Source organism: Lactuca saligna, chromosome 5 (genome assembly GCF_052625555.1).
Source record: "Lactuca saligna cultivar CGN05327 chromosome 5, ASM5262555v1, whole genome shotgun sequence".
NCBI lineage: Eukaryota > Viridiplantae > Streptophyta > Magnoliopsida > Asterales > Asteraceae > Lactuca > Lactuca saligna.
The window spans coordinates 284,744,817-284,816,905 of NC_136421.1; the positions used below are offsets into that span (position 1 = coordinate 284,744,817).

General features: G+C 36.5%; 3 protein-coding genes across 3 annotated transcripts; 1 reads left to right on the forward strand and 2 right to left on the reverse strand.

Moving 5' to 3' along the window:
* Positions 1 to 19,156: 19,156 nt before the first annotated feature.
* LOC145046811 (uncharacterized) lies at positions 19,157 to 19,818 on the forward strand. The gene is made up of 2 exons (XM_078995070.1): positions 19,157 to 19,294; positions 19,471 to 19,818. Exons 1-2 carry the CDS (start codon positions 19,157 to 19,159, stop codon positions 19,816 to 19,818), a joined length of 486 nt encoding a protein of 161 aa, XP_078851196.1.
* Positions 19,819 to 30,752: 10,934 nt separating this feature from the next.
* LOC145048079 (uncharacterized) lies at positions 30,753 to 31,465 on the reverse strand. The gene has a single exon (XM_078996490.1). The coding sequence runs from the start codon at positions 31,380 to 31,382 to the stop codon at positions 31,026 to 31,028; it is 357 nt and encodes a 118-aa protein (XP_078852616.1). The 5' UTR covers positions 31,383 to 31,465; the 3' UTR covers positions 30,753 to 31,025.
* A 211-nt stretch (positions 31,466 to 31,676) lies between these two features.
* LOC145048078 (Pectin lyase-like superfamily protein) lies at positions 31,677 to 33,474 on the reverse strand. The gene is made up of 3 exons (XM_078996489.1): positions 32,736 to 33,474; positions 32,281 to 32,612; positions 31,677 to 32,208 (listed from the first exon to the last, which is right to left on the reverse strand). The coding sequence occupies exons 1-3, from the start codon at positions 33,359 to 33,361 to the stop codon at positions 31,721 to 31,723; spliced, it is 1,446 nt and encodes a 481-aa protein (XP_078852615.1). The 5' UTR covers positions 33,362 to 33,474; the 3' UTR covers positions 31,677 to 31,720.
* Between the last annotated feature and the right edge of the window lie 38,615 nt (positions 33,475 to 72,089).

Genomic DNA, 72,089 nt, shown 5'->3' on the forward strand with positions numbered 1-72,089 from the left:
CCGTAAACGTACATAAAAAGAACATCCAAATCTGACTTCGTATGAGGAAGTTGTGATTTTTCTATGTTACAGATATAGTAGTAGACAGCTAAAAACTCGAAATAGAGATCGAGAGACTTTTGGCCAACACAATCTAAATGAGAATCGAAGGGCTCAACCATACTAGCGACGGTAAAAAGTTTGACGAAAACGGACGTCGGATGAAGAAGTTATGGAACTTTAACGGACTTTTCCTGTCCCGACCTATTAAAAATATAATATTAAAAATAAATCAAAACTAGCCGACGGAGTCTAAACGAAAGTTGTAGATCGTAGTCTCACCTTCGCGTGGATATAAAGAACGTCGAAAACGAAGTTCGTATGAGAAAGATATGAATTTTTGAAGTTTGTTAATTAATTTAAATATAAATTAAATTGAAGCTCGGTATTATCCGAAGAAGGAGTCACCGGTCCGATCCCTCGTACGCCCAGCGTACTCGGATGCTAGGCTCCGGTTCATCCACGTCGCTCCAATGTTTCGACTGAGGATGCGCTCATACATGACGCATGAGTACGCAGCGCGTACTCTAGTACGCCCCGCGTAACGCAACCTCTCAGACCCCTATAAAAAGGATGCGAGGGTGCCGACCAAAATTGCTAATTTCCTTCCTTTCTCGTGCCGAAGCTCTGCATTTCAATCCTCGGAGTCATCCCAAAGGCCCGGTTTTCATATCCAAGGTGGGAAGAAAGTTTTACAGTCCCGAGACTCCCGAGATTTCCCGAGAATCTCGAGAGATCCGCTTTCTCGAGCAGAAGTTTTGCTCGGTTTTCATCACGCTTTCTTCAATCAAAGCATGTTTAATTAGAAAGCCTAGATCCAAGCATTAGGGTTTTGCATGCGCACATAGGAAAGTTCTTATGGCTAAAATCCATCAGTGGTATCAGAGCCTAGCTTGGTTTTCTTTAAATTGTTGCTTGATTAACTGAAACAAACCTGCAAAATTCGATTTTGGGTTTATTAGTCATGGACTCGGCGAGTTCCAAAGTGGACTCGGCGAGTCCCTTTGTGTACTCGGCGAGTCCGGGCGTCTGGATTAGGCAAAACCGGGATTTTTTCATGTTTATCTTATGGAAACTTACCTTAATCATATTAGATCAACCCTAATCCGTTTTTTTGATATATATGACTATAATCTTGATCTAATTAAAGATATTTATCATCTAATAAAATATATAATTTCCTTATGTGATAAATGATTAATTATTTTGATAATTATCTTAAAAGAAATCTTGGATAAATCAAATAAAGATAATTAGGATATTAATTGTTAATTGGAATTATTTGTTATTTGATCCTTCATGTTTTAAATGTTTAAAACCTACCCTAAAGTTTTGAAATTTATATTTGTGATTAAAAGTTTTTAATTTAGACAACTTAAATTTCAAACCCTAGATTTTGAAAAGTTTTAAAATACAACCCTATACTAATATGATATTACTAGAATAATATATATATGTATAACTAAATGCTAGTCTTACCGTTAGTAGGCCTCATTCACGAAGCCGATCTATAAGGTGGGTATAAGGTTGCGGCCTATAAAATGACGCTTAATGGGTGTACACTCACACCCACCGCTTGCTTGATTGGTGGAGGGTCGTTAGCCGAACGGGTAGGATAGGGCAACCTCATCTTCTCATTAAAAGTATAATAAGAAATACAAAGTAACTACACGTTTAATTTTTTTTCCCAATCTTAGTTACTTTAGGAAAAGTGAATTGATGCAATCCCATGAAATTACACTTTGCACCTTGGTAAGAAGTTAGTGGAGCGTGTGTGGTTTACCGGCACACTAATTGGTTCTAAGCGAAGGTGGCAAAGGGTGATTCATTGTTTATCATAGTTCGATGGAGCGTGTGTGGTTTACCGGCACATCGAATAGGTGATCGTTACAATGAAGGCACCATGTGAATTTGCATGGTAATTCACACCCGCTTTGTGATCCTCGGCATCCCAGTCACAAACAAGAGGGGCATATCGAGATTTAAACATGCCATTGAATAGTTTCAATGAATCTCATCCGAACCTAGGAATTCTCAAAAACACTTAGGACTAATAGTTTAAGTTTTGTAATGGAGAATTAGTGAATCGTCATTCACTTACCTTCAATTTATTTGCATGTTAGATTATGGCATCCCTTTTATAGTATGTAAATGTTATTGTTGGATCCTAGCCCTAATTTTCTTATTGGGTGATAATTAGGGATTATTATTCTAATCTATCTTTGTCCTTTTTCTAATTGAAGATGTCGAACGCAAACAACGCTGCTGCTAGTTCTTTCACATTGATGAGCCTTTGCCAAAAGGTCACCTTCGATGGAACGAACTTTAGCGAATGGATAAGATACATTCGCACCATTGCTCTCTATGAGGATAAAGAGTATGTCCTCGATGAGAAGCTCGAGAAAATCAACCCCGAAGTTGCTACTCCCGAAGAAATCACCGCCTTTGAAACTCATGAGCGAGATGCAACGAAGGTACATTGCATCATGATCGCCACCATGAACTCCGAATTCCAAAAGTCCTACGAGGACATGTATCCATACGAGATGCATCAAGACTTGTTGGAGAGATACCACCAAAATGCGAGACAAGAGCGTTATGAGATTTTCACTAACATGATCTCCGGTAAGATGGGTCATGGAGAATCTCTTACCGTGCACCTGCAAAAGATGCAAAGGTATGTCGACCGCCTTCGCAAGTTAAATGTTGACTTCGGTGAAGACTTGGCGATCGATATGGTGCTTCACTCTTTGCCTCCGATGTACAACCAATTTAGGATGACCTACCACATGAACAAAGAAGAGGTCACCCTAAGCAAACTCCAAGGTCTCTTGAGGGTCACTGAGAGCAACTTCAAGGACAAGTCTGTTGCACCTACTCCCAATCCGTCCGCTGCTCCTGTCTTGGCTATTGGTCAAGGGAAGGGAAATAAGAGGAAAGCTTCATCGAATAACTATCGCAAGGTGAAAGCCCGAGATGGTGCCTCTTCTAGTGGGACCAAAGTTGATCCCGCTAAGCCCTGCTCTAACCCAAAGGAGGCAGAGTGCCACCACTGCCACAAGATAGGACATTGGAAGAGAAGCTGCCCGGATTACCTGCAAGCGATCAAAGAAGGAAAGATCAAGCCATCTTTCGCAGATATATACATAATCAAATCTAACGATTCTAATCATGCTATTTCTTGGGTTCTTGATACCGGTTGTGGTTATCACATTTGTTCTAATGTGCAGGGACTAAGAAGAAGTAGGGATGTAGAGCAAGGAAGGATCAATCTAATCATGGGGAACAAAAGATCGTCGCCTGTGACCAAGATTGGAGTGTATTCTTTAGTGCTTAGGAATAGTTTGGTTTTAGATTTGAACAATTGTTGCTATTCGCCAGAATGGCTAGAAACATCATTTCATTTCATGGTTTATATAGACAAGGATTTAGATTTTCTTTTAATAATGAGAATGGTTCTATTTTGGCTTATCTAAATGGTGTCTTTTACTTTGAAGCTATACCATGTAATGGAATATATGAAACTATTATGATTGTTGATAACTTAGGAAATGATGTTTTGAATATTGATTCTTCCACTAGTATGGATAAAGCATCCTTGTGGCATTGTCGTCTTGGATATGTCAACAAGAAACGCATAGCACAACTCCAAAAGGATGGAGTGTTGGAGTCATTCGACCTTAGGGAAGATGACACATGCGAGTCTTGTTTACTTGGAAAGATGACTAAGTCACCCTTCACGAGTACTTGTGAAAGGGGTGAGGGGCTATTGGACCTAATACATACCGATGTATGTGGACCCTTCAGATCAACCACGAAGGATGGGAACCGCTTCTATGTGACTTTTACCGATGATTATAGTAGATATGGGTATATCTACTTAATCAAGCAAAAGTCAGACACCATTGAAAAGTTCAAAGAGTTCAAGAATGAAGTGGAGAATCAATTGGGCAGGAAAATCAAGATGCTTCGATCCGATCGAGGAGGAGAGTACCTAAGTCTTGAGTTTCACGATTATCTCAAGAAGTGTGGAATTGTTTCGCAATTGACGCCTCCTAGGACACTGCAGTTGAATGGTGTGGCAGAAAGGCGTAATCGAACCTTATTGGATATGGTTCGCTCTATGATGAGTCGTGCTTCACTACCTATCTTCTTTTGGGGGTATGCCTTAGAGACTGCCGCCCATATCCTTAACCGAGTCCCTACTAAGAAGGTTGCCAAAACACCTCACGAGATGTGGACAGGGAAAGCTCCCTCGTTGGCACATATCAAGGTTTGGGGTTGCGAGGATTTCGTAAGACGAGATACTCACGACAAGCTTGAACCTCGAAGTGAGCGATGTATTTTCATCGGCTACCCGCAAACATCCTTTGGATATCTCTTCTATAGACCGAAAGACAATGTTGTCTTTGTTGCGAGGAGAGGAGTTTTCCGAGAGCGAGAACTCATAAGCCAAGGAGACAGTGGGAGGCAAATCGAACTTGAAGAGATTCAAGAGTCGATAGATGAAGGAACCTCTACCGCTGGCATTCAACCTGAGGAGGAAACTCCGGTTGAACCGATTGACGAATCCTTACCTCTGAGACGTTCCGATAGAGTTAGAGTTCATCCCCAGTTTTATGGTTTTCATATTACTACCGAAGGGGACACGTATATTAGTGATGGTACACTAGTAAATCTTGATGAACCTAATAGCTATAAGGAAGCCATGGCAGGCCCGGAGTCTGCGAAATGGAAAGAGGCAATGGATAGCGAGATCCAATCCATGTACGATAACCAAGTTTGGAATTTGGTTGATTATGTGCCCGAACGTAAGACCGTTGGGTGAAAATGGATCTTCAAAAAGAAGACCGACGTGGATGGGAACGTACACACATATAAGGCGCGATTGGTCGCGAAGGGCTTTACTCAAACTCCCGGAGTTGACTATGATGAGACCTTCTCACCAGTTGTGAAGATTAAATCTATTAGAGTGATGCTAGCAATTGCCGTATTTCATGATTATGAGATTTGGCAAATGGATGTCAAGACCGCTTTCCTTAACGGAAAGTTGGCTGAGGATGTTTACATGGCTCAGCCAGAGGGGTTTGTGGATCCGAAGCATCCGAATAGAGTGTGTAAGCTTGAGAAGTCCATTTATGGACTTAAGCAAGCGTCTCGCAGATGGAATCTTTGCTTCGATGAGAAAGTCAAAGAGTTTGGATTTGTACGAAGCGAAGACGAATCTTGTGTATATGTCAAAGCCAGTGGGAGTATAGTAAGCTTTCTCGTTCTATATGTCGATGACATATTACTCATAGGAAACAACATCCCGACTTTGCAGGAAGTCAAGTCCTGGCTCGGGAAGTGTTTCGCTATTAAGGACCTCGGAGAGGCTTCTTACATTTTGGGAATAAGGATAGTAAGAGAAAGAAGTAAGAGACTAATTGGACTTAGTCAGAATACTTACTTAGAGAAGGTACTAAAACGTTTTAGTATGGAAAACTCAAAGAAGGGAGAATTACCGATACAAGGAAATGCCAAGTTGAGTAAGACTCAAAGTCCGAGTACCGAAGCTGAGATAGCAGAAATGAGCCGAGTACCATACGCTTCCGCAGTTGGCTCAATCATGTACGCTATGACTTGTACTCGCCCTGATGTAGCCTTCGCTTTGAGCATGGTTAGCAGATATCAAGGGAACCCTGGCAAAGCACATTAGATTGCGGTGAAAAACATCCTTAAGTACCTTCGGAGGATGAAGGAATGGTTCTTAGTCCTCGGAGGGAGTGATGACTTGAAGGTGCAAGGGTATAGTGACGCCAGCTTTCAGACCGACAGGGACAACTATCGTTCGCAGTCGGGCTGGGTCTTTACCCTAAATGGAGGAGCAGTGACATGGAAAAGTTCCAAGCAGGAAACCGTAGCTGATTCAACGTGCGAATCAGAGTACATCGCAGCGAGCGAAGCGTCGAAGGAGGCAATATGGCTAAAGAACTTCATTGGTGATCTTGGAGTTGTGCCGGCCATAAAGGAGCCCATGGAGATTTTCTGTGATAACGAAGGTGCGGTTGCCTTGACCAAGGAACCAAGGGATCATGGTAGATCTCGACATATCGACAGAAAATATCACTTTATTAGACATCGTGTAGAAGAAGGACAACTCATAGTTAAGAGGATATCATCAGAAGATAACCCAGCAGATCCGCTTACGAAGGGACTGAGTAGGGTTAAGCACTTGCAACATGCTAGGAGTATTGGGCTAAAGGATGATATTAGTATAGATTAGATAGTATTTAGAAACATATAATAGATAAATGTAATTAACATTTGATGATTAAATAAAGGAGTTTTATTTATGAGTAAAGTTACTGTCACATGTTAATTGTTTAACTATTGTTTCACTTTGCATGTTTTGACTTCCAGAATAATTGAGTTTATTAGGAATAATCGAATTATTCAAATGGTCCACAATCGTTCATATGTTGGGAGTAGATATGAATGAAGATTGTCATGAATTGGTGTGTAGAATGTCTAAATGGTGTTAGACATAGCAAGGGTTGCTGCAACGTTCATGAGTGCTTATGAACTGATTTTGAGCATTGGAATAAACCCACGCTTGCTGGAATCACTTTATGGAATACGATATAAAAGGTGATCACAAGACGATAATATCATATAGTCTTAAAACCTAGATATATGATTTATTATTTGTTAATTGATTGTGCATTGATAATGCGAAAACGTATCAGTAACTTGGTGTTATAAAACGCATTGTTGTGTATAGTTGGTTAATGAATAAGTAAATGCATATAAGTTGAAGTTTATCTGTAAATTTTATCCTAAGAGGGTAGAAGAGATATCTTGGCCACTCGATGATTTGATTTGACTTATGTGCCGGGCCGGGTCAGAACTGAATTGATGTGTTTGATTAAGTTCTATGTTGAATAAATCAGAGATCGAGAAATCTAAATGCTTGACTAACCATTCCATAGGATTGTCAGCATGATATCTAACAGAGGACTGTACGATCCCTTATCTAAAGGACAAGATTGATTAGATCAGAGTTTGATAGCGTCTTTGAGAGCTACGATTGCAAACCGAATTGTACTTGTATAGTTACTAGACTTATCCAAGTGGGAGACTGTTGGAATAGTGTCTAAGGCTGCAACTATATTAGGCAAGTATTTGATCCAGTTGTGCATGGTACTTTTGGGTTGCCTTCACCATAGCAACTTGATGGATGATTTGTTAAAAGAGAGTAAATATTATAAGGAATAATATATGGCTATTTGATTAATATAGGTCATAGATTAATTGGAATTAATTTGGTGACTTAAAGAGATTAATTAAATAAGAGGGTATAAACTGTCAATTGTTTGATAGTTAAACTTTAGACTATAAATCCTTATCCTAGATAGGATGGACGATTTCTAGGGCTTGGATAAGCCAAAATCGTCCATAGGGTTATCAAGGAAAGGATATGGATCAACTTAAAGTCTAAGTTATCCAATTAGGGTTAAAGCTGTAATCCTTAAGGAGTCTACAAGTATAAATAGGCCCTAGGGGTGAGGGAATTCGAGTAATCACAACACACCATCTAAAGTAGAGATACTCTGGCCGAATTCCTCCCCTCTCCTCTCTCCTAAATCATCTTGCTTGCTATTGGTGTTTGTAAGCCATTAGAGGAGTGACATTTGTGACTCTAGAAGCTCCAAGACAACAAGATCAACAAGGAATCCAAAGGTATGATTCTAGATCTATTTCAATGTTGTTATTTAACCTAATTAGTCATTTGAAGTCTTGGATTCAAAGCATGTTTAATTAGAAAGCCTAGATCCAAGCATTAGGGTTTTACATGCGCACATAGGAAAGTTCTTATGGCTAAAACCCATCAATTATGTTATAGTTTACAGTTTTCATTTAGTTTCTCACACCCTTGAGTAGTAAGAGTGTATAAACCTACTTGAACAACCAATTACCTTCCAGTAAATTATCATAGGGATAATTTGGAGATATCAAACATAATTCCTATTACAAGGAATCACACAAGAGTCAGTTCATTCATGAGTCTATACCAGTACATTACCTGATACATGAGTACCTTTACATTTGATTACATGATACATGAGTACATTTACATATACTTACATGATACATGAACACGCTTACATGAACGTATTACATGAGTACCTTTACGTAGATACACTTAATTGTGTACATTAACCTGAATACTTGTATCTCGAATTGCGAGGATGATTTATTAGTACCTTCTGTGTAAATCTTCCTGCATATCCCTAGTACCTCGGGATATCTAGACAGGACCCTATCCCTAGTACCTCGGGATACCTAGATGGGCCTCTATCCCCAGTACCTCGGGATATACGTACGGGACTAACCATTCCATAACCCATCTGTTAGCAACAGTGGGTGATGAACATCTACGGATGCCTACGGTTATTACTTATACTAGGAGTACCTTTACAGGGACTAACCCTTCCTCCCCCTGCTGCTGCTACAGAGGACAATTGGACAATCTTCGGATGTTCATTAGGTTATATAGGTCGTGTTAACCCTAGTACCTCGGGATAACAGTTACATATGTTGTGTTAGTCCTAGTACCCAGTGACAACACTTACAGTAGTACATTTTCCTGTTTACTTTATTTTGTGATACTTTCACATAAACGATGAGTTAGACTAAGTACTTTAGTACTAAACAATTAAAGGAAAACTATCATTTACAAACAAAACATTCGGGTCTTGGTAGAAGACTACATCTCAAACTGATAGGAAATAAGGGATTTTCTAGGGTTTTTCATACTTACATCAACATTTTCAATTAGCGATCCACAAGGCCTTCATAACAGCTTTTCACAAACAGGGCAATGACACTTATATACTTATGAATTCACCAGCTTTAAAGTTGATACTCGCTTTCAAAATAACTTGTATTCTCAGGTCATCAGTAGAGAGGTACGGAGGCCAGGTTTTGAGAAGACGGAGCAGATAAATCTCATCTTTTATTTTGATTGTATATTTTTGGTGTCTTACTACAATGAAAGAACACACATGTATTAAAACTTTACTTATAATGTAATGGATGATGTTGTTGCTTGTTTATTATATTACACTGTTGAGATACTGTACATGACGTCCTCCACCCCTGAACGTTTCCGCCGTTCTCGGTTTTGGGGTGTGACACTGATGTCGGGACAATCCCGATGTATGCTTGTTTGTATGTTATATGTTATATGTTCCGGGCTTCGGTCTGACGCTGGGGCAAGTCCGATGCACATTATGTGATTATGTTATGTGTTTATGATGTGTGTCATATTGTGTATGTGTCGGGGTAAGCCCAATGTCGGGGCAAGCCCAATGCCCGATGCGGCCGGATGCCGGGGATCCCGGACAGGAGTCCGATGCCGGGTAAGTCGTTGCCCGGTTCATCCCGATACAGCTGGGTGGTGTCCCATAGTTATGTTATGTTTGATATGTTATATGTATGATATGTGGTCATTTTGGGGAGCTCACTAAGCTTCGTGCTTGCAGCTTCAGTTTTGGTTTCAGGTACTTCAGATTGCAAAGAGAAGGGCTCGGGATGATCGTATGGCACACACCATAATTTTCTTAGCCTGGGAGTTTACTCTGATAATTCATATGAGCTTGTGATATGATGAAAAATATTACTTTATTTTAAGATACATGGTTTACGATTTTATATGATGATGATATTTATGGTTTTATTAATGATTTAAAAACAAAATTTTTGTACCGTGTTTTTGGGATGTTTCAGGACTTAGCTGAAGCAGAGTCAAACTTTTTGATTTTACATTTTCTTAGATCTTTCAAGTAGTATGGGCAGCTTCGCAACCAATGTCCTTCTCTTGGCAACGAAAGCAAACAAATTCTTTTGGACTGGTACACTGAACAATCTCAGACTTAGCCTTTCTCTTTACCATTTGGTCAACCGGGTTGACAATGGCCGATCCCTTTCCATTGGGAAGAGAAGAATTTTCTAGACTTTCAATGTTTCCATTTTTATTATCTATGAAAGTATGGGGCATCGATCTTCCAATCAAGTTTTCTTTACCATTACACTAAATCATTGTTGATTCAGCCACAATTAGCAAATATGTAAGATCGATAAGGGTCATGTCGCGATCTGTCATATAGTAATCTTTAATGAACCCACTATATGACTCAGCAAGTGATTGAAGAACCAACTCAACAACCAACTTCCTCAAGACAACGACACCCAATAGTCTTAGCCTGTCAATATGTGACTTCATCTCCTAGACCCGAGTACACACATACCTTCCATCTTGATGTTTCATTGCAAGTAGGGCTTGAGTGACCATGAACTTTTCAAGTCTTTGAACTTATGGGTTAGGGAGAATGATTGGATGAGGCGGAGGAAGTGAAGCATGATATTGTGGAATATCATCTTCACGTGGAAAGCTTTTTCCAACGGAGTCAGGAAGACCCTAGTTGTCTGAACTAGACATCTACAAGGGAGAAATTCAAGTTAGTTGATTTAAGTCCTTAATATAACACCCAATACGAAATATTAAGGCTAGGACCCAACACAATATTCTACAAGTGTGAAGAGGGATGTCGTAATCCAATTGTAAAATATTTAAAGGTAGGTAAATGACGATATACCAATTTCCACAATGAAAAACGAAATAGTTTAGTAAGTTTTAATTTGTATTAAACTCCTAGATCTTTGAGATTCATTGAACTTTTCAATGGCATGTTTAAATATCGTGTGTGCCCTTCAAGTTTGTGACTGGGATGCCGAGGATCACAAACAAGGTGTGGATAACCATGCGAATTAGCTTGGTACACCTAATGTTACAGATCACATAATTAATGTTTCGGTTAACCACACACGCTCCATATAATCAAACCATAGTTAGGATGCTTACCTCTTGAGTAGGGTAGAGTTCTTGACCTTTGGAAACATGAGCACCTCAAGTCTGATGCCTCTAATGGTTCACAAACACCGATATGCAAGAGGAGGTTCTAAGAGAATAAGCTACTTGACTCTATGTTTGGTGCAACCAATTTTGGTACATGTAGGGGGCTATTTATAGTTGTGGCAAGTGCTAGGGTTACACTTTGCAAACCCTAATGATCCATGACTTTCCACATTCATATGATCCATGGGTTTAACCTCCACGGACTATCCATGAGTTATATTATTGGTTTAGCCCACTTACATAATCATGGATCTCTTAGCCCATACTATAAATATCATTGATTTACATAATCAATCCATCCATATTTAATTAGTCTCTTTTGACCACAAAATTAATTCCAAATTAATTATTGGACAATACTAATTAACTAACCATATTAATATATTATACTTATAATATATTAATAAACCGTAAATAACCTTATTCTCATAAAACCATCCTATCAAATTGCACTTCTGAATGCAACCCAAAAGGACCATGCTATTATCGGGTCAAGTACATACCAATTATAGTAATGGGCTTAGACACCAAATCCAACACTTTATACCTCAAGCGAGTCAGAAGTTCAACTAAACTTTCAAATCGACTTGCCCCCTCTTGAATCCTCAAGCTTCTCCTTCCTTCTTGATCTTTAAAATCACCAAGAACACACAACAATGGCTCAAAAACACTCGAAGATAGATTATGGTTTCATAGCTAGGGTTTGGGGTGATGGAGGATGCAAATGAGGCCACCCTTTGGAGGTTAAGGTCCTTAAATAGGGTGCAAACCCTGAAAATTAGGGTTTCACTCTAGTAACTCTACTCGTCAATTTAAGGCTCTAAACTCATCAAGTAGACTTTGAGTCCCGCATCCGAAAATCCAATTCCTACTCGACGAGTTTGGGGCCTCCAGGATCCAACTCGTCGAGTCCCTTTGCAAAAATGAATATTTCTTATTTAAAATACGTACCAGGAACTGGGCGTTACAGAACATTTGGATTGGGCCGATTTAAGAGCATTATGTTGATAGCGGACCGTTGACCGGACTTATTGAGACATATCGGTGTCGCCATAGGTTCCGGTTCTGATTGTGGTTCCGGCAACACCATTATGGCCCCAAGACCTTTCCTTTTATCAGACTTCATCCCAATATCGACCCTCCTTGCAAACCCTAGTTCATTTTGAGCTTTTTGAGCTTTTTAGAATGATTGTGTGCTTCCTTGGTTGTGAACAAGGGACCTTCAAGGGGTAATCTTTGCTCTCAAGAATTCGGATCCAACATCTCCTATTTATTGTGCACCATTTGGAGGTATAAAGCTCCAAACCTTGCTTGTGTTTCTCTAGATCTTATTTAAGCCTTGATTTGTGTCTTTATGGCTTGATTGTGTTTCCCATGTACTTCATTTTGGTGGAATGGACAAGTGAGTTATAGGATACTTTTGTGCCCCTTTATATGTTGGATTTGACACTCTAACAAGGATACATATAGTAACATCTAATCATATACTTTATACTTTATCTGTAGAAACCTTCTAAACAAAATGAAAAATATATGATGTTGATATACATACATACCATTACTAATTGAACTCCCAAACTCCTAATTAACCATTAATTACTCCATGATATCAATCACATTTTTTGTTTGTTTTTTTTTCTTTAAAATTTATTATTATTATTATTATTATTATTATTATTATTATTAATATTTTTTTCCTATAATATTTTTTTGTTGTATAAAGAGTTGTTCAGACTTATATAGTCGTTTGAAAAATTGATAGACCTTCGAATATCTGACAGACGACCAAATTATTATTAATGTTAATTCTTATTTTCCATAATGATGAAAATTAGTTAATAATTAACATGCATTCTAAACTTTAGGGACCATTTATGTAAAATTAGTTAATAAGTAAGAATAATATTTTCTTAATAAATGAAAGAAAACTATAGACAAAATTGTAGAGCACACGTATCTATAACAAAATGAAAGAAAATCATTTTAATTTTGTGAGATCGTAAGATCAAATCTAAAAATAATTTTAAAATGCAAAATAAATGGAAAAATCTAAAAAAACAATTTAAACATTATTTTCGGAACTTGAATTAACTAAATAATAATAATAATAATAATAATAATAATAAATCTCATTTTTTTTTTTGAAAAATACGTGAAATATTCTAATAGAATAATACACTAACATATTCTAAAAAATAATTTTAAAATGCAAAACAAATGGAAAAATCAAACAAAATCTTTTTTTAAATATTATTTTCGGAACTTGAATTAACTAAAAAAAATATAAAAAATTCTATTTTTTTTAAATATACATGAAATATTCTAATAGAAAATAACATTGTACATATTCTAAAAACTAATTTTAAAATGAAAAATAAATGGAAAAATCCAAAAATTATTTTTTAAATATTATTTTCGGAACTTGAATTAACTATAAAAAATAAAAAATAAATAAAAAAATAATAAAAAATAAAAAAAATACATCTCACGGTCTTACATGAATCTATATATATATATATATATATATATATATATATATATATATATATATATATATATATATATATATATATATATATATATATATATATATATATATAGGGTTAGGTTCATGTGAGACGGCCTAATTATGTGAAACCGTGAGACACATTTTTTTTTAGTTAATTCAAGTTTCGAAAACAATATTTAAAAAAAAAAGAATTTTTTTATTTTTCCATTTATTTTGCATTTTAAAAATATTTTTAGAATATGTACAGTGTAATATTCTATTTAGAATATTTCACGTATTTTTCAAAAAAAAAAAAAAGATTTTTTTTTAATTTTTTTTAGTTAATTCAAGTTCCGAAAATAATATTTAAAAAAAGAATTTTTAGATTTTTCTATTTATTTTGCATTTTAAAATTATTTTTTAGAATATATCAATGTAATATTCTATTTAGAATATTTCACGTATTTTAAAAAAAAAAGGGATTTTTTTTAATTTATTTTAATTTTTTTTAATTAATTCAAGTTTCGAAAATAATATTTAAAAAAAGAATTTTTGGTTTTTTCCATTTATTTTGTATTTTAAAATTATTTTTAGACTTGGTCTCACGGTCTCACAAAATTAGAATGATCTCAAATGAACATGAACATATATATATATATATATATATATATATATATATATATATATATATATATAACGTATGTGTAAATCAGAACGGTTTACTGGATGAGAAAGTGTTATTATATAATGTTCGATTAGATGCTTATGTTCCTAATAATACCTATAATACCCCATGCAATTTTAATATTTAAATTATTAGTATATCCGAATGGTTAATAAAAATATATATTGCTTTATTATTATTATTATTATTATTATTATTATTTTAATAATAATAAATCAAATAAATAAATAATATTAATAAAACAAAAAAGATATCTAATCATAAAATAGACTAAAGATATAAAAAAAAATAAGACAATTAACAACAAGTAGAACATATAAATTTACCCAAATTATATTTTAAAGCAAAATATCAAAGGAAATAATTAATAAATATACAACTCACAAAAATAAATCGTTTTGTGTAGCTTTGCTCCGCCATTGGGAACCTCCCACCGACGATGACTTCTCTTCCTCTTTTGATTGCGACACGCCGACACCATTGCCCTACTCTTCAACACTTCCATTAAATTCTATTAAAAATATCCTAAACTTTTACATAAAAAATAAAATAAAATAAATTCAATTGCTTCGTTTATACTGATTATTACGATATATATATACACCAATGACCAAACATAGTATTGACTAATCGGGTTTTTAAATCGAACCATGACCAAATGCCAGTTGTCCATGATGGAGGTTGCCAATCATTAGCAAACTAATTTAAGTAAGGATTACTAAAAATTAAATCAAATAAATCAGATATATATTATTGTCATAAATATCCCACCTAAAACTTGTATATTCTTGTATATTCTTGTTCTGTAAAAATTACTAGAAACTTTTAAAACATAAAAACTATATAAAGAGGGTTTCTCTAAAAGAGACATTGATTTTTTAAAAATGTAATTATTTATTTTGCAAAACTATAGATTTTTTTTTGTTAAAAACTCTTATTACCGAACAAAACTTTTCATTCTGTTTTAACTTTTTTCTTAAAACCAAAAGCTAAGAGATTCAAAAAGTTGCATGTCGTACTAACGATGTAAAGATGGAGGGTGTGATGCTATCAGCACCAAACTTTCAACTCATTGATGTTGATACTTTTTGCATTTTTTAAAACATTTTTACAAGAGGTTAGAGCATGATGTTCTTGGCAAAAATATGATAGAGAGAGAGGTCCAAATTTTGCTCTCCCACTTTACCATCTCTGAAGCTTCACCGACAAAAAAAAATGGTTGAGGGGTGGTTTCCACCGTCGATAATATACGCCACATAAGCATACAGACGGTAAACGCGTTGCATGGTAACAAAATCTTTCATGTTGTGGTGTTAACTATACTCATTTTTTGGTGTGTTTAAAATTTTTTCGTCGAAAACTCCAGCTTCCAGGTGTTCATCTCGTGGGTGAAAACAACATTTAACTCTTTCACTTTTTGTTGCATATACTTCTATTTGGAAGCAATTTGATGTGTTGAACAATCCGAACCCCCAAGTTGTTGCTTAAAATTATCTATAACTAACCGTAAAAAATGTAACGATTTATGAGTAACCTTTCTATTTTTTAAAGTGTGAATGTATGCTCTAACCAACGTCACTTATTTGACTTCAGACTATTATGTGAATACAATTGGCTTAGGAATGATATCGATTTTCAAAATTTGAATTAAAAATGTAGAGAGAGTAAGTAAAACGGAAAGAAAGAATTGTCTAGTTTTGAAATGGTAGAAGAAGATATTTATAATACAAAATTTAATTAAAAAATGATTCAAAATTGTTGTCGTTGGAAGATTCTTGGGTTCATCAACGCGCATACGGTTAGGGTGGAACCATTTTTGTTTCGAAGTAGTGAGCTCGATGATACCGCCAACCCAAAAACAAAAACACCCACCACTTTTGCACGCTAATCAAATTATCTAGATTCTAGAGAATGTCCTAGAGGATATACACGTTCTCTAAACCTAAGGGTGGAAGAAGTGATTCTATCTCAACCCACTGTCATGTCAGTTCTATATTAGTTTTCTCTCTGTTTTCTCTTCTATATTTTCCAACCCACAACACATGTAAATGATATATTCTCAAGCCACTCAATTAAAAACATAAAAATAACATATGGTACAAGTTTTTTTTTTTTGAACAACAGCAAAACAAAATTATTAAAACAAAACTAGCAAGATGCTAGAAATACAAACCATTAAGGCTTAGTAGGATTTTGAAGCCACAAAACTCCAATCAATCCTATCCTTAGAGTTACGAGACGAGAACCAACGAAACGAAAAAGTTGGAAAAATCAAGTTTGGAATTTGAGTCAGAGAGGTACACGGGCCGTGTTGGATTTACACTGCAGAATCAACACGGGTCGTGTTGACCAAATAAGGAGCTGATTGACTATGCTGAACACGGGCCGTGTTCGACCTAGAAACCAACTTTTGGTAGTTTTTCCTATCTTTCATATTACGGGTTAAGGACCATTTTTACAAAAAAGGAGAACATAGAAGAGCACTTTTGGAGAGGAGAATTTGAAGGTTTTAGCAAGGGTTTGTCCGTTAATCATTTGGAAACATTTTAAATTCTTCTTTGTAAGCACTTTAGCACTTAATTTCATCTTTTAAACTTGTTAATCTTGTTCTAGCCATGTGTGGCTAGAACCTTAACTTCTCCAATTTCATGTTTTGACTTTTTGGTTGTGAATCAAATCATATGACATGATGTTTGTGTTTAATTTCTATCTAGTGAAACTGATTTTACTTCAATCGAATGTTTGATTCTAATAATGATTCTTATTGGCCATTTGAATGAGGGTTAGGTCATTCAAGTTATTCATTTTGCAAAATCCGTAATTGTTTTGTGAATTGAACTAAGTAACAAGCATTAAATTGATTTCTTATGAATGAATTCAGTGTAAATCTTTTCACACATTCTTACGCCCCCGAGCTTGTGAGGAGTATTGGGTGTTGTTGGGAACATTCACAATAAGCTTAATGCAATCTTTTAATCCAATTCTAAGAGCTTGTTTAGATTAGGTTAGTAAGGTTAGGATTAATCAAATAGCTTGTTTTGATTAATTAATGTGGTGAATGGAAAATGTTAGAGCTTGTTGACACTTTCAAGTACCAACTTAGATAGAATGAAACAAATGTATTGTCATCTTTGATTCACATTGTTGGATTGTCATACATGAAGTTGGAGTCCTTAAAAATCTGAACTTAATTAACTCATTTTAGCCGATTACGTGTGTTTTTAGTTTGTTTGTTTAGTCATTGCATTCTAAACCCCCCTCTTTACTGTTGGTGACCATAGTACCTTGTGCAAAGAGGTATATACTAATTATCCTTTGTCTCTGTGGATCGACCTAACTTGCCTTGTACTACCTTTTAGTGCAATATAGTGGGACTCTTTTGGAGTATATTGTACCCCTTTATTTGTTAGGTTTGACACGCCTAACAAATTGGCGCCGTTGTCGGGGACACGGTGTTACCAATTGTTTATGCCTAGATCTTTTCGTACAGGTACACCATTGCCAATTGATTCGGAGATAGAAAGGACTGCAAAGAAGTTAAGGAAGCAAGCCAAGCTTCGTAAGAGGCAACCGGTTTCCGGTACTTCTTCATCATCTACTCCCCCAGTCATCAACATTTGGGAGGACATACCCCTTTCAAGTATATCAGCCTCAGAAACAGAAAGCCCATCACCCTTACCATAACCATCCTCACCCATAAATACCACTCCACCCTCTTCACCTACAGAACATCACTCACTTCTCAAGCCATGGCAAACAACCCTGGAGGGAATCAAGGTCCTCCAAACCCACCACCCGAACAAACTCTCCGTCAATGGTCAAGACAAGAGGTTACTCAACAACCTCTTTGCATCACATACCCAGTCGCCACTAACTTGGAACTAAAATCCGGGCTCATTCACTTACTCCCAACATTTAGGGGCCTGGAAAATGAAGATCCTCACAAGTTTCTCACCGAGTTCCATGTAGTATGTGTGGGTATGAAACCACACAATGTCACAGAGGACCAGATCAAGCTTAGGGCATTCCCCTTCGCAGTGTAAGACACAACCAAAGTCTGGCTCTATGACCGGTGACTACTTGGGTAGACCTTGCAAGGTTGTTCTTGGATAAGTACTTTCCCGAAATGAAAGCTTCATCCCTACGGAGGGAAATTATCGGAATCAAGCAACACAAAAGAGAAGCTTTCCACATATATTGGGAAAGATTTAAGTAACTTTGTGCCTGTTGTCCAAAGCACGGGATTACCGAGTATCAGCTCCTACAGTACTTCATTGAAGGCATGACCCCAATGGAAAGAAGACTTCTCAATGCTTCTAGTGGCGGATCTTTACCCGATAAGGCTCAAATCGAAATCTGCAATCTAATCAAGAACATGGATGAAGATTCCAAACATTCAAGCCATGATGAAGAATGGTACACAGATTCACCCCGAGGTGTAAAGGAAGTTCAAACTCCTCAGATTGAAGCTCAATTGTTCGAGCTCACAAAAGTAGTAATGATGTTGTCCACAGACAAAGGTGTGTAGCCCACACCCCGCCCATGTAGTATTTGCACTTAAGTGGGGCATCCAACCGATATGTACCCACAACTTCAAGAGGAAGATAATGAAGAAGCAAAAGTCATGGGAGGTTATTCCGGGTCAAATTAGAGAGGTTATGAGCAACCACGAGGTGATCAGAGATGGAACAATAATCAGGGTTGGGGAGGAAATTAACAAGGAAATTATCAGTCAAATCAATCACATCAATACCAGCTAAGAACACCATTTCCTCAAAATCAACAAAGACCACCCTTCCAACCTCAAAACTACTAGCTAAGGCATCCACAACAACCACCTCCACAAGCAGGTTCTTCAAGCATGTCATTAGAAGATATTGTCAAAATCCTTGCCACAAGCACTCAAAGCTTCCAAAAAGAAACCAAGGCAAACATAAAAAGCTTGGAGCAACAAGTGTCACAACTTGCTCAATCCATAAGTAAGATGGAATCACAAGGCAAGCTACCATCTCAAACGGAGAAGAACCTGAAACACAATGCTTGTGCCATTACTTTAAGATGTGGGAAAAGCTATGAAGGTCCAAGGATGTCAGATGAAGAAGAGGAAGAGAAAGAGATAGAGGTGGAAGAAGCTATCAAATAAGAGAGGGAGGAGCCCATAGAGACCGAAGTGAAAGTCACACCGACTCCATTTCCTTCAAGGTTGGCAAGCACCAAAAGAGACTGGAATATGATGAAATCATGGCCATGTTTCGAAAGGTTGAAATCAATATCCCTGTTTTAGATGTTATTACACAGATTCCTAGATATGCTAAGTTCCTCAAGGAACTTTTCACATCTAAGAGAAAGCTTAAAGGAAATCAAACTGTGAAAGTTGGTGAAAATGTTTCAGCCGTGTTACAAAACCGGATACCAAAAAAATGCAAGGACCTGGGTGTTTTCACGGTTCCTTGTAAAATAGGTAACCTTTTTGTACCGCTTGCCATGCTTGATCTTGGAGCATCAATTAATGTATTACCCTATTCAAGTTTTAAGACAATGGGAATTGGACCTTTATCAAAAACTGGAGTTATCACTCAACTTGCCGACCGATCTTTGGTACACCCGAAAGGTGTATTGGAGGACGTGTTAGTGCAAGTTAATTAACTTGTATTTCCCGCTGAATTTTATATTTTGGATATGGGTGATGAAAACACCCCACAATCGAACTCCATCCTTTTGGGGAGACCTTTTATGAGTACCGCAAAAACAAAAATAGATGTAGCCAATGGTACTTTGTCAATGGAGTTCGATGGTGAGGTGATTAACTTTAATATCTTTGAAGCCATGCGTTATCCTAGTGATATTCATTCTTTAAAATTCATAGATGTTATTGATACATGTACTAATGATTTCTTTGAGATGTCAAGCCAAGATGTGCTAACCACCATCTTGAGCCAACACTTTGATGAGACATGGATCAAGAATTTAGCTAACAAGTACACATTGGAGGACGAATTGATTGAAGTAATCAATTCCTTGGAAAAAGCACAGCCCATGAGAGTTGAACCACCCCACATGATGCTAAAAAGTTCCAATTCGAAACGTCTCCCATCCATAGTACAACCACCGACTCTTGAGTTGAAGGCTCTTCTAGACCATCTTAAGTATGCCTATCTTGGAAAGGAAGAGACATTACCGGTGATAATTTCAACCGAGCTAGCACGAGAAAAAGAAAAAGAGTTGGTTGGAATTTTGAAGAAGTACACGGAGGCTATTGGTTGGACCATTGCGGACATAAAAGGGTTGAGTCCATCATTATGCATGCACAAAATACTGATGGAAAAGGACTTCAAGCGAACCCGTAACGCCCAAAGGAGATTGAATCCACCTACGATGGAGGTAGTGAAAAAAGAGATCATGAAGCTCTTGAATGCAGGTGTAATCTATCCCATTTCTAATAGTAAGTAGGTAAGTCCCGTGCAAGTTTAACTGGAAAAGGCTGGAGTCACTGTTGTTAAAAACTCCGAATGGGAATTGGTACCCACCCGTGTGCAAAACGGGTGGAGGGTTTGTATCGATTATAGGAAGTTGAATGCTTCCACACGCAAAGACCACTTCCCTTTGCCATTTATTGATCAAATGCTCGAAAGATTAGCTGGGAAATCTCATTATTGTTGCCTTGATGGTTTTTCTGGTTTTCACCAAATTACGGTTGCCCCGGAAGACCAAGAGAAAACCACATTTACATGTCCCTTTGGCACCTTTGCATATAGACGCATGCATTTCGGCTTGTGCAATGCACCCGCGACTTTCCAAAGATGTATGGTGAGCATATTTTTTGAATATGTCGAAAATATCATAGAGGTTTTCATGGATGATTTTACTGTTTATGGAAATTCTTTTAAGGAATGTTTGCAAAATCTCACCAAAATCTTACAAAGGTGCATTGACACAAGTTTAGTCCTCAATTATGAAAAATTTTATTTTATGGTTGACAAGGGCTTGATACTTGGACATGTGTTGTCACAAAAAGGTTCAATCAAATCAAAAGCCAATTCAAAGTCAAATCAGGCGAATGAAGAACTATGTGATATGATACTTGTGGCTCTCGAAAAAGTGAAAGCATAGGAGCTGGGCCCCTTCGGGTGGGCTCACTGTTTGTGACGGTTTCTTAAGGATACGTCGATTCTGATTCTTGACCATCTAGTCTTAAGGACATGAGATCCGGACTATGTTTTTTCGCCCATAAAGCTTAGTAAGGTATAAAGTTTTAATAAAACTAGGGTTGGATTATTATGTTACATCGTTTAGGGTCTTCCTCACTTTGGAAATCTGTGATATATGGAAGGAAGCAGGATGGTTGCCTAGGTATTAATGATTGGATCCATATTGATGTAAGTCTGATCGTATTTATATAGATTATTTACTTGTGCCTTAAATTTATTTTTGATACATTTTGTTTCTTTAGTGCTTCTGTGCATATTTTTCTTTTCCTTTTTCATGGTTTTCCTTGCATGCATTCATTCCTAGACTTTAGGATCCTTCTGTCCCTTTTTGCTCTATGTTTCGTTTTGCCATTTGGAAATCGTCATGTTTTGTCTGATTCTTGTTCTTTCTTAGGGACAAGAAAGGTCTATGCTCGGGGAGATTTGTTGGGTGCAAGTTGTGCACATTTTTACACACCTTTTAGTCTCATTTCATGCATCTATTTAGCATAATTATCCTTCATTTGTCTTGCATTTCATCATATCTCATGTTAGTCTCTTGAACAAACTTATTTGCACATTTTCATGTCTTTTTCAGGTAAACTGGAGGTTGGAACGCGCTTTGGGAGGTGCCGGGAAGCATTGGTGAGGATTTCGGGATGATCGGGCGAAGAACGAAAAAGTTGGAAAAATCAAGTTTAGAATTAGGAGTCAGAGAGGTACACGGGCCATGTTGGATTTACACTGCAGAATCAACATGGGCCGTGTTGACAAATAAGGAGCTGATTAACCATGCTGAACACGAGCCGTGTCAGTTTTACTCAATGTCCAACATGGGCCGTGTTCGACCCAGAAACCAACTTTTTGCAGTTTTTCCTATCTTTCATATTACGGGTTAAGGGCCATTTTTACAAAAAGGAGAACATAGAAGAGCACTTTTGTAGAGGAGAATTCGAAGGTTTTAGCAAGGGTTTGTCCGTTAATCATTTGGAAACATTTTAAATTCTTCTTCGTAAGCACTTTAGCACTTAATTTCATCTTTTAAACTTGTTAATCTTGTCCTAGCCATGTGTGGCTAGAACCCTAACTTCTCCAATTTCATGTTTTGACTTTTTGGTTGTGAATCAAATCATATGTCCTGATGTTTGTGTTTAATTTCTATCTAGTGAAACTGATTTTACTTCAATCGAATGTTCGATTCTAATATTGATTCTTATTGGCCATTTGAATTAGGGTTAGGTCATTCAAGTTATTCATTTTGCAAAATCCGTAATTGTTTTGTGAATTGAACTAAGTAACAAGCATTAAATTGATTTCTTATGAATGAATTTAGTGTAAATCTTTTCACACATTCTTACGCTCCCGAGCTTGTGAGGAGTATTGGGTGTTGGGAACATTCACAATAAGCTTAATGCAATCTTTTAATCTAATTCTAAGATCTTGTTTAGATTAGGTTAGTAAGGTTATGATTAATCAAAGAGCTTGTTTTGATTGATTAATGTGGTGAATGGAAAGTGTTAGAGCTTGTTAACACTTTCAAGTACCAACTTAGATAAAATGAAACAAATGTCTTGTCATCTTTGATTCACATTGTTGGATAGTCATGCATGAAGTTGGAGTCCTTACAAAATCTGAACTTAATTAACTCATTTAGCCGATTACGTGTGTTTTTAATTTGTTTGTTTAGTCATTGCATTCTAAACCCCCTTCTTTACTGTTGGTGACCATAGTGCCTTGCGTAAAGAGGTATATACTAATTATTCCGTGTCTCTGTGGATCAACCTTATTTGTCTTGTACTACCTTTTAGTGCAATATAGTGAGATTCTTTTGGAGTATATCGTACCCATGTATTTGTTGGGTTTGACATGCCTAACAATCAACAAACGCCAAATAAATACATTTATTTTAATTGGAACAGAATGATTCCATCAAGTGGGCAAGGGACCCGACGGAAGTCTCGAATCATCAATCCAATTCCTAATCGATTTAACTGAAAAACACCCCGAATTATCAAGATTTCACTCCCATTTGTCTAAATCCGTGCCAAGACGAAAGCCATCCAACAAAGACATCAAACTCGCAAGCTGCTCTTGCTCAACCCATCCTTTAATATCATGATGCCAAGCAAAAACCCAACCCATCGAAGACCAATAGTCCCTAACCAAAAAATTTTGATTAGAAGCTAGAGCAAACAAATATTTATGTATGAAGAACAAATACTTAAGTTTGAGAGAGTTGAGAGAGAATCTAGAGAGAGGGATACATTGAACGGATTGTATAAACCGCCAAACAACATGCCATTAGTCATCTGAGATGCTCGGAATTGTGCCCTAGGCGGTACTATCGATACCGCCAACCCAAGCTCTTAACCCGCGAGCTACGATGTTCACCCTAAAGCATATTCAATTATAAACATCCAAAGCAAGGAAATTAAAATAAATAAAAATATTTTTTAAAGATACACAAAAAAGAAATATAAAAAAGTTAGAATATTTAACGACTACTAGTCTACTATGTTTCAACTTATATAGATCCATCTAAACTTTACAAACTTTTATGAAATAAATTATGTGATAAAAACAAAAACAGAATAGAATAGAATAAGAGAAATGAAATAGTGGAAATATAATACATGCACATCAAGGATAATATACAAATAATAATATAAAGACAAGATGTGATTTTGTATCGTTTTGCGCCGCGGTAGGGACCTCTCAACAACGGTGATTTCTTCATCGGAACCAAGAAATCTCCTATAATAAATGAAGATTTTTTTGCCACATGTCCTCTTCTCCTTCATTTGGACACTTGGTATTTTTAAAATTTTTAAATTTTCTATTTTCCACTTGTTATTTTATTGTATTTTTCATTTTATTAAATTAAAATTCCACATATAATGTTTAATGTAATATATATGTAAAGTATTTATTAAAAAGGGTTTATATATGTAATGTATTCAATACATTAAAATCTCAATAATTTTAATAATTAAATTTTTTTTTTCATTTTTCTTATAAATTCAAACTTTTCAAATTGTTAAAATTTCATATTTTTTTTTAATTAAACCCATGTAATACATGGGTCTCACACCTAGTAATCAAACTAAAATAAAATGATGAAAAAAAAACATGATAAATAGGATTGATTAATAGATCATATAATAAGAAAAGTTGTAATAAACGGGTTTTCATATTAAAATTGGTACATATGTGTAGGTGACGGAAAGTATTAATATTTAATCAAACTTTTTGTAGTATTTAATACACATAATATGCAAATTAAATTTAACAAATGAATAAAGCCTTAGAAAAAACTACTATAATTTTTAGTGTGCATGGAGTTGGTAGAAGTATAGGTGTTTTAGAATACTGAAATGGAAAGAAGGAAGAATCATAGCAATTTCAAATTAACAAGTTAGCCAAATTCTTTTTTTATTATTTGTTTTTTTGCTATAGTCATGGTCTATAATAATAGGATTTTTAACTTAAAAGTAAATTAATCTAGAATATTATTCATTTTTATTAGATCTACGATCAAAAACTATTATATTATGACTAACAATTGTTTAAAGGCATATTTGATATATTTTTTACTAGAGGTTGAGTCTAATTTGGTAAGATTCTTATTCTTGATATCATACTTAAAGGACTCTAATTCGGTCAATGACTCATTTGATATATATTTTATTTGGTTGGATTTACTTTTGACTTAGCTAGATATTGACTCAATCAACAACTATTAATCATCAAACATTTATGATATTAAGCCATTAAAAATCTAAATAACTCATAATGAAGTACAAAGTGTATAAATGATTTATTAAAGTTGTAAAGAACTATTAACGATCAAGTTTTTCAAATTTAGTAGAACTTAGTCCATTCTCTTATAGTTTACATGATTATTAATTCATTTATCAATTCTAGGATTCCTTATGGATAAAGTTGATGTCATAGGATTCAAGGGCATTTTGTATTCTCCATTTTGTCTATTTTACCAACTTTTTAAATATAATTTGCAAATTGGTCCAAAAGGTTTCACATGAAATGACAAGGGTTGGGGACATAAATCTCAATTTGATGATACGGTTGCAAAGTAGGGTCACGATCATTGAATATTTGGTTAATTTATATTATTTTTATTTCAAAATTCATGAAACAATCTTTGGCAAGATCAAGATCCATAATTCGAAAATTAGCAGTTATGTCTAATCGGGCCTCTGTTCTGAAGAGAGCTCAATCATATTTTTAAACTTTTATTGTTTCAATTTTCGAACTAATTATGTATTACCAACAAATTCATATAATAATTTAGGGCAAATTCTTAAAATCATTATATGTTAATTTATTTATTTTTTAGTCTAATCAGTATGACTAATTTTTCATAATGAATTGCAAAAAAAAAAAAAAAGGTTAAATTGGTTTCTACAAAATAAATTCTTTAATCATTTTTTTTTCCCGTAGAGCAAATTTTAAACTATAACAGTTTTTATAGACTTCAAATTTTATAGTGATTTTTTTTTTTGAAAAACAAAATGAACTAAAAACAAGTGATTAATAATTAACTATAACACCATTACTATTTTTTTCATAAAAAACATACATGATTTTGGAAATCACATATGTTTGTTTTTTTAACTGAAAATCAAGCTTATACACATGATTTTTTAACTGAAATCAAACACCACTTATGCTAATCCACATATGTTGATTCAATATCGTATCTTATTAGCATATATATTCTACATAGTTCACATTTGTACCCTGCATTAGCTGGGCTGATCCAAATTTATTTAATAATTGTATCAAGATATCCCTATCTATATATCCAAAAAAAATGTTAAAACCTACATAATTACATGCTAAAAGCAAGTGTTCAACGAAAACAAGAATTGCAGAAGAAACCAACTACTATTGATGTACTCGATTTTTTAATGTCCGTAAATATAATAAAAGCTGGTTAGATTTATAAAAATGAAGGATAACCCTAATTTGAGAGTATATTAAAAATAAGGAAATTGCTAAAGCCACCACATGAGTGGATAAAATCTGTTGGTGATGTTGTAATGATATATGGTTCTGGATTTGTCGGTGGTGGTGGCATGTTTAGATGCCTATAATTATTTTGTTAAAAGAATAGTTTGTATGGGTAGATTCAGTGTAAGGAATAATCGATGAAAAGAGCTATTTCAAAGTTATATGCATGCTATGGAATTTCATAAACTCGTTTGGGTCTTTAAAGCTGCTAAAGGATACTTTGTTTGATAAAGGGAGAATGACTAAAAAGACCATTGAAGTTTCAAATTCATTCCAAAAAAATCATTCAAGTATTACATGTTCAAAAAACACCATCAAATTAGCACATATGTTCAAAAAAAACCAACGAAATACATGTTCTTTTCGAAAAACATCATCTCTATGGTTTGGGGTAACTTACATATTTAGTCCCTAACTTTTTTTCTTAACTCGAACGGTTCCTTTAGTTTAAATTTGCTTCGACTTCGGACCCTAATCGAGTTAAAAGATTAATATACCCTTATTACTTTTATTTAATATTATTTTATTTATTTATTAATTAACAAGTAATAAAAATAAATGTTAAATGAAACTAATAAGGGTATATTAGTCTTTTAACTCGATCATGGTTTGAAGGAATAGTAAATACAAACGTTAGGAACTGTCTGAGTTAAGAAAAAAAGTTAAGGGCTAAACATATAAGATTATAAGTTACCCCAAACCATAAAGATGGTGTTTTTTAACATAATATTTATTTCGTTGGTGTTTTTTTAAACATATGTTTTAGTTTAATGGTGTTTTTTAAACATGTAATACTTGAATGATGTTTTCTGAACAAATTGAAACTTCATGGTCATCTAAATCATTATCCCTTTGATAAACATAAAATGTTCAGACTCCTTTTAATGAGTTAAAGTGATTATAATTTAGGGTAAATTACACCAATCGTCCCTAGTGCATATGCCGAAAAGCACGTTCAATCCCTATTTTTAAAAATTAACTCGGACCGTCCCTCGTTTGGTTTAAACTTGCATGATTGATCCCTCGTTAGTTTAAATCTGCACAACTCATCCTTATCCTCACATAAAATGACTACATTGCCCTTGTTGTTTTATTTTGTATTAATAAGAAAAACAAAAAATAAATTTCAATCCTGTATTTTTACATTTATTAATTATTTTTAAACACTTAATCCTATCACTCCCACCCCATTTACCAACAAATACCCTAACTCTTCAATCCCTCTCTTCATCGTCCCTCACCTCCTTTTGAAATTAGAATCCGGCCACCGGAGATACAAGGACCATCGGAAACCCACTTGATCGCCGCCACGGACCACCACCTCACTTTCCTTGCTCTATTCATGTCGGAAATAACATCATCACCTGCGACTGTTGATTTAACACATCCACCATCGACCTTCTTCCCCTTCCCTCTTTTGATTTTTCTTGTACCAAAATCTCTGGAACATTTCGCCAATCTTCTCATCTCCAGATACTCAGATTTCTGTTGTTCCGTATACCCAATTCCACTGCTAACAATCACCCCTTTCTCCACCATCTTCTCCACCATCCAGTACACCACAAACCTCTGTAACTAATTATATACACCAAAAATCTATTAACCCCTAATTTCTTCATTCCATCACACACACACTTCACTTGAAACACCTCACCTCTGTAAGCTCCATCCTTATCGAGTAAGATTTGGTGAAAAACAGTAGATCTGGTATGGTGAAATTGTATGTTAGTAGATACCCGCAATATGAATTGCCAATTGAGTTACCTCTGTAGCCATGGATGAGAACGAGGTTTGGTTTGTTCCAGTGGAGGTGGTTTTCCACTCATAGATGGTTGTCCTCCCCTTTTTCTTCTTCTCTGATAAGTTTTCTATTTCCCCACTTTAGATCATCTCGCCTTTCTTCTCCGGTGATATGGGTCCCTCTGTGACCCTTGTGACTTAAACAGGTAAAACCTAGTAGCAAGTTGCAGATTTGTTAAGTTGCAGGATTTTAGGTTTCAAACAATTGAATTTCTATTTTTTAAGGTTTATTCGTCTTCAAGGGATGACGATCGGTGTGGATGCTGATGACGGTGATTGGTGTCGGTGGTGATGGTGAGATGAGACGGAATGAAGAAGAATAAGGGAATAGACGAGTTATGAAGGTGCTTAGGTTTAGGGTCCATTTCTTTTTTTAAAGGAAATAAATAATTATTTTTTATAATAAAAAATCAATAAATAAATAATAAATAACAAATAAATAGAAAATAAATCAACAAAATAAATAAATAAGGGTAAAATGGTCTTTTTATATGAGGAGGGACTAAGCGTGCAAGAAAAAACACACTGAGAGACGATCCAAGTTAATTTTTGAAAATAGAGACTAAACGTTCTTTTTGACATATACACAAGGAGACGATTGGTGTAATTTACCCTATAATTTATCCAAAACTTCATTCAAACATAAAATAACATTCTAATAAACATTAGTAACTCAATTCAGTCATTAGTCAAAGAGATCATCAATCAGTTCTCAAATTAATGCTTCAACACTTAATTTAAAACTTCGAAAGTCAACTGATAAACAAAATTAATGCTTCAACACTTAATTTAAAACTTCGAAAGTCAACTGATAAACACTGGACTTGGTTCTCATCCATCATTTCAACTTAAAATGATACAATCTAATTATTATGATACATAACAAAACACTAATGACACGATCAATTATGAATTTATTTAGATCAATGGGTGATTTAACAAAATTATGGCTCAAAACTTTATTAAAGCACCATACACTCACATTTGACCCAAATGATAGATTCAACTCTATAATTGGAATATGAAAGTCTATATCCAATTAAAATCATCATAATACTTAATACATGATGAAAATCAGATTTCAATGAATCATTAGGTCAAGCAAGGGTTCCAAGATCCAAATTTATATATCAAAGCTTTATAATCACAAATTTGGCCATGAAAAATGGATTAACATGACAATTGAATCTAAGCCTGAAGGCATAAAATCATAGTTCATCATCAAGTTGAGGTTGGTTAATCTAGATGAAATCATACAAATGATTGTGGGAAAAGGGTTTAATACATCTCATCTTTCTGTTATTGGCAAAACAATCCTTTAATTCTTATTTTTGCAAAAATACCCAAGTTGAGATTTTTCTAACATTTCAAGTCCTTAACTTCACAGTTTGAACTAAACTCAATTTACATTCTTACAAATAAGGTTGAAAACTAGTAATACATGTTAACAGCAAGTCTCCTATTTCAGCTTGATTCATGAAAAGTCAATTCTCATATTCAAAACACTCAACTTTAATTCTAACCTTCTAGATTAACATTTTAACTAATCACAATAGTTTAAACTTAAAAATTAATTTATTTGATGAAATTTACAATTAGAAGCGGGCATTCATGACCATTTAGGGGTTCAAAACGATGCTTTTCAAATTTTAATTTTAAAAAAAGTATTTTTCTAGGCCATCTGAGATGGTAGAAAGGGTGAAAATGGATCTTGGAAAACTCTAAAATATTATATAAACAGCAATTTGAAGAATCAATGAAACAAAACAATTTTTTTTTTTTACAATTTACATTGCTATAATTGGGTAAATAAACAAACTATAAAGTCTTTATAAGAAAAAAAAAATGAAAGTACAATGCTATAATTGGGAAAAAAACTCAAAATTGAATGTTGTAATATGAAAAAATGAAAGTGCAATGTTATAATTGAAAAAAACTGAAACTGAAAGTTGGATGCTATAATACGTGATAAAGAAAAGTAGAATACTAAACAAGAAACCCCTAGGGCTACTCAGCTACTCCACAATCCCAACTTTATGTATTCCCTCTATCCTGTTTAACAAAAAGCTACTCCACTATCTTCCCCCCTTCCTCCTTTTTTTAAAGTCCTTATGTTGCTACCTCTGGCATTTATTTCTCCCCAATTAATGGACATGTTATGTCTTAAGTTGCATTTGATCTTTTGAATAATTTCCCTAAAGAATGTATTTACAATCTTTCAAGATTGTATGGAAAAGTCTTTTCTTTGAGAGAACTAGATTGACAGTGTCTTTTGATGACTTGTAAGAGTTTAATACATTCCTAGTATCTCAAACTTTCAACATCACAAGAATACAAATTCGCTCATGGCTTCCTAAAATATTATGGAAAAGAGCTTCCATTAATCTTAATGCTAGGAATTAGGAAACCGTTTGAAAACAAAAGCGTGTATTTCTCACTGAAACAAATCCAATGTCCAAACAATAGCGCTTACACACAATAACCAGAAGAAATTCAAAAAAATGCAGGTCTAGATAATTTCACTACAGCAACACATGAACCAAAATCAATTCATGAAAATGAAAAAAAATCACCGTTCTTACGGGTTAATTTAACTTGCAGGAAATTTGAAGAAACATTATCGTATCAAAGGTAAATCAAGACGTAAATCTCGAAGATCATATCAGGAACTTTAAACATTATTATTGGAACATTAGGGCATCGAACAAAAGCATATATAATCACATCACAACTTGAGATTTTTCACATTTAGTCAGCAGAACTGGACTCAATCCCCAACATCGGAACAAACAAAATTATAGAAATATTACCAGACGACTGAGGATTGAACAATCAATCGGATTCGTCAGATGTGGACACCGCAACTATCTGTTTCTGAGATGCAAGCCGTTCTATAGCTTTCTGGCGAGCCCAGGTCTCTAGGGTTAAATCGGGCTTGGCGTTGAGTCCGACTCCGAGGATGACGATTGTTAGGAAGCTGGTGACGTAACAAGGTAGCTCCCAATCTTCCCATTTCCTCGACTGGCCGGGTGGAAGAGGGGTTCGGTTTAGAAAGTAGCCATTAGGTCGCTCCTGGTGGCCAGGAGTAGTCCATCGGCTAGTCGTATCACCGCCTCGTTGGCGGAGGGCGGAGGTCAACCGTGATCGTAGCATGCCTGCGGCGGCGGAGAAGGGTTTCGCAGATGGCATCTCGATGATGATCTTACTGAAAAGACCGACTGTTGAGAACTCCGAATCTGTTTTATTGATTGGATCCCATTTTCCACGCCCTATACGACGTCGCTTCAATCTTGGTTTATCTCCCTTTCGAATTCTTTCCTAGAATATCATTTACACCCCCTCAAAAATTTGTTTTCTGACAATAACATAAGAAAATGAAATTTCTTTAATTTAGATCGGTCTAAAGATACTTTTTTGAGTCTAAATGACATGCCAAAACCAATATATTAAATTTTATATGAAACTATTACATTGTTCATCACAAAAAAAAAACATATTTTTATTAAATAGAACAATTTTATAACATTTTACTGTTTAAATGAACTCGAATGAAAATTCATAAGAGAAATATTATCTACACTCGAAGGCCTGAAATCCAAAGGGTTATTCCATTTCCTCACACGATCCCCTAACCATCTCATATTTACATTTTCTACCTCCAAACCATCAATGTGTTCCATTATGATCCCAGCTGAGCTATGATTCACCAACCCTTGACATCCAGGTCTGTAATCAACCAATCCATCTTCATAACTAGTCCATCTTTTATAATTAAGGTTCACATTCAAGAACTTCAAGTTGCTAAGAACACCATTTTCAGACCCTGATAAAAAAATCCCGTTTTCTGAATTAGCTGTTATATTAACAAAAAGCAGATTCGAGATTGAACTCGTCTTTGAAGTGTTATCTCTTGGGCATGTTGTCACGTATATCGGCTCTGCTCGACCCCACCATGATGGATCATAATATCTTGTACTTATATTTATGTTCGAAAAAACTATGTCACTCACATTTCCTGCCAAATAACACAAAATTGGTTAATTGGTTGAATCTTTTGATCGAGTTATGAGTTCTGATATTTGTGTACCTCCATCGCGTATCTGTAATCCAAGACCTCTATGAGATTCGACTATGGTGATGTTGTTGAAGAGAAGGCCTTTGAATGGGAACCAACTAGCGCTACCAAGTTTGATTGCAGAGGATTTGGTTCGAATCCAGGAATCTGTGGCTGTGAGATTGTAGAGAGGTCCATCGTATGTTTTTGGGCAGATGGCATCATCTCCGGTGTTGATGTTGCACCTTGTGATCACAGTGTTGTTTGAATCGTCTATGTCGATTCCATCGTTGTTTGGAGTATTGAAATCTCCGTAGATTGAAACATCATGAATGTATGTGTTATCACATTGCACCAAATGCAAACTGCAATCAAAATTCAAATCCATACCAATTGTACAAGTTAATTTCACAATTTTGACTACTCGAATCTACTATGTGTTTGTGTGTTAATGGAGGTCGAGAGAGAGAAAGAGAAAGGGGACGAACCACCAATAAGCAGGCTCGGACAAATGAATATCCCAAACCCTAACATTTTTGGATCTGATGAAGCCAACCAATCTCGGCCTACATTCATCACCGGAACATGCTCCGGTTTGATTCCAGCTCACCATCACATTCTTCCTCTCATCAAACCTCACAACGAACTCCAACCCTTGGCCATTGATCTCGCCGCCGCCGGTGATTCCGACATCCTCCGCATCCTCCGCCATTACCACATACCATCTGTTTTGCTCGACCGGATAATCCTCCAACCTAGTCCCTCCCAACACCGTCGCGTTTTTCTGTACCTCCAACACCACTCCGGACTTCAGGAACACAGTCGCCGTCAAGTAATTCCCCGGCGGGAAGACAACTCGACCACCTCCAGCAGACCAACAGGCGTCGATTGCGGACTGAATAGGTTCGGTGTCGTAGTGGACCCCATCGCCGGTGGCGCCATATTCGGTGACGGAGACAGTAACAGGCGGAGATCTAGATTGAGAGTGAGGAAGACGGATTGATGATGAAGTGTACGATTCCGATTGGATGATTGCACTACAGAGAATTAAGATTAAAGTTGCTGATTGAATAGAGAAAGAATTCAGAGAAATTGTCATTGTTCTGTTTTGCATTCCGGCGACGGCCGGCGGTTGGGATAGGTGAAAGGTATACTAGTCTCATCCAATCAACATCGTAGTATTTTAAACTAGTTTCGTATCCCGCATTGACTGGGTTTGAAGTTTATCATGTTGAATTTTAAAAACATAGAACATACGGATAAGGGTGTGTTTAGAAAAAAATGTTAATGACTTGTACTTGTCCTTAGTAATATATATTTTGTTTAGGTTATGTTTGTCATACCAACTAAAAACTAACTGTTAGTTGAAAAATTAATTGTTTTTAATGTTAAATAAAAAGTTAGTTAATAGCTGAAAAACTAATCGATAAAAATGATGTTTGGTAAAACTAATTGAAAAGTTTGCTGAAAAATATGAAATTACATAAAAATATATTTAAAATAATTTGATTTTATAATTAACTAGATTATTACACGCGTTAAACACGGGAAACATAAATTAAATACATATTACATTAATAGGTTGTATTGTCTTAGTTGAAATTTTAATTAAAAATGTTAGTTAGATTCATTTTTAGACTTTTTGAACAAAACTTATTAAATAAAAATATTTAATATGTATTTAGAGCAATTTGGTTTTTTAATACAGTAATTTTAACATAAATGATCTACGTGATCTTTGTTTTATCACAACATGATGCGACTTCCTGATTAAAACATGTTGTGTAGTAGCTTTATGAATTGAGTTTGTCTGGTGTACCAACCTCCATGGAGGCTCACATGACTCTTTTCATATTGGTCATGTAAAACCAAAAGCAACAATAATTTGTTATATGTACCCGCAACATTAAATTCTGTAAAGAAATTCGATAAACATTACAGTTTAAGTGCATTGTCATAACCATAAACATCAAATTCTGATATTTTAATTTGGTAAATTTATAAAGTATTTTTTCCTTATAATAATTAAAATATGATTTTTCAGGCTACACCCAGTCATATATATATATATATATATATATATATATATATATATATATATATATATATATATATATCTTCTAATTAAAGAAAGTATTATAAGAAAAGAAAACATGTTATGAACAAAAATATAATATTAGTTTCATAATTTGCCAAAGGTTAACACTAATAAATAATAATAAATTTTCACAAATCTTGCATTTTGGTCACTGCATCCAACTAACAAATGAAATTCAATTTAGAGGATTGATTCAAGAAGTGCATCCATGACTTCTTGTAGCAAACTTTGGGGAAATGCTAAGACCTACCAAGATATGAAGGATCGGTCTATGAGGCTACAGCTAGTTTCTGGAAGGTAATACAAATTCAAAATCATTAGCACATATCTTTCCTACCTGCTTCAATTATTAAATTTAGATAAAACTTGTCAAAATCAAATTACAAAAAAAAAAAAAAAAAAAAAAATCCAGATATATAACCTAGCAATCAAACAACAAAGAACTTTAGATAACGAATGTTGATAGAGTGATCCTTCATTGAAAACACAGCAAAATTATTTATAGAGCCGTTAGGATTCTTCTATAGACCGCTAGAAGATCTGTATAGTGACAACCAGTGTGACTTCTATGAGAACGCACCATTTAAAGTAACAGTTTTGATTAATGTAAGTGAAAAATCATTTGGAATACTTACCAATTGTGATTGTTTCTACTTGAATGTAAACATCAACATTCTTGTAGAGAAATAGAACTTCAAATGAATCCTACATAGCCAAATTAATAAACATGACAACACAAAAAGAAACCTAATTTGATATATAACTAATTAGGTTTTGCTGAACAATTTTTTCAATTTCTCAAAATTTTATTTTATTACAAACCTATATGAGTAATCAATAATCTTAAGCAATTGAAAGAAATAATTGTTAATTTAAAGCTAGTAAAAAAATACAATATTGTGAAATTGCTTATAATTTGCATGTTTACTTATTGTCCTGGAGGTACCCAATTGTGACATTCCCATTTTCATGGCAAGAAAAGACCGATTTTGTTTATGCTTTATGAAAATCAGAGTACCTCTTTTAATAAAAATGTTGCGGAATTTGTTCCCAGTAAAACATGATAAATACGTTATCAAAGCATTTCTGAAGAAAAAATATTTTTATTCGTTTAAAAACATTTAGGATGTCATTGTCAATACAGAAACATAAGCATAAACGAACTTACATTCATTATCACTAGTGATTTATATCTCCTTCATCTCTCAATGTAATGTGACTTCATAACAACACCTGTGATATAAATAAACTGAGTGGGCCAGGTTTGGAAACCTGGTAAGTACATAGGGTTTTAACCCACAATAATATAATTATTATGTTTAAACAATTAAGCAATAAGCCCAATTACGCATCCCTATTATCTTCTTTATTCTTAAGGATCTACCCTAAGAATCAGCTATTCCTCGTTCATTTATTCCTAAGGATCATCCTAAAGAATTGGCACGAAGTCCATTGTTGCCATGGTTTAAACAACAGGCACTAAGTCTGCATAGTCGCCAGGGGTTAGGCATCAAGTCTGCATGATCGCCAAGGTTTACACAACGGGCACTAAGTCTACATAGTCGCCAGGGTTTAGGCATCAAGTCTGCATGATTGCCAAGGTTTAGGCACCAAGTTTGCATGGTCGCCAAGGTTTAGAGTACACCGGGTGAACACATCATTCACAACACCTACAGGTTGCGAGCCTGCTAGTGTTCAACTGTAAGCCCGAAGCTTAGTGAGTTCCCCCAAAATACCAACGCCATACAAATATAACCATAACATATAACAAATACAGAACAACATGCATAATGAGCCGTCAGCCTGACTTGTCACACCCCAAAAGTTGCATCAGTACCTGTTTATTCTTGACCTGAGAATACAAATTATTTTGAAAACGAGTATCAGCATAAAGTTGGTGAGTTCATAAGTATTTAGTGTCATTGCTTGTATAAAGGTGTTTACAAATTTCATAGTATAATGGTTGTTAACAAAGTTTGAAGATAGTTTGATCCCTAGAAAATCTCATATTTTCCAGCAAAAGTGGTCTTCTACCAAGACTAGGTTATTTGTAAGTTTGATTCTTTGAAAATGTAATAGTTTTTCTCATGAAAACATCGGTAATGAAAATATAGTGTTAAGCTCGTTCATATAAAGAAAGGATAGAGTTTTACCCAAGCAACGTCACTGCCGGTGGAATGTAGTAGTGAATGTAAACTCCGGATAGTATTAAATGTGTATATGTAACGCCCGCATTTCCAGGCTAGGCATTATCGTTAATGTAATATTCTAGGTTAACCCTTATAACTCTTTTTGAAGTATTAATGATAAAATATTTGAGTATTATGTGAATTATATGAATTATGTGTTTATTTTCTTAATCATTACAATTTAATGAATTAAGAATAAAATAAGCATCAAAATTAAAGTATGAGATAAGCCCGATATCTTTGCATAAAGATGTAGTGGTCGAAACAAGGATTCCGAAGATATAAAGAATGCCGAAATCCGAGTTATAACGAAGAAGTTATGACCTGTCGAAGTTTCGTGATAGAATTGGCAACGCTGAATGACGTAAAAAGTGAAATTTACGCTAGAGCGATATTTAGCCTTAGTGATCTAAACGAAAGTTGTAGAGTTCATTAAACCGAGAGTATGCATAAAAAGAACGCCCAAATCTGACTTCGTATGAGGAAGTTATGATTTTTCGAAGTTTCGACTTAGCACTATGCAGCCCGAATACTCAATTTGAGATCGAGCGGTTTTTAGCCGAAACAATCTAAATGAGAATCGAAGGTCTCGTTAATAGTAGTAAAATGATAAAAAAAATATAGGCGAAAACGGAAGTCGGATGAAGAAGTTATGAATTTATAACGGAGTTTTCCTGTCCCGGTCTACTAAAAATAAATAATAAAAATAAATTCAAAATTAGCCGAAGGAGTCTAAACTAAAGTTGTAGATTGTAGTCTCACCTATGCGTGGCTATAAAGAACATCGAAAACGGAGTTCGTATGAGGAAGATATGAGTTTTTGAAGTTTATTAAATATTTTCGATATTTAATTTGAATATATATTATCCGATATTATCCAGGGGGAGTTAGCGACCCTATCGTCATTATGCCCAGCGTAATCTCAAGTTACGTCCAGCTTAATTTGACCTTCCAGCCCCTATAAAAGGGTGTCGAGGGCAACCGACTTCTTTGCTCATTTCTTCCCTTTTTCTCGTGTTTTTGCATCGTTTTTCGTGCAAGAATTATCCTGAAGCCCCGGTATCATTCCCGAGCCCTGAAGCAAGTCCCGAAGCCCCGAAGATCCTGAGAAGTGCGATTCCCGAGCCGAAGCTCTACTCGCGAGGAGTCCAGTTTTTGTGAAGATCTTCCAGATCTGCCGAAGAATACTACTTCTACAAGTCGTAGTGCTGTCCGATCATCTTCTGATCAAGTGAGTGTGTGGTTACTTTATTCTAATGCATAATTATTAAGTATTTAATATAAAATACGTGTTATGTGTATATTTTGTTGTTATATGTGTGAATGTATATTCACTTTCTTCTATCTCATAGATACGATTTATTCTATATGAAATACGTGTTATGTGTATGTGTCTCATCTGTTGTTTTAGAATATGTATTGAATGAGAATGCTATACAGGTTTTAAACTATGTATAAAAATATATATTTTTATCTACTAATATGTCGGGTAGAACATGGGTAGATAGTTGACATGTGATAAACAGATGAGAGGCCTCGATGTTGTTTTTGATTCAGTCATCTAGTGGAGTTTAGATGACAACCACAGACTTTTCTAGACAGTCCTGTGGAACGCTAGCAGGTTCGCCACATATAGGTGTTAATGAACTTGGGTGTTCATTTGCTGTACTCCATCCCCCTCATGGTTGCCTTATTTGACATATATTGTCGGGAAACCCCCGAATGCATGTGTTGTCGCCCCGATGAAATATTATAAGACTAGGTCCCTTGTGTTAGTTGTTTTAGGGACGTAAAGTGAGAATAACGGGAATGGGTAATTGGGTTATTGTTGGTTGGTGGAATTATATATAATTATTTATTGTGGGTTGAAAACCCTATATGCTCACCAGGCTCCCAAGCCTAACCCACTAAGTTTTAATTGTATTACAGGAAGTGGCGCAATGGCATAAGATGGATGAATCATCAAGTTGTTTTGTTTACAAGTCTGTATATGTATATATTTGTTGAATGACTTGTAATGTTATCGTTTATGCTTTATGGTCTGTATCGGAACATGACATCCCGAGTTTTGATTATATAATGAAAATACATTTCTTTTATGAAATGCTTTGGTAAATATTATTTTATCACGTTTTGTTTTTGGGAACAAATTCCGCAACTCTTTCAAATCAAAAGGATTTACTATGAAATTATTTTAAAAGCATAAATGAAAATCGGTCTTTTCTGGCCGAGATTTTGGGGATGTCACAGTATACACCTCGGGAAGTCTGTTTTACCCTTAATTATTAGTGTGTTTAATTAAGATTTGAATGTGAGCTCGTATGTAACCACACTGAGTGATAGTGGTATAGCGGTTGACCCTCCAGGTCACAAATAGTGTAGTAGTGTTTTGTCATCCCTGGGCCTAGTAGGCTCGTACTGTAGCTAGCAGTCGGGATGGGGGGGGGGAATCTGTCCCGTATAAATCTATCTCCCTCCAGGAGGCGCTGGTTACCCGACGATCGCATAGCGATGGGTCGTATAGAGAAATAGTGCATCACATTCTATTATAGTATTTCCTCTCATATAGTATAGAGTATTCTTTTAGTGTACTATGTAGTGTTCTCTTGATGTAGTTTATAGTGTCTCTTCTTATAGTGTATAGTGTTTCCTTAGTATGTGAAAGCCCCCAACTTTCATATTTTTGAAAGACCAAAACTTTCATATTTCACATTATCATTACTCCAAAACATGCTATTTGCATATTCATAAAAGCAATATTTCACATTGATATAAAGGATTTACAAACTATTGGATACAAACCTTCTATTACAAAGTGTTATATATATATATATATATATATATATATATATATATATATATATATATATATATATATATATATATATATATATTACATAACTACCCAGGATATTGTAATTTATATAAACATAAAAAGTAGTACAAAAGTACTATTACAAACTATTCTACATCTTTCAATAGTATGTAAACATACTAGTTATTTATCAGCTGCAATTGTTAAACATTGATAGGGTAAGCGGTGACGCTTAGTGAGTTCAAAAATAGATACAATATAATGTTATGCCATATATATACTTCAATGTGGCAAAGCAAAGAGGAACAACAAGATGTATGTGAGATCATGTGACAAGCGTTCATATCAATCAAACACATTATTCAAAGATATTCTTTTCAATTCTTGATATACATCAATAAAGCTTTGGCCCAAATGGCATAGAAGACATGCGATTTCTGATTAACATCTTGTTAGATTTCAGACTTATAGTCCTGTCTAACCATTTGCCAATGCCATAGAATAGAAGTCATTCTCTTACGGAGACATGCTCTACATGGCCAGAGGCTACATACCAGTACCAATGTGAATCTAAGTCCTTTCACTGATCACATGGTCAAATGTATTACAATTGCTATAAACATAGCGAATAACACGAGAAAATAACTCAGAATGATAATACTGAAAAGCACATAGCACATATAACACATAACATACAATTGTTCCTATATATTGAACTCACCTTACGTTAACCGGGGGTTAAAATAGTAATTTGAACAACACTTCGGCTTTAAATATGCCTTTTTATGTTGAAAATCGGGAGCTTAATTGAAAACCGGGCTCTGCGAAGGTAGGGCTTCAAAACCGAAAAGATAAAATTTTCGGGCTTCTCGGGGGTCTCGGGACGTGTTTCGAGTGCTAAAATTGATTTCGGGGATTCGGGGAAAGTCAAAATGAAGAAAATATGGAAAGAGGGGATAAAAGTGGCAAATTTTCAAAGTTAGTCGGAAGATCTCGCAGCCCCCTTTATATAGGGCCGAGGTTCGGAGTCGGCTAAGTAGCGAAGCAAGCAGCGAAGGGGAGGTAGCGAGAAAAGGAGGCTCGGATGCGAGGTTCGGTGGCCAGATGTCACACCCACAAGGCGGCCATGTGCGAGGTTCGGAGGCGTGACAAGGAGCGAAGCATCAGCAGCTCGTAGGCGAGACATGGCTCACCTCGTACACGCCACGTATGCGACACTCAGAAGGCTCCGGTTAGACCTCTCTTCGGTCCTATCATAGTCCGAAACGTGTTGCTTCTCTAATTGGGCCACGACCTCGGTGACGCAGCAACTTCGTGCGAAGTGACGTGGCAACGACGAGGTCTCCGGTGGCTGGTACTGTTCATGCGAAAATCTTGGAAATTGAGCTCCGAACTTCTAAAATCCATAACTTTAGCATACAAGCTCCGTTTTTTACGTTATTTATATGCACGCGTAGCTATAATTACGCTCTACAACTTTCGTTTAGACTTCGTCAACTAGTTTTGACTTTATTTTTAATATTATTATTTTTAACAGACCGGGACTGGAAAATCCGTTAAAAATTCATAACTTCTTCATCCGGCATCCGTGTTCGTCAAACTTTTTACCGTTGTACTACATATGATGAGAGCTTCGATTTTCGTTTAGGATGTATCGGTAAAATATCGCTCGATCTAAAATTCGAGTTTTTAGCTATCTACTAGCTAAGTTGAAACTTCGAAAAATCATAACTTCCTCATACGAAGTTAGGTTTTTGCGTTCTTTTTATCGAATTTATCAGTTTAACGAATACTACGACTTTCATTTAGATTACTAAGGCTAAAAAGTAGTTTATCAAAAACTCACTTTTTACGTCATTCGACGCCGTGCTGGTTTTGTCGCAGATCTTCGATTGGTCATAACTTCTTCGTTATAACTCGGATTTTGACGAGGTTTTTGCCTACAAGTTTCTACCGAGATTTTCTACAACATCAAATAATAAAATTTTACTTATTTAAAATTTCATATTTTCGCTAAATTTCACTATTTGGTTTTTAATTGGAATCTCATAAGACTTCCAATATTTTCTAAGTGATTCTAAACATAGTTTTACTTCAATTTTAGTAAAAACCATCTGTTAGAACTCAACACTCAATTTTACATAATATTTCACAATTTTATTCATTACAAAACACGATTTTAAAACGTGTATGTTATAGTATGGCGTAGTGTTCTCTTCGCATAGTGTATAGCACGTATTGCCTTGTAATTATACTAACCATAGTGCGCATCATAGTAACAATAGTAATGAGTGGTAATCCTTAACTATACCTATTATAGTTAAATAGAGTTGTTTAGTTGAATGCCTTTGATACGTAAAGATATTGCACTGTAGTGAAGGGTTTTATATCCAACACAAAAAAATATGTGATATATAACTAAGAATTCAACGACAGTCGGACAGATAACCTAATACCCTAAGTCCACAATCAAACAAGAACAGGAAATAAGGTTAGTTATCAGTTCTAAGTCCTTCAATCCTTACTTATATAAATATATTGGTGTAGATATGATTTGGAAAATAAAATAAGTTTTGAAAATTTCGAAAAGTAGTTTTTAGAAAAATCGAACATGAAAATGAGTTTGATAAATATTTGAAACAACCTTACTGGCAAGGTAAATTGAAAAAGGTAGAAAATTCTTTTGATAACAAGTTATAAATCACATATGATTAGTACTATAACTTGCTTGTTTCAACTTGTATCCCCCCCCCCCCATAAAAACATTTAAAAGCGTTTGAAAGGTTAATTTAGGGGTATGAACTCACTATTTAACGTAGGTTCCGAGTGTGCGATTGATATGAGTGCTGAGTGTTAACGGATGTTCTGAACGCAAGTGGTCCCTATTAATCATATGGTGACACAAATATGAGTTATAACTAGGGTGTTTCATGACTAAACATGATGGGGAATCACCCTAAGGGCTTGAAATCACCAAGACTAAGTGTCCCGTGTCCCATACTTAATGATCTATGCAAGTTTAAGGCTAAATATGAGTATTAGAGTGGGTGTATGGCCATAAAAGTGAGTGTGCGGCTATGGAATGCGGCTAGACTTATGTGTGAGGCTGCACACTGGAGTGTGCGGCCGTATAGGGGGTGTGTGCGACCGTACACAGGGGTGTGCGGTCTTACACTTCTTGTTTGAGTCCTATGTGTCGATTTTGAGGGGTTTCAAGAGTCAAACTAAGTCTTAGATCGATTATAGAGGCCATACCCTCACTTTGGAGGATGTTTTGAGTGTGTGCGGCCACCTGATGAAGGTGTGCGGTCGCACTCCTTCAAGGGGTGAAGAATATGAAGAACACTATGAGTTTTAGGCTTGGATTCAAGTGTTTTACCTCTATAACAAGCTGAGAGATGAAGTTCTTCACGCTTTGGAGGCCTTCTAAGTGTTCTTGGATGATGTTTCTAGAGAGAGAAAGTAGAGAGAGAGAAGGTGCAGCGAAAAGTGAATGAAAGAGGGTCCTCTACTATATATAGGGTCGGGTGTGAGGTTGGAGGGGGTGTGCGGTTGAGTGTGCGGCTGGCTGGCCGCACACACCTCTCTTGGTTTAATTGGATGAATTTTGTGATGCAATACCCTTCCTAACCCTTCCTAAGGCCCGTATCTATGATAGACTAAGCCTAAAGCACTCGTGCGGACCCAACATTCTGCTAAAAGATGCTAAATTCAAGTGAATGATAGATATATGGATCGATTGCACAGTGTAAAAGTGTCGGGTTGTCACATGACTGGACCGCCTCACAGGCCTTCAGTCTATCTGGACTGCTCTCCGGGCCTTCGGCACATCTGGACCGCCTCGCAGGGCCTACAGCATATCCAAACCGCTCGGCGGGCCTTCAGACTGACTGAATCCCTTTGCAGGGCCTTCAGTTTATCCAGACCACCCTGGGTATGTTGGCTTACAACACCAAGCAGGACCGCCTTAACCTAACCCCCAACCAAACAAACATATACACATAAATATGATATGCTAGCTAATTTCATATAACAGTCAAACCGATCTAACAGATCACCAATCAAAGCAACATCCCAATAACCGGGATACAGATCTAACCGGTCAATAACATAACATCATCTTATAACTAGGATAATCATGTGCACATAGATATCATATAACACTAGCATGTATATATATATATATATATATATATATATAACAGTCAAACCGATCTAACATATCACAAAGCATAACAACAATCCTATAACCAGGATGTCGACCTAACATGTCGCTAACATAGCATCATCCTATATACCAGGATAGCGACCCAACCGGGTCACCACCATGCTAAATACCATGATGCAAATCAGTAAGCATAACATGCAATAATCCGAATACAATCCATAAAAGGCTGACCTTGGTGCATTAGACCCTGTTGATATAGTGAGGATAACTCACATGGAACTGCTGAAGTCCCGCTGATGAAACTCCAGCGGCTGGTTGACAGATTCCGAAATTGCCAACATCAAACAATATTCAAATTAATAATTGGATTACAAGCCCAAGGTCCAACTCACACTCCAAGGACCCAAAAGTCAGATAATGGGCCAAAGCCCAACATATGGCCCAATTTTCCAGATTGGGCGCATACCTCTACATGGTCTTTCTTTAAGGCCCGTTCAGTTATTCTAGTCCAAACTCTTGGTGTTCCCATGGCCTAAATTCACATAATCATAAAGGTCCGTATATGGCCCATCTGTGGCCTAATTTTCCAAATTGGGCCCAAGTATCTCACATGGGCCTTACCTTAAAGTCTATCCACTTATTTAGGTCCATTTACTTGTTCTTGGATATCCCTTCAATAGTCCAATCACCAAAGTCCAATAGTAAGGCCCAACTCGAGGCCCAAGTGAAATTAGGGTTTCACATAAAATGATGATTAGGGTTAAGTGTCCTTACTTAACCCATTAAGGACTTAATCCATTAAGGACTTAATTCATTAAGTCCATTATTACCTCAATTTAATTTGCCAATGATTATAATTTAATATTTTAAGCTCATCAAATAATTCTAATGGGGTCCCGATAAGTCCCAAATTAGGGTTCCATGGCATTAGGGTTTTCCAAACCCTAATTAGGGTTTCCAACCTATCTTAGCCCAATAGGCCTAAAACCAAGTTCTTAAGCCTATTAAGGTTTCCTAGGCCCATTAGGGCTTCAAGCATCCCAACCGAATCAAACATGACAAGGCAAACCACACCGCCACCCGACACGGCGACCAGTGGCAGTAGCCATCACCTCACGGTGGTGGTTATGGATTTTCTATTATTATTCCGGGCACCATTTACAAGTTAAAAATTAATTCAAATAAAACATACACACACAGCTGCACTGTGGCGATAGGTGGTGGTTGGAGGTGACAGCCTCCACCTCACGGTGGTGGTGGTGGCCCACTTTTGATTTCAACTACAAAACCCACCCACTTAACGCAAGACAACAACAATACAAACACCCCTAAAATACATACCAACACAGTCGCACACATACACCCACCTTCCACGATGACTGTGGCGATGGGACAATGGTAGCAGGTCGTAACTTGGTCTATAACGGAAACGGCAGTGGTGACTTGGAGTGGCGGCAGCGGCAGTAATCGGTGGTATCACTCGACATCGGTAGCAACAACTACTAGACTGGAAGGAAACGAGGCAGTCGGGGAAGGGCGTTAGCCATAACAGTTGCCTGAAATGACGACGTCGGCGACAAAAATGGCAGAAGAAGACGGAGAATAACGCTTCAGCAGCACTGGTTAATGGAGCAACAGTGTTCGCCGGCCCCCGGTGGTTCACAACTTTGATGTATCGGACAACGGTGGCAATGCACGACTCCACTAAAGGCCCACAACGTTGATTATGGGGTGGCTATGGCGACTATCCATTGGATAGGTGACAATGCTGCAGAATGGAGGAGAAGGAGAGGGTGGCGGCTAGAGGGTGAAGAGGAAGTGGGAAATGACGGCTGCACATATCGTTCCTAGGGTTAGGGTTACGGGAACCTTAAATACCCACTTCATTTAAAAGTTTGCCATAATGGCAGCTATAATCCCTCCCCATAATATTTCTTTCAATCATAGCCCTTAATTTACCTTTTCAACCCTGACCTCTGAAATTCTTTTCATATCAAACCCGAAACTTACACTTTATCCTCTGATCCCATATAATATTATCACTTTAATCCAATATTTACCCAATAATCCCCGTCTTTGAAAATTCCTTCATAATATGCCCCTAATTTACTAAACATCCTTCAACCTTCAAAATACTTTACAAACCAACGCAAAAATTACATTTTTAATCCCCAAAACTCTCAATTACAACTTTTAACCCATGGAGATTCAAAGCTTGCCATTTGGCTTCCCGAAACCAACTCCCAGCTAATTGTTATTCGGCTATAATATCATATAATAATAATAGTACAAATTGCTTCTCGGGGTTCCGGGTTTATTATTTATTTATTATATTTTAAATGGGATGTTACATATGAACTCACCAACATTATATATGTTGACGTTTTTAAAATAACTTGTGTTCTCAGGGAATCGTTAAGCGGAATTTTAACATTCCATTTTTTTAATAATTAAAATAATAAACCCGGAACCCCGAGAAGTAATTTCATTATTATTTTAAATTATTATGAGCCCAAGATCGAATAATAACTAGTGGGTGTTGGTTTTAGGAAGTCAAATTGCAAGAATTGAACCTGCAGGGGTTAAAGTATAATTTTGGGACTTAATTTGTAAAGATTCTCATAAGTCAAGGGGTGTTTGGTATTATTTGGACTATATTTGAGAATAATTTGTAAATGAGGGGTTAAATGGTAATTATGGGACTAAATATGAAAGGAATTATATGAGCAAGGGTAGGAAGTGTAAATTCTGGACTTTCGTGAAAAGAATCATATGGGGAGGGACCATTTATGATTTTATGGGAACTAGTTTAAGGGTTCGGGTATTTAACCCTTCATTTCCGTCACCCTCAAAACCCCTAAACCTAAATGATGCAGCTGCCACTCCTCCTTATACCTCCCTTAATCTCCAGTCGCCACTTTCATTGCTGCCATGTCCGGTAACCTCCTTGCCAACCGATGGAGCCGATCGAAGCCAATATTCGGGGCAGCCATGACAGCGACGAGGAATTTTGGTGATGTCGGTAGAGGGTCGCCGAACCACTTAGCGCCGCTGCCGGTCGAGTTCAAGCACTTCGTTGCACGCCGCCGCGTTGGAGAGCGTTGTCCCTGCATTTCACGGTTGCTGCTGCTGCCTGGTCCCGTCGAAGAAAAGATGTCACCGTTCCCGTAGTTGTTGTTCCAGGTGGAGAATAACCACCACCATTTCCATGTCGTGTTCTTCTTCTCTCTCCCTTCTCTGTTCCTTTACCGTTGTTGCTGTTGATTCGAGGCAACCATCGACGTAGGGGAAATTCTGCCACCAAGGGTCGCCACTGTTGCGATTTTCTTGTGCTACTGCCGCCTTCGCCACCCACCTCAGTGGGTATTGGATTTATTTTTCGGGCATGAGATGTGTGTCCGTGTACTGTGATGGAATGAGGTCGGTGGAGATCTAAAGAAAACACTACAGCCACCACTTTAGGATGGTGGCTGCCACCATCTGCCGTCGCCGACCACCTTAAGGTGGTTACATGTGTTTTTGTGTATTTTAGGTGTGTGTGTGTGTTATTTGGATCGTATTGTAAATTGTAACAAATAAAGATAGTGAAGAAAATTTGTCACCACCACTGTGAGGTGGTGGTTGCCGCCTCCTGCCGCTACCAACCGCCGTGTTGGGTGGCGGTGTGCTTTGATTGTGTATGGACCTCATTTGGGGAATGTTTGGACAATGTGGAATCAAGGAAACCCTAATGGGCCCAAAGAAGCCCTAGTGGGCCCAATGGAACCCTAATGGGCCAATAAGGCCCAATGTGACCTAAAAGCGCAACCAATGGACTAATGGGCTAGTATTGCATTGGAAAACCCTAATTATGGTTGGGAAGACTCTAAAGGCATAAAACCCTAATTGTGGGAATCGTTTGGGGCACACACGAGAATTAATTATTACACCTAAATAATAATTAATAATCATTGGCAAAATTAACCTAAAAGCAACATCAGACTTAATGGATTAAGTCCTTAGTAGATTAAGTCCTTAATAGGTTAAGTAGGAACACTTAACCCTAATCATTATTTCAAGTGAAAAACCCTAATTTTAGGATTATGGGCTTGGACTTATCGAGACCCACATTTGGGCCAATGGAATGGAACTAAGTATTAAGCCCAATTACATCATAAGACTTATTTAGAAAAGTGTGGGACTTAATGGATTAAGTCCTTAATAGGTTAAGTGAGAAACACTTAACCCTAATTGTCATTTTATGTGAAACCCTAATTTCGCTTAGGCCTTGAATTTCCTTCCTAGTGGGCTTTGGTAATTGGACTATTAATGGACTTCCAAGAATAAGAAAATGGACTAAATAATTATATGGGTTTTTGTGACATCCCCAAAATCTCGGCCAGAAAAGACCGATTTCATTTATGCTTTTGAAACATTTTCAGAGTAAATCCTTTTAATTTTAAAAGAGATGCGGAATTTGTTCCCAAAAACAAAACATGATAAAATAGATATTTATCAAAACATTTCGTAAAGAAATATGATTCATTTCATAATCAAAAGTCGGGATGTCCTGTTCCGATACAGATCATAAAGCATAAACGATAGCATTAGAAGTCATTCAACAAATATATACATATACAGACTTGTAAACAAAACAACTTGATGATTCGCCCATCTTAAGCTCTTGCGCCACTTCCTGTAATACAAATAAACTGAGTGGGTCAGGCTTGGGAGCCTGGTGAGCATGTAGGGTTTTCAACCCACAATAAATAATTCAACAATCAACAATAAACCCGATTACCCATTCCCGTTATCCTCACTTTACGTCCCTAAAAATAACATCTATTATAAGGAACCTAATTTAGGATTTTCATCGGGACGGACATTACTGCAGAGGGGCTTCCTCAACAATAAGTGTCCTAAAGGCAACCATGTGGGGGATAGAGTACACCACTGAACACGTTGTTCACAACACCTATAGGTAATGAGCATGCTAGTGTTCCACAGGACAGTCTAGAATAGTCCGTGGTCATCATTACTAAAAATAACACGTTCTTATTATTTCAAATTGGGGTTACAAAGGTTAACATGGACTATTACATTGCTAAAAATGGCAAGCCCAGAAACACGGGCTTTACAATTCTCCCCACCCTAGAATGATTCCGTCCCCGGAATCACACATCAACAAACAAATACGGATAGCGACCCATCATGTCACTCTCTGTCTCCCAGGTGAGATTCGTCCTATTCGTGTGTTTCCATCGGACAAGCACTAACTCAACCATCTTACATCGCAACTTCTTATTCTTTCGGTCAACGATTGCCTCTGGTTCTTTAATCAACCTTTTGTTCTCATCGATCCTCAACTCCGAAAGTGGAATCATGTCAGGAAATTCTCCCGTGAACTTCGTCAAATAACACACATGGAAAGTGTTATGAATTCCATTCAGTTCTTCTGGTAGTTCGAGCTTGTAAGCTTGGTTCCCAATCCTCTGAAGAACTTTAAACGGTCCAATAAACCTTGGACTTAATTTTCCCCTTTTACCGAATCTTATAAGTCCCTTCCACGGAGAGACTTTAAGCAAAACCGAATCTCCAACTTCAAAAGTCATCGGTCTTCGCTTGTTGTCAGCATAGCTCTTTTGACGATCATGAGCTGCTAACATTCTTTCCCTAATTATTTTCAATTTTTCAGCAGTTTGATGAACTATCTACGGTCCCATAAACTGCTTTTCCCCAGCCTCAAGCCAACAGGATGGCGTACAACACTTCTGCCCGTACAAGGCCTGATAAGGTGCCATCTTAATGCTCGAGTGGAAACTATTATTGTAGGAAAATTCTACCAAAGGTAAATGTTCATCCCAGTTACCTTGGAATTCTAAGGTACATGCTCTTAGCATATCTTTAAGTGTTTGTATCGTCCCTTCGCTCTGACCATCAGTCTGCGGATGGTAAGCTGTACTTAAACACAACTTGGTACCTAATTCCTCTTGTAGACTTTTCCAAAATCTTGAGGTGAAACGACTATCACGATCCGACACAATTGTTAGCGGAACACCGTGAAGTCTCACAATTTCCTTCACATAATAATTCGCAAGCTTTTCCATAGACCATTTCTCCCTAGCTACTATGAAATGCGCACTCTTAGTGAATCGATCGACGACCACCCAAATCATGTCGTGACCACTTTTCGTTCTGGGTAGTTTAGTGACAAAATCCATATCAATGTCTTCCCACTTACCAATAGGCACAGGCAATGGTTCTAAACTCTCGTATGGTTTCTGATGTTGTGTCTTGACTCTCGCACCAGTCACACACTCCGCCACATACTTTGCAATGTCAGGCTTCATCGTCGGCCACCAGTAGTAGGGTTTCAAGTCCCTATACATTTTAGTGCTACCAGGATGAATCGATTACATGGTCTTGTGAGATTCTTCCATCGGAAGATCTCTGACTCCTCCTGTCTTAGGTATTCAAATCCAATTTCCGAACACCTTCAGTCCATGACTATTTACACCGAACACCAACGTTTTGCCCAAACGTTCCTCCTTTCGGTCATTCTTCTCAGAACCTTCGCTTTGAGCTTTCTTTATACTTTCCAAAATAGTCGAGACAACTTCAATTCTCAACGCTCTTGGCCTTCTCTTTTCAAGATTGACTTTCCGACTGAGAGCATCAGCAACAACATTTGCTTTACCAGGGTGGTAAAGTATCTCACAGTCGTAGTCTTTAAGTAATTCTAGCCAGCGTTGTTGCCTCATATTCAATTCTTTCTGACCAAAGAGATATTGGAGACTCTTATGATCAGTGAAAAGTTTGCGCTTCGTGCCATAGAGGTAATGCCTCCATATTTTCAGAGCGAAAACCACCGTTGCCAACTCCAAATCATGAGTCGGGTAGTTCTTTTCATGTTGTTTTAGTTGTCGAGATGCATACACGATCACCTTATCTCTTTGGTTCAAAACACAACCCAATCCAACACCAGACGCATCGCTATAAACAGCGAAGTCTTCAACTCCATCGGGTAGAGAAAGTATCGGTGCCTCGCATAGTTTCTTCTTTAACTTCTCAAACGCTTCTTTATGCTTATCACTCCAAGCATAAGTAGCTCCTTTGTGGGTCAAAGCTGTTAATGGACTAGCAATCGAAGAAAAACCTTGGATAAACCTTCGGGAATATCCGGCTAATCCTAAAAAGCTTCGGATCTCTGTGGGACTTTTCGTTTGTTCCCACTTCATCACAGCTTCGATCTTCGCTGGATCAACCATTATCCCTTCTTGGTTGACCACGTGACCCAAGAATTGGACTTCACGAATCCAAAAATCACATTTGGAGAATTTCGCATACAACTTCTCCTTCTTCAAGACTTCCAACACTTCTCGCAAGTGTCTGCCATGCTCCTCTTGACTTTTTTGAATAAATCAGAATGTCATCTATGAACACTATCACAGATTTATCAAGGAATGGGTTACAAAATCTGTTCATTAAATCCATGAATGCTGCTGGAGCATTGGTCAATCCAAACGACATAACCAAGAACTCATAGTGTCCATATCGCGTTCTGAATGCAGTCTTCTTGATATCCTGCTCCCTTACTTTCAGCTGATGATATCCTGACCTTAGGTCGATCTTTGAAAAATAACTTGAACCTTGTAGTTGATTGAATAGGTCATCAATCCTCGGCAATAGATATCTATTCTTTATTGTTGTCTTATTCAACTCTCGGTAATCAATGCACATCCTCATGCTTCCATCTTTATTCTTTACGAATAACACCGGCGCTCCCCAGGGTGATGAGCTAGGTCTAATGAAACCTTTTTCCAATAACTCCTGAAGTTGTATCATCAGCTCCTTCATCTCCATCGGTGTTAATCGATAAGGTGCTTTTGCAATTGGCGTTGTTCCGGGTAACAAGTCAATACGGAATTCCACTTGTCGATCAGGCGGTAATCCAGGAAGATCTTCGGGAAATACTTCCGGATAATCACATACAACGGGAATATTTCGCATCACCTTCTTTTCATTCTTAACATCGATCACGAATGCCAAGTATGATGTACACCCCTTGGTTAAACATTTTCTGGCTTTCATTAGAAAAATGATTCCAGAATTTACTCTGCATTTATCTCCATACACCATAAATGACTCTTTCCTAGGCGGGTTCACTTTCACTATTTTCTTCTTGCATAAAATTTCGGCATCATTGGCGCTAAGCCAATCCATTCCCAATACGATGTCGAAACCATTAAGTTCGATAGGCAATAATTCCTCGTGGAACTTATTCCCATTCAGATCAATTAAGATGTTTTTCATACGATGGCTAATAGGTACAAATTTGCCACTAGCAACTTCGACTAATAAAGCATTATCTAGTCTATCAACAGGCAAAGCTAGTTTTCTACCAAATTCATGCAAAATAAAGGAGTAGTTGGCTCCATAATCAAATAAAATTTGGGCAGGCAAATTGTTAACAAGAAAGGTACATGAAGCGACATCAACTTCATCCTTATCAACTTCCAGTGTCATCTGGAATGCTCTCGCCTTCGGCTTTGGCGGAATGTTGGGTCTAACTGCTTCCTTCTTTTTCGGACAATCCCTTGAGATGTGCCCCTCCTCACCGCAACCATAGCAAACTTTCTTGGTGAGGGTGAAGTCGTTGGCATAATGCCCTAGCTTTCCACATTTGAATCATGTGACCACTTCCCCATCACATTTCCCATGATGCTTCTTCTTGCACTTGTCGCACCATTTCGCCTCTACCTTTCCTCCACTTCCTCTCGAACCAGATTTCGAGAATTTACTTTTCTTACTGGATCCTGAAGATCCCTTGAACTTCCTCTTTTCACCAACATCTATCCTTTCCAGACCCTTTTCCTTTTATTGGGCCTCCACGTTCTTAGCTGCTCGAACAGCCATTTTCAGAGTAGTTGCCATCTTGACTGTCGGACCAAAGTCGGCAGGCAGTCCATTAGTGAACCTCTCAATTTTGGAGAGTTCTGTTGGCACTAGGTACGAAAATAAATTCATTTTCTCAGTGAATGTCGTAGCATAGTCATCTACACTCATCTTCCCTTTCTTCAAGTTTTGGAACTCATTGTTCAGATCAATCAGATCTATCTCTGAACAATATTGCGCCCTTAGTTGTTCCAAAAACTCCTCCCATGACATTTTCAAAGTTTCTCCTCGTGGCATAATATCTGCCAACAACTTCCACCAGCTCAAGACTCCAGTCTTCAGTTGCCTAACTACAAAGACAGTCTTCTGTTTGTTGCTACAGTCGCAACTTTCAAATATCATCTCCATTTCGGAGATACAATCCATAATTTCAACAGGCTTTGGGCTCCCAGAAAGACTTGGCGGTTTGGCGCCCAAGAAATTCTTGTACATTCGCCCATCGTTGTTGTTTCTCCTTTCCGGATTGTTCCTTCGTTCTTCTTGAGTACCAATTTGACTCACAATGTGACTATTGTTCCCTTCCTCCGATCGTTCGGGAATCGGTTCGGATTCCACATTAGGTATGATAGGTTCGTCCCTATTTCCATGCAACATAAGTCGCATTTCTTCCCTTTGTTCGACTAACATAGCCCGAATCATGGCTTGCACTCCAACCATGGTGATCTGTTCTGGTGCAGCAGCTTCAACAACTACTTGTTGAATTACAGGCGGTTGATTCCTGTTCTCGTTTGTGTTTCCAACACCGCTTCTTGTTCTCAACATTTTTGATCTATACACCGAATAAGGTGAAATTTAGATCTTTATTCACGATAGACATTCAAATCATCCTTATCACTCCGAAACGATTACATGCTAGTTCTAATATCGTAGACATACGCTTAGAATCCTAAACCCATAAACCTTCAGATTTGGTTGGCAACAAACTGTAGATCCGAACAAATAATATCATATATGGCAACATATAACATTTAGCACGTAAAAGCATTTTTGGCAACTTACTTAAAATAACTAGTGCTTGTGTCTAAAATTTAACAGACACACACCTCGCAATCTCCACTTAGCATTCTAAGTTTAAGTCTAGAAATCCTACAAATTCCTAGTTCGCTTAAACTAATGCTCTGATACCAACTGTGACATCCCCAAAATCTCGGCCAGAAAAGACCAGTTTCATTTATGCTTTTTAAACATTTTCAGAGTAAATCCTTTTAATTTTAAAAGAGATGCGGAATTTGTTCACAAAAACAAAACATGATAAAAATAGATATTTATCAAAACATTTCGTAAGGAAATATGATTTCATTTCATAACCAAAGGTCGGGATGTCATGTTCCGATACAGATCATAAAGCATAAACGATAACATTACAAGTCATTCAACAAATATATACATATACAGACTTGTAAACAAAACAACTTGATGATTCGCCCATCTTAAGCTCTTGCGCCACTTCCTGTAATACAAATAAACTGAGTGGGTCAGGCTTGGGAGCCTGGTGAGCATGTAGGGTTTTCAACCCACAATAAATAATTATATTTAATTCAACAATCAACAATAAACCCGATTATCCATTCCCGTTATCCTCACTTTACGTCCCTAAAAATAACATCTATTATAAGGAACCTAATTTAGGATTTTCATCGGGACGGACATTACTGCAGAGGGGCTTCCTCAACAATAAGTGTCCTAAAGGCAACCATGTGGGGGATAGAGTACACCGGTGAACACGTCGTTCACAACACCTACAGGTAATGAGCATGCTAGTGTTCCACATGACAGTCTAGAATAGTCCGTGGTCGTCATCCATACTCTGCTGAATGACTAGAATAACACCAATAACATCGAGGCCTCTCATCTGTTTATTACACACAAATTTTCTACCCACGTTCTACCCAACATATTAGTTGATAAAATATACATTTTTATACATTGTTTAAAAACCTGTATAGCATGCTTTAATCGACACATATTCCACATAACAAATGACGCATACACACATAACACGTATTTCATAGAGAATAAATCAGATCTATAAGATAGAAGAGAGTGAATATACACTCACACGTATAACAACAAAATATATACACATAACACGTGTTTTATATAAAATACTTCATAATATTGCGTTGGAATGAAAATAACTACACACTCACTTGATCAGAAAATGATCGGGCAGCACTACGGCTTGCAGAAGAGGTGTTTCTCCGTAGATCTTGAAGATCTTCACAAAAATCGGCTCCTTGCGGGCAGCGCTTCGGCTCGGGAATAACGCTTTTCGAGATCCTCGGGGCTTCGGATCTTACTTTGGGGCTTGGGAATATTACCGGGGCTTTGGGGTACAAACGACACGCAAATCAAGGCAAAACTAGAGAGAGGAAAGATTTGAACAAGAGAAAATGGCTGATCTTGGTTTCTATTTATAAGTTGGGGGTCTGCGATTATGCTGGGCGTAATCTCAATTTACGTTGGGCGTACTCAGTATGCTGGGCGTAAATCAGTTACGCTGGGCGTACTTTGACGTCACTGCATACGTCAATTGGTGGCACTCGAGTATTGGTCAGGCAACTTGCACCCTTCTGAGTACGCTGGGCGTACTCAAATTACGCTCGCGTAATTTGACTGTCAAACTTCTAAATTGCGTAACTTTCGCATACGAGCTCCGTTTTCAACGTTCTTTATATCCACGCATAGGTCAGACCATACTCTACAACTTTCATTTAGACTCCATCGGATAATTTTGACTTTTATTTTTATTAGTTATTTTTAGGAGGCCGGGACAGAAAAACTTCGTTATAAATTCATAACTTCTTCGTCCGACGTCCGTTCTCGCCTAACTTCTCATCATTTCGCTACTAACAACGAGATCTTCAATTCTCGTTTAGATTGTTTCGGCTAAGAACCGCTCGATCTCAAATCGAGTATTCGGGCTGCATACTGCCTCGTTGAAACTTCAGAAAATCATAACTTCTTCATACGAAGTCAGATTTGGGCGTTCTTTTTATGCACGCTCTCGGTTTAACTAACTCTACGACTTTCGTTTAGATTACTAAGGCTAAATATCTCTCTAACGTAAATTTCACTTTTTTATGTCGTTCAGCGTTGCCGGTTCTGTCGCGAAACTTCGACAGGTCATAACTTCTTCGTTATAACTCGGATTTCGGCATTCTTTATATATTCGGAAACCTCATTTCAACTACTACAACATTATCCAAAGATATCAAGTTTATTTTACACTTAAATTTTGACACTCATTTTATTCTTAATTAATCATATCACATAATTAAGCAATTAAGCACGAAACACATAATATTCAAATAACACGTTCGTATTATTTCAAATTGGGGTTACAAAGGTTAACCTAGACTATTACATTACTAAAAATGGCAAGCCCAGAAACACGAGCGTTACAGTTTTAGGATAAGGTCCATATGAGAGTCTTGGGCCCAATTTGGAAAATTGGGCCATAAATGGGCCTTTATGATCATGTGATATTGGGCCATGGGAATTGGACTTGGATAATTGGATGGGCCTTAAGGAAAGACCATGTAGAGGTCTAGGCCCAATTTTGAAAGTTGGGCCATATGTTAGGCTTTGGCCCATCAATTGGCTATTGGGCTTTTATAGTGTGAGTTGAACATTGGGCTTGTAACCCAATTATTAATTGGGTATTGTTTGATGTTGACAGTGAGGGAATCTGTCAACCAGCAGCTGGAGTTGTATCTGCGGGACTTCAGTAGTGCCAGGTGAGTTATCCTCACTATACTAAAAGGTCTAAGGCACCAAGGCCGACCCATTAGATTTGATATCTTACTAGTTATTGATATGTTGAGTTTGAGTTAGTGATGTATGCCAGTTGATATGCTAGTCTGGTAGATCTGTAGGATTATCTGTGATACTGATTGATTATATGTATGTGCATTTATCTGTTACATGTCGACATGTTATGTGGAATGGGTTGAGGTTGTACTGCTCCGTGCGGTAGCCAACAAACCCTAGAGTATTCCAGATATGAGCTGAGGGCCCGGTAGGCATTCCAGACTCATACTGAGGACTCGGGAGCATTCCAGATACGAGCTGAGGGCCCGGTAGGCATTCCAGACTCGTACTGAGGGATCGATGGCATTCCAGATACGAGTTGAGGGCCTGGTAGGCATTCCAGACTCGTACTGAGGGCCCAGGGGGTATCCAGTTTGTAAAGTTGTGGACCAGCGCATGTTGTTCTGTTCAGTTGTTATGATATGTTATTTGTTCATGTGTTATTGGACTGTATGTGTATTGGTATTTTGGGGGTAACTCACTAAGCCTTTGAGCTTACATTTATTGATTATTATTTCAGGTGCAGCAGATGACCGTAGGAAGGCAAAGGCGTGATCGTACAGCTCCTCATTTTCAGGGGTTTTATGATTTGATTATGGGGATACTCTGATGTTTAAACTATTTTGAAACCAAACTATAATAACTTAACGATTTTTAAACGTATTAAAATTTTTTAAATTGGCTTCAATTTTATGGGTGTTATAAGAATGGTCTACAAGAACATGTGGAATTTGTTGAATTTTGTTATCATGGTACATTGAATATATTGGCATGTAACTTATGATACTATACTTGATGTAAACAATGTTGGTTGTATTTTGATATGTATGATGATGGTGTTGTCTTGTTTCAATTATATACATTGTGATGATATTACAAGATGAAGTCACGCGCAAGCCCCCGGATGTTTCCGCTTCTGGTTCGGGGGTGTGATAGATTGGTATCAGAGCATTGTTTATAGTGAAGTGACATATCTGATCATACTTGATATGCAACTATAAATGCAATGGGACTAAAACACTCTGAATAAAATGATACATAAGAGTGCATTAAAAACTATAACACTAAAAGTCTCTGGAGGAAATTGAACATTGTGATTAAACCCGGACAGTTATGTAGTCATATTGTGGATAATTATAGCCTGATCAACTATATTTATTCAAAATATGACCAACATGTGTTTGAGAGTAATCATGGCGGGAAATGGATCCAGAAGCTTACCTCATATCCAAGAACTCTAAGGAACTCAAACTTAAACAATTAAAAATACTATAGGGGTGTTTTTTTTGGAAATACTATATGCACACTCTCTTTATACACTTCTCACCCCCAGTTTACCGCGTAGTCGCCATGGATGAGGTACATCAGGACGTCCTTTACTATCAGGCCCTAGTGGCCCGCAGAGTGATCGAGGAAGACCCCGTGGAGAGATAGGAGGCATCCCTCGGTACTAGGCCTGAGGAGTACATGGAGACGGACTATGAGTTTGGTGAGACCGACAAGGTCATGGAGGAAGACAGGGACACTGATGAAGTCCCCGACGAACCTCCTACCACAGAGGTGAGTCAGGACCACCCCGTACCACCGAGGAACCCCATTGATAGGACTCGCTCCTTGGAAGAGGAGGTTGCCAATCTTAAGCAACAACTATTAGCAGTAAAGGCTCGAGTTGTACAGGCAGAGCACGAGAGTAGGAGGTCATCAAGGAGATGACCGAGATGGCTAATCTTGTGGCACAACATTTTAGTATATGATTTCATCACCCCCTGACACGTCTCATCATGATTAGGATCAGTCGTATCCCCTACTATCAGTGTGTTTTTTATACATGCTACTCTATGTATTATCGACCTTATGTTTAAGTGATTACACTACTCATAAGGTCGTTATGCTGTCGGATTATATATTTTCCTATGTACTATATGCCTTTTTAGGAAAATTTCCCCTGTATTAAAATGATTACACTACTCATAAGGTAGTCATGCTATGTGTTCTATTACTTCTACTACATATTGATGGTATGCATTCACTCACCTATACACAACCAAATCACGACACCGTGCTAATACCAAGAAATCTTGAAACTAAATACATGGATACTCAACATCTTTCCGCTCTATTACAGAAAGATGCCTCAAAGACCAAACCGCGGAAACAACATGACACTGATGCCAAGAGAGATAAACTTAGCCGCATTCCAAGCGGCCGTGTCAGTTGCGGTCACTACAATATTGGCACAAATTCACAACGGAAACAACAGTAGAGGTAATGGGAAAGGAACCGAAAGCACAAATAAGGGAACAAATCAAGGACACACAAGAACTTGTACCTATAAAGACTTCACAAACGCCAAGCCTCGAACCTTCAACGGGACGGGAGGCGTAATAACCCTGAAAAATGGATTGAAAATGTGGAATTAGTGTTCGAGATCTGCGGATGTTTAGATGATTGCAAGGTCAAGTTTGCGGCATGCACATTCATCGACCAAGCTCTCTCTTGGTGGAATGGCCACGTAGAGGCAATGACACTCCCAGTGGCGAACGATATGCCATGAGAGGAGCCTAAGGAGATGCTGTTGGTTGAGTACTATCTAAGGGGAGAAATTTAGAAAATGGAACAAGAGTTGTGGAACCTCCTTGTTCAAAACTCTGACATTGATGCTTACATATCAAGATTTAGTGAGTTATCTCTCTTGTGTCCAGGAATGATCACATCTAAAGGGATGAAGATTAAAAGGTTTATTTGGGGATTGACTGCGCCAATCCAAGGGAATGTGATAGTAGTAAACCCAACCATGTATAACAGTGCAAAAAGACTATCCAAGAAACTATACGACCATAGCAACAAAAGGGTGCCAAAGTAGGGGAGGCGAAAGTTAAAAAGGAAGGTGATAATAATGAGGGTAAGAACAACAAGTGAAAGGGGCGACAAAACTCAGAGTCATCAAATGAGCAACAAATAGTGACTGTCAATGCTGCTACTCAAGCTACCACAACATCACATGCTCCAGCCTCATCCACACTAAATGCTCCTAAACAGTACTCAGGAACCCTACCTAAGTGTAATAAATGCAATTTCCACCATCACAGAGAATGCATGGAGATGCATTACACACGTTGCAACCGAAAGGGTCACACTGCAAGATACTGTAGAACTCATCTACAAAAAAACCAATAGTCGAACAACAACAACAACAACAACAACAACAACAATGTTGGGGCCAATTACACCTACTATGGGTATGGAGTAACCGATCACTTCAAGCACGACTACCCCAAAGCAAACAACCAGGGGGAAGGAACATCCGAAAGGGTATTGACACTAGGTCAAGCAGTTTAGGACCCAACAATTATTACTGGTATGTTCCTACTTAACAACACACACATGCATCTTATTCGATAGTGGGGCAGAGTGAAGTTTCGTTAGTAATAAGTTCAAACACTTATTAAATCAACAACCCCAAAAGCTTAATGAAGCCTTCATGGTGGAAATGGCTGATGGGAAATCTGAAACAACCAAATATGTCTATGTAGGGTGCACATTAACACTAAACAACCACTCTTTTCAAATATACTTGATGCCAGTAAGCATTAGGAGTTTTGATGTGATAATCGGCATGGATTGGTTTAGCCCCCACCATGCTAATATTATGTGTCACGAGAAGGCCGTTCGCCTTCATCTTCCAAATCACGAAACCCTAATAATCTATGGTGATAAACCTGGCGCCAATCTTCGCCTTATCTCGTGCATTAAGGCACAAAAGTGCCTACACAAGAAGAACTACGCATTCCTCACTTATGTTGTGGATAAGACCAAAGAAGAAGTAAACATTAAAGACATCCAAGTAGCATGCGACTTACCGGATGTATTTCCAGAAGACCTTCCGGGAATACCCCCAGAAAGACAGGTCGAATTCCGAATCGACCTAATACCAGGAGCCACATCAATTGCCAAATCACCCTACATGTTAGCTCCCTCCGAAATGCAGGAGTTATCTAGTAAATTAAGCGAGCTGCTGAGCAAAGGGTTCATCCAACCAAGCTTCTCACCCTGGGGAGCTCCGGTCTTGTTTGTCAAGAAAGAGGACGTATCCTTCAGAATGTGCATCGATTATAGGGAATTAAACAAGCTCACCATAAAAAAATCAGTACCTACTTCCATGGATCGATGATCTATTTGACCAGCTTCAAGGAGCTAGTTATTTCTCAAAAATACATCTGAGATCCGGTTATCATCAACTCCAAGTCCGAGAAGAGGACATTCCAAAAACTGCTTTTCAAACACGATACAGACATTACGAATTTTTTGTGATGCCCTTCGGACTAACAAACGCCCCCGCTGCATTTATGGACCTTAAGAATCGAGTTTGGCTCCCATTCCTTGATAATTTCGTGATTGTCTTCATCATTGATATTCTTATCTACTCACGAAGCAAAGAAGAGCATGGTCAACACCTCCCTCAAATCTTGGAAACCCTAAGAGCTAAAAGGTTATGCCTAAATGCGAGTTTTGGCTCTGCAGTGTAAACTTTTTGGGTCATGTAGTGTGTAAGGAAGGGATTCATGTCAATCATTCTAAGTTCAAAGCCATTGAAGGCTGGGCGATTCCGAAAACACCAACAGAAATCCGTCAATTCTTGGGTCTCGCAGGCTACTACCAAAGGTTTATCCAGAATTTTTCCAAGATAGCCAAATCCCTCACCACGTTGACATAAAAGGGTGTGCCTTTCAACTGGACGAAAAAGCAAGAGGTTGCCTTCCAAACCTTGGAGCACGCCCTCTGTAGTGCACCAGTGCTATCCTTACCAAAAGGGACCAAAGACTTCGTAGTCTACTATCGTGCTTCGAATCAAGGGTTAGGTTGTGTACTTATGCAGCGTGGAAGGGTGATAGCTTATGCATCCAGGCAACTAAAGACGCATGAAGTAAATTACACAACACATGATCTCGAGCTGGGGGCAATGGTCTTTGACCTAACATTTGAAGGTACTACCTCTACGGTACAAAATGCACCATCTTCACCGATCAAAAAAGCCTCTAGCACATTCTAAACCAAAAAGATTTAAACATGAGACAACAAAGATGGGTTGAGCTGCTAAATGATTGTGAGTGCGAGATCAAGTATCACCCAGGCAAAGTTAACGTTGTAGCCGATGCCCTGAGTAGAAAGGAATACTCAGGTCGCCGAGTGAAAATCTTATCTATAACCATCCAATCCCACCTAACCTCACAGATCAAGGAAGCCTAAACAGATGCTTTGAAACTGGAGAACGTTGCAAATGAAACACTGCGTGGGGTGGATAGGATCCTTGAAACCAAGGAGGATGGAGCTTATTATTTGATAAATAGAGCTTGGGTCCCTAAACTTGGGGGATTCAGAGAGAGCTGATCATGAACGAAGCTCAAGAGAAGCGATATTCCATTCATCCGGGTTCAGATAAGATGTACCTGGACATTAAACAACACTATTGGTGACCAAATATGAAGGTAAAGATTGACACTTACGTGGGAAAGTGTCTTAGTTACGCAAAGGTGAAAGTGGAATACCAAAAGCCCTCGAGACTATTACAAGAGCCAGTAATACCCAGGTGGAAATGAGAAAGGGTTACTATGGACTTCATAACCAAATTACCTAAGACGACAGACGGGTTGGATGCTATCTGGGTAATCGTCGATAGGTTAACTAAATCCGCCAATTTCCTGCCAATAAAGGAATCTTACAAGATGGAAAGGTTGACGTGAATCTACATCAAAGAAATCGTAAGACTTCATGGGGTTCCAATGTCTATTATCTCAGATCGAGATGGTAGATTTACTTCACGATTTTGGCAATCGCTTCAGAAGGAAATGGGAACACAACTAGACATAAGCACTGCTTAACACCCTCAAACCGATAACCAAATCAAACGAACCATCCAAACACTCAAAGAAATGATCCGAGCTTGTGTGATTGATTTCAGAAAGTCATGGGATACCCACTTTCCCTTGATTCAATTCTCATACAACAACAGTTATCACCTGAGCATTGATATTGCTCCTTTTAAGGCTTTATATGGACGTAAATGCAGATCACCTCTATGTTGGGCTGAGGTGGGTGACACCCAACTAGCAAAAGGACAATCACCAAAAAACACTCTTATAGGGCCATAAATCATTCGAGAGACTTTCGTAAAGATTTTCCAAATCAAAGCCCAACATCAAGCATCGCGAGAACGATAGAAGAGCTATGCTGACAAACGGCGAAAGCCTCTGGAATTTCAAGTCGGAGATCGGGTGCTATAGAAAGTCTCTCCCTGGAAAGGGATGATCCATTTCAGGAAGCGGGGAAAACTAAACCCACGATATATTAGGCTATTCAAAATTCTTGCCCGAATTGGTCCAGTGGCTTATAAGCTGCAGCTACCTACGGAGCTCAGCAATGTACGCCCCGTATTCCACTTCTTGAATTTAAAGAAGTGCTTATAAGATGAAACTCTTTTCATTCCTCTAGAAGAAATTAAAATAAACAAGAATCTCCTGTTCGTCGAAGAACCAGTCGAGACAATGGATAGGGAGGTGGAGCGTATGAAACATAGCCGCATTCCGGTTGTGAAGGTTCGATGGAAAGCTAAGCGTGATCTGGAATTCACATGGGAACGCGAAGACCAGATGAAGCATAAGTACCCTCACTTATTTCCTTATTCATGATCCTACCTTTCGAAAGAATTTCGGGATGAAATTCCCTTTAACGGGGAGATGATGTCACAATTAACATTGTCAGCTAGGAAATTCTATTCCCATGTAAACATCAGTTAGTGTAAAAACTTGTACTCTAAGTGAATATCATGCTATATGCTAACATATAATCATCCATTTGAATCCAAACTCTTAATTGAAGTTTAAAACCTAATATAATACATCTTATACATTCAACTATGGAATTAAAACCCTAAGAATCCTAATTCAGGGTTATTATGGACAAGGATTCTTTTATTGGGCCTAATGGACCAATAAACTTTCAGTTTGATTACTTTGAGTCTCAGAACCCTATTTGGGCCATAAAATCCATACCTTTTATTCTATTGGGTTGTTAACCCTCATAAGGGCCCAATGGGCCGAGAACCATCCATTTAGGCCTCATAATATCGAGATCAAGCAAGTAAGACCTAAATTACTTCTCCTTTCTTCTTTTTCCCCCTCTCTCGACCCAACAAAAAAAAAGGAAATTGCATGGAGAAAAGGGGTTGCACCTCATCTTTACCTATAGGATCTCCATGCTAATTACATCTCATGTATCTAAACCCTATATCATCATCCCCCAATGTGAGTTCATACCCCCTTGTTTTTGGTTTTTTATGTTTTGGGGGAGAATACAAGTTCCTTATGTGATAGATCTATGTATATGTGCATGTTTATACGTACTTTCTTGGTATAAGTTGTGAATATGTGATGAAACTTCATAAATCTCGAAAACTCTCACAAAACTTGGTGACATTTGTAAACTAAAACACTTTATACAACATACCATGAAGATGAAAGTGTTAAACATGTAAAGATTGATGAAAAACTAAACAAAATCTAGTAAAGGGACAATTTTTGACAAATAATCAAAAGATGAGACTTTTATGGAACCTACGGTTTATCAAGGACTAAAAGAGTCATTTTTACATAAAAATGGGGCATTATAATATTCATGGTTTTAAAAAGGGCCAAAAGTGTTGATTTTCACATAATGGGCCTTAATGTGGGTCTTCACGGTTTATAGGCCTAAATTGTAGATTTTTTACTTTTATGGGTTAAATTGTCATTTAACACAAATTTGAGCCAAAAATGTAAATATACGGTTTAATGGGTTGAAACTGTCATTATATTTGAATTTTGGCCTAAAATGTTATTATCACTATACTTGGGCCGAAAATGTCATTCTTATCAAAAATGGGCTGAAAATGTAAATTTTTATTAAACTTGGCCGTAAACGTTGATTCCTATAAAATTGGGCCGAAAATGCCAAGTTTCATAAATTTGGGCCGAAATTGTTATTTTTAACAAAAGTGGGCTAACAATGTCATTTTATTTGAAATAAGCTCATTTATGTAAACTTTTGGTCATAAGGGACCTAACGTGTCAATCTTACTAAAAATGAGCCTAAATTGTAAATTTATGGCTTAATGGGCCAAAAATGTCATCATTACAAAAGTGGGCCTTTTACCTCATATTGGTAAACAATCGAGCTAAAATAAACAACGTTATAACAAACGAACTACATACATCGATTACATATTATTGGGCCTAATACTTACATTACATGTTTATTTGGGCATTAGTGGTCCATTTACATGCTTATTGGGCCTGTATTATACATTACATGTTTATTGGGCCTTAGTGGTCCATTTACATGCTTATTGGGCCTGGATTATATATTACATGTTTATTGGGCCTTAGTGGTCCATTTACATGCTTATTGGGCCATGATTATACATTACATGTTTATTGGGCCTTACTGGTTCATTTACATGCTTATTGGGCCTAAACTATACGTTACGCGTTCATTGGGCGCTAGTGGTCTTTCTACATGTCTGTTGGGCCTCATACATTCATATACATACTCATTGGGCTTTTCAAACATAAAATGCACACAGAAACATTATATAATATAATGCAATATTCGCGTAAACTCAATCAATGATGCTGGTGAGACGTGTCGGTTGACACCTCTAGAGTGTACAATCGTAGCATGTAGTTATAACCAGAGTCTCCTGGAGGGAGAGCGAAAGTTTGTGTATAGATCTATATAGGGAGACACCCCACACCTGAGCTGTTCGCTACAGTTAGAGTAGGCATGTCTAGGGTGACAAACCTTACCTAAATTAAGTCGGCGCCTGAAAACGCCATGACATGCGAATTTGTCATAATCAAGTGTGGTTAAAATGACTCACCTAGAGATCCTCTCCAACATAATTTTATGGAACACCTATAAAATCTTGTGGATACGAAAACATACATACACTGATATTCGGTCTTAGGGTTGAGACCACAACAATTTTATAAATAGAAAATATATGATTTTCTGGGGAAATACACAGTTACACTATACCTTCTACTTACAACAGAAAATACATGATTTTTAACCGGATTACATCTTTATATACATTCCAAAAACATAATACACACATGCATTAATACTTGATTTTGTCACATCATGTTCAAATTATTTTTCAAAAAATATCGAATTTTCTGGTGTCTTACTAACAATACAAAACTTTTCATTCGAACATACTTATGAAGTCACCGGCATTATATATGTTGACGTTTTTAAAATAACTTGTGTTCTCAGGGAATCGTCAAGCGGAAGGGTCTACAAGAACATGTGGAATTTGTTGAATTTTGTTATCATCATACATTGAATATTTTGGCATGTAACTTATGTTACTATACTTGATGTAAACAATGTTGGTTGTATTTTGATATGTATGCTGATGGTGTTGTCTTGTTTCAATTATATACATTGTGATGATATTACCAGATGAAGTCACACACAAGCCCCAGACGTTTCCGTCGTCTGGTTTGAGGGTGTGACATGATTGTTCTTGGATATTTTGCAAAGCTTATACTCGAAGTCTTTGGGTAATTCTTAATTCCATTACAATCAAAATCAAATCTTATATTTATTAAAATTGGGTTCTGATTGATTACATTCCCCTTATTAGGTTAATTGTTTTAGTTTCTTGGGTTGCACACATCATTATATATCTATTTATTGACCCTCCACTTTCTCCATTCCTAAATGAGGTTTTTATAAAGTTGGATGGAATTTAGGGTAATTTATTATTCATATTCCATATGTGAGTGAAGAACCACGTTAATGTTGTTACATTGACCAAATTGTGCTTCCTTCACCAAGTCTTTTGAGCACTGCAGCCTTTGCGTTTTTCTGCTACTACCTTCTGCTTGCAGTTATTGTTGGGGTAATGATGCTTAGTCTCAGACTAGTGTTTATCACTATCCATCTAATGAAGTAAAATGACCTTTCTATCCAATTATGTATTTTTGTTTAATTGTGATTTGTGAATTGAATATTAAGTAAAATGATCTTTCTGTCCAGGTAGGGAGGTAGTCTCATGAATTATTTCTTGTGCGATGTGGCTCTCATTCTTCCTTGCTCCATTGGTAGGATGGATCATTTTCTTTATTAATTATTAATATTTTTATAGGTTTTTTAACCATAATATCAGAACATACTATAATGACTCATATTCCATTCCATTATTTGTAATGGTTTAATTGTTGTCGTAAATAACTTATGATTTACACTTTCAAATGAGAAAAATCAGATTTCTAAAACTTATAGTTGTTTTAAAAAAAAAAAACTTTAATTTATATAATTTAATTCGTCACACGTTAGGTCCTAATGGCCTTTCTTTTGTGGATCATCATGGGCATTCAAATCCTCAGGACCGACCCTGCATGAGAACATGTGAAATTTGTTGAGTTTCAGAATATTAGGTTGTGGCAAGTTTTGTAATTGACTGAGTTCGTATTTTGTTTTTGTCATGTTGTTAACTCTTCATTTCATATGTAGGATAATTTGTTTGTATTTCGCATATTTATTTTTATGGTTATGTTCTCAATGCTGAACTGTTGACTTAGACGTTCCTTTCTGACTCTCATCTCAAGTCCTATACATAGGAGAGTTAGTTAGTGATAGATTTTATGCAAAACAAATAAAATCATATGTGTGCGTGCAACCCTAATGCTGATCTATGTTTTCTCTAATTGAACATACAACTTTGAGTATCAAATAAGAAACCCTAGGATCCCTAGTCTATTTTCGAAAAATACTAATTAGGGTAAGAGAAACATACCTTTATGTTATTGACAAATAACAAAGATCCATGTGTTGTTGAAGCCTTGATTGATTAAGCACCACAAATGTCGTGCCTCTAGTGGTTCACACCTAACACTAGCAAGAGTATGAAGAGGGAGAGATGAGAGACGAGCTTAGAATTTTGGCTATCTCTTCAAGAGTATAAGTGGCCGAAATCCGTAGGGGTGGGTTCCGTTTATAGTCCAACAATGGAACGTCCCAAAAATAAGACCAAAAAACTTCATTTTTAAATTAATAAAACCAATATCCTAAAAATATTATCATAAAAATCCAGATAAAACAAATGTATAAATCATCATATCACATCATAGTAAATCAAGAAAATGCGGAACAAGTTGGTATGTGCTCTGCAATCATCCCGAACTCTTCCATTTGAAACTGGAAGTACCTGAAACATAAACTAAAAACCGTAAACATAAAGCTTAGTGAGTTTCCCAAAATACCATATACTATACATAACAGCACATAATGGGCATCGCCAAAAGAGTGTAACGACACTTGCATACACTCACATAACGGGCCCCGCCTACATACAAATCATATAAGCATAACTGATCATAGCATACAGAATAACCATCGGCATCCGCCCTGTAAGCATACATGCACATACACATACAAGAGTCATACATACATCTAGTATTTTACGTAACCGATAACCAAACCGTTTGTGAAATACCTGTTCGGTTCCAGTTCTCTGGGTACTTTAGCACTAGGGATCTGAATGTTGTTAATATTGAAAATAAAAGTAAAATAATAATTAAAAAAACATAAAAACTAAGAAATAGAAAAAATGAAATTAAAATGGTAATTTTAGATGCATTTAACGGAGTCGATAACAACCAAAATGATCAATGTCGATGAATTTTGAAATCTTAGCGACCATATCCATCAATTTTCTAAAAACAAGACCAAAACTACATGAATATGAATATGTATAACACATGGACTAAAACTATAATTTACTTTAATCTATATTTTTCAATGTGAGATAACTGAGTATAATATTATTTTGAAAAATTAATATAATATATTAATAGCCAAGGTCATTAGTAACAGGGCATCTTTGGCATCTTGTATGTTTTAAGATTTTGTCACAATATTGATAATTTTGGTTGATGACATGTTATAATTAGAGAGTAACCACACGTTTTTAAATATTGATCACTTGAAGTATCTTTGATCATTTTAACTTTCCTTTTGTTTTTTTTTTCGTCTTACAATTTTTTTTTTTATATTGGCCATACATGTTTTAATATTTCTCACTTTTAGTCTCTTTGATCATTTTGACCTTCGTGTTGTCCCTTTTTCCATCATTGTTTTCTCATCGTCATCCCCTGTGAATAAAACAATTCACATTTCAGGAATTCCGGGTTCAATAAACATACAAGAACAACCACATGAGTGACTCGTGGTTCACCACAGACTCGCCCACTAGTTAAATATTAAATAATATTAAAACATTTATTAAAAAATTTAATATTTAAATATATTACAATGTATAATTACGAAAATAACTTAATAATAAAATAATGACCGGATATATCTTATCTTATAGTTATGTCTATAGATTCATATTTTGTTTGGTGTATAGCTTAGTACTACCATTTTTTTTCCTTGAAAAAGATTATACGTGTTGCACCTCATAGAAGAATCCTACAAAAATATACATTTTATAAGAAAAGACATTACCCAAATTAAGTATATTGTTGATCGTTGAAGAATTAAAAATCACATATACTTAATATACTATAATTAGATATCTTGAAGCATCTCGAAGTCGTGTTTTTGTGTAAAGAACATCTCCAATTAGATATCTTAAAGCAACTCTACGTTGACATTATTGTATTTTCTTTTTAAATAAGAGTGTTTTGCTAAAGGCATTTCGCAATGTCAATTAGGTACATGTCATTTAGGGACGTGAAGCATATAGTTGTTATTAAGAAATGAGACAATCCTTGCTTTTCTACATATACACATAGGGTTTAGCCTCCTTTTAAAAAAAAAGTATAGTTGCCTTAAAATTTTGTGTAACACCACCATAAAGAGAGAGAAACATGGGAAAAGAGAATTTTATAGCCTTTTAATGTCAGAAAAAAAATTAGATTGTGGCTCTTACCGATGAGTTAGATTATTTGTTTAGAGCATGTCACAATTTTTTTTGTTTACTTTTATATAACCCTTTTGGCGTTGAGTATTATATTTGGTGTTTATTATGCGTTTCAAAGGTAGAGTGTCTCAAATGTGTCTTGTTTTCTCTTTCGAAAAAAGAAAAAAGTGTTTTCTTTTTAATAATAAAGTGACTCTTTTAAAAGTGTTATGGTTGTGAGGACCTAACGATATTTAAAAAGGTATTTTAGTCGTTTAATTAAGAACTACTACTAATAGTGCCCACCTCTTTGGTGTTTATTGTAGATAGCGACATAAACGAAGTTTTGGTCTATATAATTTAAAGATGTTAATAAATGAGTTTTTGATCTTTTTTGGCCGCACATTGTTTACTCGAAAGGTGTTGCATGATGGTGTTTTAATATATCATGCACACGAGACATACTTATGGATACGGTTGAAAAGGAACCAAAATGAACATAAACATGAGCTTCTTAATGTTTGTAAATTTAAGTTAACCGAACAAATGAACAAATATGAACATATAGACGAAAAACTTTTTTTGTTCTTGTTCGTTGGTTTAACATATTACATTGTTCATGATTGTTAAAATGTTAAATGAAATAAATAAACACAACTTAACATATAAGAACATAAGCGTATATATATATATATATATATATATATATATATATATATATATATATATATATATATATATATATATATATATATATATATATATATATATATATTGGCGGACCTTAGTGAGACATTTGGGGTCCTGGACCACTGTTCAATTTCTGGCACGCAGTGTAATTTTTTTTTTTTCTATTAGGTGCACCCTTGGACGATGGACACCCCTACTAAAACAGTATGCGTCCGCCACTATATATATATATATATATATATATATGTATATATATGAAAACAAATGAACATAAAATAATATATTATATATTATATATAATGTAATATAATAACCAAATATAAATGAATATAAACAAACAACATAAACTAATGTTTATGAACATAAATAAACGAACGAGATCATTGTTCATGTTGATTCATTTATTAAATAAACGAACTTCTGGTTGAACAGTTTACAAATTGTTTGCTAATATTTGGTTCGTTTCCAACCATGGGGTGAGGTGGAGGTGTATATGTGTTGTATGGGTTGGAGGGTGATCATGTTGGGTGGAGAGTGGTATGAACATACAACTCTAGCATGAATTTTTAAATTTGTTTTCTTTTTCTTTTGTGATAAATATATAAAGAATAAGATAATGTTGAGTAGCATGAGGGTTGTATCATGTATGTGAAGGGATTTAAATGGCAAGTTTTATAAATATGAAATATTTAAGTGAAGTGGTATGAGAATTGAATGGGTTGGAAAAGCCTTAACAATTTACATATAACGTTACTAGGATAATTTGAAACAAATTAAGGTTATACATAACGCTTCTCAAACTTATGCGCTTACGTGTGACTGTTCATTCCAACACCATCCCATATTGCGTAAGTGACTAAGTGTGACCTCTTGTAACTGTGGCTACGATACTTCACAAATGAAAGAGAAAAACCTTCTCTCTATCTCTATTTTTCTTCCATTTGCTTTCTCTTTTTCTCTCTCTAACTCACTAGCTACTTGACCATTAAGAGCTATTCGCTAATATGATGTGGCACACCTCCAGGAGAATGGTGTTATCTTCTACTCCATATAATCTTAGTGTCATACTCATACTTATACAATAAATTAAGAGCTATTCGCTAATATGATGTACTCGAAAAATATATATTTCCAAGTAATTAGGGATGAGCAAAACCCGAACCGAAAACTGAAAAACCGAAAAAAACTGACATAACCGAAACCGAAAAACCGAAACCAAAGCAATAACCGACGGTTTAGGTTTGAATTTTACAAAAACCGAAAAATAACGGTTTGGTTCGGTTTTGACGTATAAAACCGCCCATAAAAACCGAACCGACCCACATATATATTATTTATTATGATTTAAATTTTTAGTTTTAGACTTTAGACTTTATTGCTTTAATACTTTATGTTTATTTTCAACAAAGTGTTAATGGTGTTAAGCTTTGATCTTTTGAACACTTTTATGCTTTTATAATACTAGAATTCGTACTCTTTATTTTAGTATATTTAAAGTAGATACAATACTATTTATTGCAACGTATGTTTACTAGGTTTGAACCCAAAAACTAGAAAAAAAAAAAAAAAGAACTCATAAACCCACGGTTTAAAACCGAAAACCCATAAACCCTACTCGGAAAACCGAAAAACCGACCCATAAAAAAACCGAACCTATATAGCTTTAAAAACCGAAAAACCGACTTTCAATGTTTTGGTTTGGTTTTAGTCAAAAACCGACCCATGTTCATCCATACAAGTAACCATAATTTTAGATAAAAGAGAGATGCGACCATAAATTTACAAATAAGTGTCAATTTTAGTTTTTTTTTGTCAACCATTATCGCAAATTTCATTGGAAACCTTTTCATATGGATATTCATGGTGAAAATTTGTGTTATTGTTAACTACTAGTAATGTTTTCTTTTTAAGTAAACAATCCTTATATTTGAAAGTTATCTAAATATATGTTTAAAATACGATTAGAAAAGAACTTCCGAAATTTAGAATTATTTCGTGGAATTTCCATTTTAAATCTTATGTATTTTCTACGGTCATTGTAGTCTTTTGCTTTTTCCAAAAAATAACATCTTTGAATAAATGTGTACACATCAAGCAATTTTTTATATCATAAGTGAAAATGGAATAGTTTTGACAACTTATCTATTTTAAGTATTTTCTACTAATATTGTAGGCTTTTAGGTAAA

What these genes read in the sequence shown, in the direction of transcription:
- LOC145046811 (XM_078995070.1), top strand. Translation starts at nt 19,157, where the DNA reads ATGGAATCACAAGGCAAGCTACCATCTCAAACGGAGAAGAACCTGAAA. An exon ending in AGGAAGAGAAAGAGATAGAG is followed by an intron (nt 19,295 to 19,470) that starts GTGGAAGAAGCT and finishes GTTATTACACAG; the next exon opens with ATTCCTAGATATGCTAAGTT.
- LOC145048079 (XM_078996490.1), bottom strand. Translation starts at nt 31,382, where the DNA reads ATGCCATCTGCGAAACCCTTCTCCGCCGCCGCAGGCATGCTACGATCA.
- LOC145048078 (XM_078996489.1), bottom strand. Translation starts at nt 33,361, where the DNA reads ATGCAAAACAGAACAATGACAATTTCTCTGAATTCTTTCTCTATTCAA. An exon ending in TCCGAGCCTGCTTATTGGTG is followed by an intron (nt 32,613 to 32,735) that starts GTTCGTCCCCTT and finishes TTTTGATTGCAG; the next exon opens with TTTGCATTTGGTGCAATGTG. An exon ending in ATTACAGATACGCGATGGAG is followed by an intron (nt 32,209 to 32,280) that starts GTACACAAATAT and finishes GTTATTTGGCAG; the next exon opens with GAAATGTGAGTGACATAGTT.